Genomic DNA, 62,236 nt, shown 5'->3' on the forward strand with positions numbered 1-62,236 from the left:
AGGGAACTATTTTAAAACAGACGCCTGTCTGTAGTAACAAGTAGTAAAATTCAACTTTCTGCATTATTCAAGAGAGCTACAGTATGTGTCTGACAGTCATCATGTAATGATCGTATCAATATTTATATTAAGCTACACTTTTTGCATGTTCTTGAACTGAAGTTACAGTATGTACTGGTGAGGTAATAGTATAGAAAATAGAATCTGTCATCACGTGTTCCAGGAGTCGGTGTTAAGTTACCTTATTTAATAAAAATAGCTGTACCACTGTAAATGTTTTATTTAACTATGAAACTGATCTACCAGTGTCTCAAGACACTTATGTCTTAATTAATTGCTATATTTTCATTTTAGTGTTATATTAAAGTAAACAAACATGTAACACACAATTTCACAAAAATGACCAAATGACTTTTAACATAACAAACATTTACCTTAACCTACAAGTATGAAGTATTATTCTGGTGATTTTTCATTGACACTATGGAGGGTTAACCGGTAATGAAAATTCAACTAGTTTACAGATAACAAAGAGGCAATATTTGCCAAAGGTTTAACTCTTGTGGATGTCTGGTATATGCACAAAAAGCACAGAATCAAGGACAAAAAGTAAAAAAACACAAAGGAAAAGCACAAATCAAAACACTAAAAACCAAGACAAATACAGAACTCAAGACTTGGCTTCTCTGTTCATGGGTGCATAGAGCAGCATTTAACAGCAAACCAAATCAGTACAGCAAACACAAGACAAGAGGAACTTAGAAGGGTTAACACAGGGAAACAGATGAGCCCGTGGATGAATCATTGAGTGATTAATGAAGAAACAAGAGGGTGGGGTCGAGACTCACAAAGGGATAGCACATGGCTCATAGAAAACAAACAATGGCCATGTGCATCCATACACAGAATGGAGGACAGAAGGGAACGTGGCAGATGAAAATGTTTCTGAACTAACCTCAATGAACATCCGCTTTTTTGTCAGTGTGTATCAGATCCTACGCAGACATACGAAGACCATATTTAGACAGAGAAATCTCACAGGCCAAAGCAAGAAACTAAATGCTTGTAAAATCAATGACATTAAGGGGTTTGATGATCAAATATGGGCCTGTAAAAATATCTGTGACAACTAGGGATATACGTCACCTCAAACACAAATCTATGTAAGGTATTTATATTTAAATAAACACAGCTTATGACCTAATTTATAGGCTATAGTTATTGCTAAAATAAGGCTTATGTTCACCTCTTTTATTTTCCTTAACAGGAAAATCACTTCATCAACTTCATCAACTTCCAGGTCCTTTTTATATATGATAATTATCACATATTTACAAAATGATCTCTTACATTTCTGGAAAAAAAAAACACATACAGTATATTTCAGTATTAATAAAGGTGTATGTTCATAAAAATATTCATAATTTATGTTTCTTTGACTCCCATAGTAGGAAATTGCTTTATATTTTTTTTGTTCTGTTGAACACAAAAGAAGACATTTTGAAGAATGCAGAACAGCAAACAGTTCTGGGGCACTTTTGACTACCATTGTTTTTTTCCTACTATGGTAGTCAATGAGTGTTGAGGTCTGTTTCGTTATAAGCATTATTGCAAATATCTTTCATCAGAACAAAGAAATGTATACAGATTTGGAACAACTCAAAGGTGAGTAAATGATGACAGAATTTTCATTTTTGGGTGAAGTAATGCACATTTCTATTATACTTTATTAATTTTATATGGAGACATATCGCCTTTTATAACACTAACTTTTCTCTGAACTTATTTTTAAAAGTCAATCTATAAACCCATTTGTATGGCTCTTACAGTAGGATATAGTTTATGCTTATAATGTGTTTGATGTTTTTGACCCGCAGGACCACACATTTTTGGATGAGAACTACGATGCATATTTATAATCAGCCACAAGATGGCAGAATAGAACAATAAATATATTTGTAACTGCAATGTATACGTAAACAATGAAATTGAAACTTGAGACTTAATTTCACAAATAAAAGGGCAGTTACAACACAAAATATTAGTTTAAAGGTTTATATAATATTGCTGAGCATTGTGAGAATGTTCCCATTTTCTGTCAAGTTTTTGACCACACATTTTTGGATGAGAACTACGATGCATTTACAATCATCCACAAGAATGCAGAATAATATGCCTAGAACGATCAATATATTTGTAAATGCAATAATGTTTGTATACGTAAAAACAGTGAAACAGAAAATTATCGAGACCTAATTTTACAAATAAAGGGGAAATTACGATAAGATATTAATTTACAGGTTCATATGATATTGTTGAGCATTGTAAGAATTTACCCATTTTCTGTCAAGGACCAATTTAAAAACTCCCTCATTTAAAGATCGTGCATATATATTTTACATTAAATCCAAACAAAACAAACCAGCGAGTTAAACAAACACACGTTTGTAATCCTGTGATTCATTTTAGATTGGATTGTCTCTTTACAACAGACTATTTGGTTATGGTGCCCAGTGAGCGCGCTTGCACGTGTAGTTGCGGAGAGTGCGCGTGGAAAGGGCGGGACCGGACGTGAAAACGTCACTCACAAGGGCGGGGCCACACGCTGCAGCAGCGCAGAGAAGCGCAGGAGGCAGAGCTGTGGAATTTGGCAATAGAGATTCGAAAGCATCACCAACTCTCCCAATGGCGATATGGATTGACATAGTACCCCACTGACGTGTGAGTATACTTTATTCGTGAAAGATCCAGAAGAGTTTTGAGGCTCTTTGATGATTACACAACCAGAAAAACGGCAGTAAGCACTGTTTCTGTGCTCTGTGGTGCGCAAGACGGCCGAACTAGAAATAAGTTGCGTTTGTTTTGATCCACTCCGTCATGACATGAACGTGTTGTAATTGTGGGTTACCCGATTTGCCAGCCGAAACGAAAGCTACTAACGATTCTTTGTGGCGAAAAGCCTAGAAATGTATTTTGTCGGCGACGAACTGCGGAAGGAAGGTTAAAGTATGAATGCAGTATGACTTGAAGGGCCAGTGTTTTCTTAGCTATTTCTTAGTTCTTCTTAGCTTAGATATTTTATTGTGAAGTGAAATCCAGTTCCCAGAACTGTCAAAATCCACGTTATTATCTTAAACTTGTAAACATTGTATGCCTTATAACTTGGACGTTGTCTTAATAATCAAGTGTGCTATTGTTTAAGGGGTTGGGTTGTACAATATTGGTGAGGATTATTTTGTATGCACGAGGAGATAGAAATAGCTGGTCTGTTTATTCAAACGTTAAATGTATATGCCAGAGTAAAAAAGTCTCCTACAGACCATGTGCAAAAGCTGGTCAGACATTCTGTAATGTGGTGTCTGGTTTACCATGTTTGATTTTGATTTATTATAGGTCAGACGTTGTTGCATAAATGCTGTCTGCTTGAACAGGCTTGGTTTGGTGATTTGTGGAGGTTACTCAGCTGAGAGGAAAACATGGGCACATGGCAGCCTACCTTAAATAAAGTTTGACATAAGGCACAATGCAGTTAGAAAATAACATTTCTACTCACTTTAAACTCCTTGAGTCTTCTACGCCTATATGCGTTTATCTCTCTTATGCAAAACACAAGGAATATATTTTGGAAGTGGCCTTTCTTTTGTGTTTGGTTCATACAATGGAAGTTAATGAAGGACCTCTTTGACTGTTGAAATGAAAAAACTCAAATATATTTTTCATGATTTAAATTTAAAAGTCATACAGTTTTGAATGACATACACTAATGGATGTGTAAATGATGACAGAATGTTCAGTTTTGGCTGAACTATCCCATTTCAACTTAAAGTGGAAGTTCACCCAAAAATCAACTTTTGTGTGATTTTTACTCACCCACATGACGTTAAACATGTTTAGAGAACTTCCAGCATCTTCGGAGCACAAATAGAGATATTTAGGTGACATCCGAGAGATTTCCAGGCCTCCTCATAGACATCATGGTGTCAGTTTTTGCCAAGGTCCAGACTAAGTACTAAAGACATCGTTAAATTGGTCCATCCGCGCATAGTGGCTCAGTTACGTCATGTGGGTGAGTAAAAAATCACACAAAGTTGATTTTTGGGTGAAATTCCCCTTTAATAATGTGATATACCAGGGTCTACCCAACTGTATGCAAGATGGATGTCTTTGCATGTTATATAATTGTAGTTTATCCTATAAAAGGTGTCTTGTTTTGACTCGTACATTAGCATTAAATTCATCTGAAAGTCAGACAAAGACAGGTTACTGTAGCGCTGTTCTGTTGTGTTTTTGAAACTAGCCAGTCAATAAAAAGAACTATTTTTCACCCTCACAATCCTCAGCCCGAGTCACATTTAGCTTTGCTGAGATCAGTGTTTCAGTCTCATGTCACAGTCATTTAAAGGGATAGTTCACTGTCAAAAATTGTAATAATCTTTCATTTATTGACCCTCATGTCATTCAAAACCTACATGAGTGTCTTTTTATTTTGTGGAACACAAATGAAGATATTTCGAGAAATGTCTCCGTGGTTTTGTGTCCGTCAGTGGGGGTCAATGTTGTTGCAACATTCTTCAGAATGCCGTCTTTGGTATTCTGCTGAAGAAAGAAGGTCCAAGTTTGGAATGACATGGGGAAGACTCAATGAGGGAAGAATTTTCATTTTTGTGTGAACTTTCCCTTTAAAGTCAGGCATGTCTGTGAGATGTTCCTACCAGATCAGGCCTTTGGTTTAACACATTTCTCAGACTGAGTATACTGATTATTTTTTACTGTTCTACCTGAAGACACCTTCAGAAGATTTACTTCTTGAGAATTACCATCACTAAGACATGTTTTTCTCATGAGGAAAAAGCCAGTAGGCCTGTGTCAGGTTTGCAAAGTGTCTAATTTCTTCCCAAGACTCCTAAACATCATTTGGACAAGGGCATGTTACTTCACATACAGTGATGTCTTCAAAATGACTGATGGTTATGCAACAGTTCTGTGTTATTGATATATCCTGGGGGATATAAGGTACTACAAGTCCACATGGAGCTGAAATGAGAGTATATCTGTTTATGTTTCTGCCCCAGAAAGCACTTTAGTGATGGTTGTAAACGTTGCACGTGGTCCTCATCCATATGCTGTGCTAAGGGAAGGGTGTTATGTAATTCTGGTCCTGATGCAGACCATTCCATGAACTGTTCCTTCAACAGTCATGTAGATGATAGAGTCCTGGAAGCAATGGTGGATGAAATATGTTATAAAAACAGTTACTGTTTTAAAGTGACTAACATACTATTCTAGGATACCAGCAGAAATGCTGTTGTATTTATTTTAAATGTAAGCCATACTTCTGTATGTCATATGTAACATTGTGCTGTTGTTAACTGTTGACTTTGTGTAGCTTTGTAAAATATACAGTTTTAAATGCTAAAAAGCCCAACTTCTATGAACACCTAAACACCAAATGACTAATGTGTTATTTAGTAAAGACAGAATTGCTTAGATTGGTGCACAAGTATTTTTACTGTACTCAAGTACATTTTCCAAGTATTGGTACTTTATCAGAGTGATTTTACTTTGGAAAAAATTTACAACATACATTATAAAGCATATACCTTACCTTTAACCCCACTACACTTTCAGTGTGTTATTTTACCTTTGAAACTAAAGTGCATAAAAAATCTATTACTCTCTTACTTCAGTTTTGTACCTTTTACTACATTTTTGAGTAAAAAATAATTGAGTAAAGATAAGAATGTACTAGATTTTTAAAGTAATTTTAAAAAACATCAACGTGTGTTTATGAAATTTAATGGAGTTAAAAGGCAAGGCAAGGCAATTTAGCGGCATCTAGCCGTGAGGTTGCAAATTGTATCAATTGTAGCAATTACTCACTCCACCGCTCACCACTCCCTTTCTAAGTACTCCGTTGGCTAACTAGGGACTAAGATGTTGTCACATTTTAGAAGATAACGTAATTACAAAACACGCTCTGTAGAGCAGTTTGTCTGGCTACTGTAGAAAAGCAAGTTTGTTCTTGCAGGGCTACTGTAGAAACAACATGGCGAATTCCAAGCAAGGGGCCCCTCAGTGTATGTAGATAGAAATAGCTCATTTTAAGGTAATAAAGACATAACGCTTTATTATGTAAGGTTTTTAAACACCTCTGAAGACTAGTTATAGTTATGTATATTATAATGCATTTCTGTCAATAGATTCTCCAAAATTTACACATTGGACCTTTAAAATAATAATATATGCTTTATAATGTAGATAAACACATTGGACCTTTAAAATAATTATATATGCTTTATAATGTAGATAAACACATTGGACCTTTAAAATAATTATATATGCTTTATAATGTAGTGATTTAAAAGTAAAAACACTGATAAAGTACAGGTTCTTGAAAATGTACTTGAGAGTTAAAATGTCCAACTCTGACTATGACGCGCTGTTTGAATCTTTGAGAATTGGCAAAACAACAAATAGTTCCTGATTACATCTTAGTCTTTAAAAAAAATTGAGGAAGGAAAGTAAATGAAATGAGGTGTTTTAAAACTTTTCTCTTAAGAGGTTTTCTTCTCTAAATCTATATTTGGTTACATTAATTGCACAGCTTCTGTCACCAGAAGTAACCAGAGGAACCCCAAGACAGTATATAAATGTACAACATAATGTTTGTCTGCAGTGATCTATTTAATGCCAAAATGGCACACATCCATTTCTTTCATCCCTTTTAGATTCACCTCTCTGAAATAAGAGTTCAGTACCTGCCAAGCTTGTGTGTGTTAGTGGAGAGCTATATCTTTTCCTCCTAACCTCTAAACTTATCCTTCTTGGGCATATAGGCTTACTAAGGCCTAGGGCTGGGCGATAAATCGATTTTATCGATTTACTCGAATGTGTAGTTTACATCGATTTGTTTGAATGAAAATCGAGTTTCTCTTTAACATCAGCCGACGCTCCCCTCTGGGCTCCCGTACGTTAGTTCCGCCCCCGCGCGTTTACCAGTAGAGATACGTTACACAAACAACATGGCAGCGAGCAGGAAAGAACATTTCAATCAGGGCTTGAATTATGATTGCGCATATAATCATTCCCGCAAGTCTAGCTTTAATAATGCAAGACATTCCCGCACAACATATATTTGCTTCATTTCAAATCTAATCTTGAAAAAATACTCAAACACGAACAAATGACACGTGAAACAGGCTGTCTTTATTCGCACAATCAGCACCGGTCTCCATCTCTCGCATCGGCGTGGGATGCGTCACACTGATCTTATTTACAGTTGCTCGAGTGAATGCAATGCGCACAGATTCAAACCTTTTGAACATTGATAATAAGCCGTTTGTGAATATTTTCGGCTTTCAAATGTAATTTAAATTAAGTTCCATAGAACCATATTGTTAACTGTTTGAACGTATGACTGCGCATTTCTTCATTTTATGCGCGCGAAAATAATGTTATGCGCAGTGTATTTCCCCCGCAACTGTACGCACAATAAAGTGGTGAGCGCAGGGATGCGCCGAAGTTTCTTCTGTCGAAAATGGCATCATCTGTATTAAAGGCCAAAAATGTCTGGCGCCCTCTCCCGCCAGTTCTCGCACTCACTCCACCATCAAGGCGATAATGTCAACCTGTCATAACGACATGTGAACACAACAGACTCTCATATAGATCAGCGGAATGATCTGATGATGTAGTTTTCTCTAGCCCATTTCCTGAAACGCATTTCAAGCCCGTTTACATGTACAGAACCACTGCCACAAAGCCTGTTGTTTTCATTTAAATGATTGTGTACCATATATGATTTTTTAATGCACTGCTTAGTTTGTAACTTGACTACTGTTATGCATATAATTATTGTAGAGTAATTGTAGAACTTCACATTATATAGGTAATTGGTAAAAAGTTAGATTTGATTCTGTTGCAAAAAAAACTAAAGGAATAATTTATTGTTTTAAAATATGTCAAATTTCGTCATTTTTATTGTGTTAAAAGTTTAATATTAATACAATTATATTTAAAAAATGTGGTGTTTAAATTAAAACGGATGTGTCAAAATTTAGAATTTCCCCCAGGATAAAAACGAAATTCAGGCCCTGCCAAGAAAGGCACAGTGTCATCCGTAATTTGGAATTGGTTCGGTTTTGCGGCATCAGATGCAGAACAAACAACACCCCACTGCAAAGTGTGTTTGAAGTCTGTTGCTCGCAAAGGTAGCAGTATGACCAATTTAGTGCAGCACATCAAACAGAAAAATCAAATTAAATCGTAAATCAGATTTTTTTAGGTCATATCGCCCAGCCCAACTAAGGCCCTGTCCACACGAATACGTGTATTTTCAAAACCGCTGTTTTTTCTATGCGGTTTGGTTGTTTGTCCACACACAAACGCAGTACTCGGTCACTGAAACCAAATTTTTTGAAAACCCCTGCCAGGGTGAAGATTTTTAGAAATGGAGATTTGGTGTATGACGTTGGAATGCGTGCCGCTGTCTCCTTTGTCTGAAGTCAGATTCCAGGCTTCTGATTGGCCAACACGGCTTTATGGTTAGGGTTATATCGCTACCTGTTGGTTTGGCATGCATTTGACAGCGCTTTAAAGTGTATTTTTGCGTATCGTGTGGATGCAGGGTTTTTTTTAAATGAGGAAGGAAAATACCCGTATAAAAATACCCGTGTGCGTGTGGACTAGGCCTAAGGCAGAGCGAAACCTGCTGAATATGTGTTTTACATTTCAGACATTGGTTTCGAGATCAAAGTCATGCACTTCCTTTTATATCCTCAACGAAGTTTATTTTCACAATGTAGTTAAAGATCTGCTGTCCCATGAGTTTTTTTGGGGCTGTTAAGACAGTACTTATTGCATCATTGTCCATAGAGAATGTCATCACCCTGGTTCAGTACATTGATTCAAATTCATCTACTTCCTCAAGTTGACGCTTTGCTACAAGTGGTGATACTTGCATCAAACCACTTCCCTTAAGACCTCTTAGCCTGTGCAAAACAGCCGTCTTCTCTCCATCTGCACATATACATGCATAAGCACTCATTCTTTTGCATGTATCTTTGTAAACACTCCTACACTCTGAATTATTGTCCAACATTGATACAAAACGTTTATCTTTATCTGACATTGTTGAGCTGTTGGGTTTTTAAAGAAATCTCAAGATTAGTTTGAAGTGTCATGCAAAGAAAGATAGAGATCAGAAAGGTTAATGTTTATGGCTGTGGCTTCTTCAGCAGATGTTTCACAGGAAATAGAAGTTCACTAGTTCACACTTACATAAAGGATAAAGGGTATAAAAAGATATGCGTATTTGGCGAGCTGACCGAGGGGAGGGCTCCGAGTCTGGGATTTGGCCCGAGCCCGGGATCCGGCCCCGCTCCCGGGATCGGAAATCCCGGGATTAGGCCCGAACCCAGAGCATCCCCAAAATAACTTAATTATCGAACAGCCGCCAAGCGATTTACCTCCAAATAATATTGGAATTTGGCAGGCTGGCGTGGAAATGAGCCTGATCCTGGTCGGGAGGGTTCGTTTGACGGGAGCATCTCATGGCGGCGAATGGACGGACCCTACCGGCCAGGAAATTTAGTTCGATCAGGGGAGGCTCATGACATCTCTGGACGGGAGCAGCTCGCATCGTCGGAAGGAGGACCCCACTGACCGAAAGAAGGGATGGGGGAAAGTGCAAAGCAGGGAGTTAGTGCAAAGAGAGGAGTACTTTTGCGCATCCGACTGGAGTTCAATACTCATGGCATCGGACGGGAAAGCCTTGTTGGGTGGGAAGAGTGGTTGTGCTCGACCGGGAGAGCTTGTGATATCCGACGGGAGTTCAATACTCACGGCGTCGGAAGGTTAAGCCTCGGTTTGTGCAAGGAAAGTGAGGGTGCTTGGCCGTGTGCTCAACCGGGAAAGCTTGTGATATCCGACGGGAGTTCAATACTCACTGCGTCGGACGGTTGGGCCTCGCCAGTAGTTGGGTAGAATGAAGAGTTTTGTACTGAGAGGGCTCTTGCAGCATCCGGCGGGAGTTCAATACTCACTGCGGAGTTGTTAGACTGAGAGGGCTCATGCAGCATCTGACGGGAGTTCGATACTCACTGTGTCGGATGGTTGGGCCTCGCCAGTAGTTGGGTAGAATGAAGAGTTTTTTTACTGAGAGGGCTCTTGCAGCATTCGGCGGGAGTTCAGTACTCGCTGCAGAGTTGTTAGACTGAGAGGGCTCATGCAGCATCCGACGGGGGTTCAATACTCACTGCATCGGGCGTCTGAGCCTCATTAGGGTGGTTTAGCTGATGAGGATTTGGTGGGCTTTTTTAATATGGAGTCGACTGGTTCGGATATAGGTTTTGAAAGCATCTGAAGTCCATCGCCAAAGGGTTTGAATTTGGTTCTGGGAGAGACATTTCTGGGCTGCTGAGGTTGCTGCTCCGATGCGAAATGAATGGCTAGAGAAACTGTCTGCTGGGAAGCCTGATTGCTGGAGAACGGATTTGAGGTGTTTCTGGAACCAGAAGTGGGTGATTGGTTTGTTAGAGTCGTCTATGAATAGAGGTTCGAGTTGGGATTTAGCTTGAGTGTTTCTCTGATGGAGATAAGCAAGAATGGTTTGGTATGGTTGGATTGGTGACGGTAAATTGAATATGTGAATGAAATGGCCCATTTTTTTCTGGTCTGTCTTGCTTTGTTTGATTAGGAAGGAGATGGTTTCTCTATCGAGAATGGATAAATCTGAAATGGTGGGGTGAATTTTTGGGTCGAATTTTGATGTGATGGTGAGTTCGAAACATTTAAGAAAACCAAAGAAGGCCAAGATGAACATGGCATCGAGTGTACGGGCAGTATTGATGGGCAGATAGCTAGTGCGGAGGGTATGGATACATTTCGTGAGAATATCTAGTGTTATTGGTTGTCTGGCATCAGGGCGGGTGGGTTGGGATCGTTGAATTCCTCTGATTAGGAGGGAAGTTTGGGAATTATTTATTTCGGGGGATTGAGAGCCGAAAATTATTTTTTTGAAAAACTGGACTCCGGCTTGGAGTCGTTTGATGTTGTTGAGGTAGGTGATAAATGAGGATGTGGAGAGAAGGGAAAAATCAGGGAACGGTAGGTTGTAGGAAAGGTGAAATGCTTTAAAGCATCTCCAAGCGGTTGCATAGGTTTGAAGGGTTCTGGGAGAGACTGCTTGGAGGATGGAGTTGAGTGATGCATCGAGGAGGGGCTTTAAAGGGTGGTTTATGGGAATATTAGTTCGGAATAGTGAGGTACTGGCGTTTGGAATTGGTCCGCTTCTGGAGCCAACATCTTGAATTTCTGCTAGAATTTGAGCCCTGATGTTCTGGGCTACTGGGGGCGGCTCGAGTGCAGTGGCGTTGGCTGGGGCGGGGAGCGGGGTTGCTGTGAAATGAGAGTATGGAGATTTAGACTGCAGAAAAGATGTATTAGCGTTAGTGCCGAGGGCTGCGATTGACGGCGGAGGCAACCTCACGCTTGAATCGCCCCCCGTGGCTAGAGAGGGAAAGAAAGCAGCGGTGTGGGAAGAAAAAGGGGGAAAGGAAAATGAAGAGTGAGCCTGTGCTGTGAGCGGAGGCAGCCTCACGCTAGCGTCGGCTGTTGGAGCTGGGTTCCACAGAAAGGGGGAGGGGTTTGTGAATGGAGGAAGTGAGTGCTGGAGAGCTTGAGTAGCTTGAGTGGCTAGCGGAGGCATCCTCGCGCTAGCATCTGCTACAGGGGCTCGGGGCCATTAAAAAGGGAAAGGAGTAGATGAATCGGGTAGGCGACATTGGGAAGCTGGTGCGGGCCCGGTTGCCTGTGGCGCCTCCAAGCTCGCTGATGGTCCGTCACGGCGATAAGCTGTGTGAGAAGGCCCGGATCTTGTACGAGGCGGTGTCGAGCGAGACGAGCTGGGGGTCTTGTGGGCTTTGCTAGATTTACTGGCCGCCCTGCGAGGTGCTGTGGATTTGGTGAGTAGTAGGTTTCTTTTACCGATGTTTTAAATCCAGAAAAAACAACAGGTAATATCCACGGGTAAGTAAATCCAAAAACAACAGGTAGGGAGGCTCGTGCGGGATACAAGGGACAGGGAGCCTCCAGGACTGTGCTACCGGCACCGGGGTTCAAGGGGTCCAGGATGGTGCTGGCAGCTCAGGCGGCCGCGGAGGTGCGGGCCTGTTTGGGCGGCTGCGGTGGTGCGGGCCTGTTTGGGCGGCCGCGGAGGTGCGGGCCGTTCGGGCAGCCGCGGAGATGCGGGCCATACCGGGAGCCAGACAGTAAGCGGAGCTGGGAGGCGAGGAGCAGGGGACGGTGCTGTGGCCATGACGTCAGAATCGGGAGACGAGGAGCAGGGGCTGATGGCTGCCTTGGCGGTGCTGCCGGGAAAGCAGGGGCTGATGAATGCTGTGGCAAGGACGCAGCCTAACGTCACCACAACCACGGCAATAGGAGCAGGCTTGCGCTTCCCCGGTTTGGTGGCCTGGAGCAGAAGTACCGGGACGTCCACTGCAGACCGGTACTGCACCCAATTCTCAATTTTTTAGGTCAGGTCTCGGAGGGATGATGCCACACAGGGAACTGAAGGGGACTGGTGATAGTTTATTGCAGAGAATAGGTTAACAGAATACAGGTGAATAAATCCAGAAAAAACAACAGGTAACATCCACAGGTAAGTAAATCCAAAAACAACAGGTAACATCCACGGGTAAGTAATCCAAGAGACAACAGGTAACATCCACAGGTAAATGATCCAAGAGACAAAAGGTAACATCCACGGAATACAAAGTAGTCTGAGCTAGAACAAACATAGTACAACTAGACCTGACACTGAACAGAACAAAACACAAGGAATATAAAGAGTCCAGGGAATGAAGATCAGGTGTGGGTGCAATCATGAGTCTCAGGTGCCGGTGTAATCAAAGATGGTGACGAACTGGTGCAAAGGATTATGGGGAGTGTAGTCCGTGACTGTTAAAGGTTCAGTGAATGTGAGTCCATGGGGTGAAAACACGGGGAAAGCTGGCAGGGGAACACAATGGGGCAGACAGGACCATTACAACTTTCATGTCATTCCAAACATGTATGACTTCATTTCTTCTGCAGAGCACAAAATATATTTTGAGGAACGTTGGTAACCGACAACACTGGACCCCATTGACTTCCATTGTATGGACATTAAAGAGGACATCTCATGAAAATCAGACTTTTTCAATGTTTAAGTGCTATAATCAAATGTCTGGCGCATCTACCAACTCAGAAAACGTGAAAAATGACAATCCAGTAACTTTGTTTACGTGAGTCTATCTCTGCAAGCCTGTGAGAAAACGAGCCGTTCAGATATCGCTCGCTTTCTGATGTAGGTAGTCGTTCTTATTATAATATTACCGCCCCCTTTTATGAACGTGTCTACCCATGGCGCTGCCGCCATTTTTGTTTTCGCAAGCGACATATGTGAATTAGTTCCGACACCATGGCAAAAGTAAGCAAAGCATGTGAAGTGTTCTGTTGTTGGCTGCACAGAGCAGCACAGAACACTGTTCCCAGCCTGACAGGAGAGCAATGGATTTATTTTGTTTTCAATGGAAATCCACCAGACTGAACGAGGCAAAGCTGCAAATAAAGACATTGTAAGTACCGTTATTTTTTAAGTAAGACCTCAGGGACTTGTGGCAACTTAAAAGTAGGTAAAACGTCATTGTGAAACGTTTGTCCGTTCAAGCAAAGAAAGCAATGTGTATGGCTTGTAAACACACAACGGGATTGTCCTGTGTAACGTTACTTTCACTTAGAGAAAACGCGATGCGTTTGTCTCGAGTATCTTCACTTATAGAAAGCAATTTGTATGGTCTGTAAACATGCGATGCGTTTGTCTCGAGTATCTTCACTTATAGAAAGCAGTGTGTATGGTCTGTAAACACGTGATGGGTCTGTCATGGGTACTTTCACTTATAGAAAGCGTTGTTACGGTTTGTAAATACGCGACCGGTTTGTCATGTGTAGGGATGTAACGATTCACCGTGAGCCGGTTGAAAATCGGTTATAATGAGTGACGATTCAAATCGGTTGAGGCTTGAACTGAATCGCAATACATTTTTTGAACAGCAGGGGCCGCTATTTTCACTGCAAACCTAAACGTGGATGCTGATATTTCTTAAATGCAAAAAAAATCCAAGAAAAGCACAGACAGTATTAGTTTGTTTATATTAAAGAGACTTTTTCTATTATTAATTTGTTATAAAATTGCAGTTTAGTTTTGTTATTTGAAATAAAAACATTATTTTATCATACAAAGAAACGTGAAGCATTTAAGAAATAATGCAAGGGACGTTGTTCATTTCTAATTTGTTTCAACTCATTTTTTCAAAATAAATAGTGAGTAAATCGTGAATAAATCGCATCGTGAGATCAGAATCGTGAATCGCATCGCATCGTGAGCTGAGTGAATCGTTACATCCCTAGTCATGTGTAATTTCGCATGTAGAAAACATGACGCCTTTGTTAGGAGTCTGTTCGCTTACAGAAAACAATGTGTATGGTGTTTAAAGACGGAAACAGCGTTTCTTATTCGCTTTATGTGACACTTCTTTTGTCGAAGGAAGCACAGGCTCACAGCCTGCCCCTGGCTGCGTTATCTGTTGAAAAGGGGGTGAAGACTAGCATGTCATTTGCACTTAAAGAGCAACCAAAACAGTGCATTTCTCCTCGCATGCAAAACTGGGCAATTAGGGCATGGTATAATAAAAGATCTGCGGTGTATTTTGAGGTGAAACTTCACAGACACATTCTGTGGACCCCTAAGATTTATATTACATTTGTGTAAAAGTAGAAAAAAACCTCTCCTTTGAACCACATAGACATTTCTCAGAATATTTTCTTTTCACAAAAGATTTTTAATTTATTTTTATTATCATTTTTTTATCAATCTTAGTACTGTTTACAGTACTATAATGTATAGCTCAAAGGTTTTCCTCCACATTTCTATAAACATGTACAGTATAGAGCAGTGGTTCTCAAACTGTGGTACGCCATACTTGTACTACTAGTGGTACTTGAAGAGACCCCTGGTGGTACATGATACGACAGAAAATTAAAAACTAAATACTGAATATTTTAATTTACCTTACGTTAGGGGTGTGACGAGACACTTATCTCATGAGACGAGAAGAGACACGAGACGAGACAAGATTTTTAGACTTTTTTAAAGAAATCCGCAATGATGAAATATATAGGGAAAAATTGTCTTTTATTCACAATAACACAAAATGCTAAAAATGTAGGCATTATAAAATCAACTTGTACACTCAGCCTATGTGGAATTATAATATAGTTGTATGAATTATTGTTTATTTATCATTGGTCGGTGTAGCTTGTGAGTCTCTCACTCTCTCTTCTGATGAGCTGCTTTTAAATTAAGCTTCTCATGTATTTCTTCAATTCAACTGCTGTGTAAAACTGTTGTTATTGCTGTAAAGTGCTAATTCAACACGTGTCTGCATCTACTCGAGGTTAAATCAATGAAGCAACTGTTGCGATTTAGTTTTGACGTGTGCTTTGACAAGAGCCGCTCTTGTGAGTAAAGGGAGTAAAGAGTCTCTGCTTGTTATATACAGTACAGCTGTTGTCTTGATGTTTAAGTAAACGTATATTTATTTATCTTCTGTTAAATATTCTTTCCTCATTGCTTGACTTTAATATAGGTTTGTAGTCTTTCTGCAAGTCCCCACAAAGTTAATAAATCCCCTATAAAATTCATTTACAGAGCCCTGTTTACAGTGCACTACAGAAAAGTGATTTGTGTCCACTATTACTGCTGACTAACTTGAAAAACATGTTCTTTAGTTTGAAAACAGCTAGTAAAGTAAAGTTTGTATTATTAATAATGCATTAGAATTGGAGGACCAGGTGTAAAGATAAAGATTCACAGCTCTACTATTAATTTGAGTGTTTATTCATATGATTTTCTATGGCGGTCATTAGGTGGTACTTGGAGCAACTAGTTTTATTAAATGAGTCATCGGATGAAAATCCTAATTTTTCTGTGTTTAAGTGCTATAATCGGGTCCCCGGTGCATCTAGCAACCCAAAAAACGTGAATAACAAGATCCCAGTAAGTTTGTTTTGATGAGCCTTTCCCTCCAAGCATGTGAGAAATCGAGCCGTTCAGATTTCGCTCCTGTTGTGACGTAAAAGCAGGATCTTATTATAATATTACCGCCCCTTAATCTACACATTTCCCACCCATGGCGCTGCCATAGGTAAATAAGTAAATACCTGCTTGTTTGCGCGAATCACTTCAAGCTCCGGCTTGCTTTATCAACCTGGGACAGTACAAGCAGGATTAGCTTCAAAGTTGTTCCTCAAGAGGGATTGAGACCTACTGAACGAGACAAAGCTGCCGATGTAAGTAATATTTATCAACAGTAGTCAGAATTGATTCTGAATTCATCAACAACAGTCTGAATTGAAGTACATGTACCGTATATATAGGAGGATAACGTTAGCATATGATAGTGAAGGGAGCTAAGTCAGTCACGGGCTAAATAGAACATTCAAAGCCAGTGTTAAACTTACTCTATATTTATATGTTATTTGGCAAATGGGCCCTTGGAGTTTAGCTGTATGTATGTTGATACATTATGTGCGTTAATATGTTCAGCTGAGGCAAGCTGTTTGTTTTGCTAATGAACAGGGGCGAATACTGCGGTTAGTTTCGTTTTAAACGTCTCAAATCATTCGTCCTTAGTCTGAAAAATCTGTCACAGCATACTAGTTATGCTCTCACGTTGTGTGTGTAACGTTATAACTTGTCAACGACGAGCGCTAAAATCCACATAATTCCGCTGAGATCTGCAGGTGCGCATTCCGTGGATTTTAGGCATGCATACGCACAACCTGTTTGCTGTGACGGATTTTTTAGTCTCCGGACGAATGATTTGAGACGTTTAAAATGAAACTAACCTCAGAGGAGTTCAGGAAACTTAATTTACCTAAACCATTGCCATGGCAGTACTACACGTGTGTTGTGTTGACACGCCGGATGGAAGGGGGGTGGGGTGAACTGTAACTCGTTATCATTTAAAGAGACATGCACCAAAACGGGTTGCTCTGAGCATAGCTGTTTTTGACGAGGCAAGAAGGGTTTTGTTGACACAGCCATTGAGTGTTTTTAAGCAAAATATGTTCCAGACATTTCATGAAGACCCTAATAAATCATACCAACTTGTTGAAAGTGCTCATCCGATTAGTCCTTTAAAGGTGGTACTTGATCTGAAAAGTTTGAGAACCACTGGTATAGAGGGTATGCATTGACGTCACTTTCCCACGCTCCTCTTGGTGGCAAAGCACCCAGCAAAATGGCTGAGGAGAATAGGAGAAACATAGAAACCTGGACTAATACTGCCTTCACGTGCTCTCTGAAATTTGATAATTCTCACTTCCGATGTCATGATTCTGAGCTGATTGCGATCAGGTGCTTTGTTGTTGGAAAGAATGGAGGACGCCAGATTCATGCTTGCGTGTGTCTTGGGAAAATGTTATATGTATAGTTTTCAACCGTACATCCTACTGTGTAGTTTTACTAGTCAGCTTGCTGAATATTCTGGAATATTGGTGAAATACATGCTATTTTTGCAGTGTATAAAACATACAGTATGCTTCAAATGAAATGGTTATTCATAGGTACATATGTATTAATTTAATGACGAGATAAGGCAATGAAGCTGTTGCAGAAAAACCACAAAAAATTACAAGCAGCTGGACTCGACGGTGATCCTTCCGACTTCCCTATGACTTACAAAGGAATCAGGTGTTCCTGGACACTGAAATGTTGCGTGGAATTGCGTTTCCTAATATTGTAAGCAGTCATTTTGCTCCGGCGTGCTTGGTACATGGTAAAGTGACGACACGTCCATCATACCCTCTATAAAAGCTCTGGTTCCATAAAACCTGGTTTGCTGTTTAAAGCATGTTAAATGTGTTGCCACACAAAAATAAAACAAGAATACTGTTGTGTGTTACGTGCCCATGCTGGGTGAGAGATGGCTGATGCTCATTTTCATCTCAAAGGGGAACATCTGTGGTTGTCCTCTAAAGAAATTATGCAAACTCGGATTGGATGAACAGGCCATGTAAATGGAGGGGTAGATGGTTTTTGTTCTTGCACAAAAAAACGCATACACGCTTACACAAGGCGTCTCTCTGTCACTCCCTTACTCACAGACGTAATACACACACACAGACACACACGGTTCTTAGTGCAGTGTTTGCTGGAGCAGCTCATAGATCAGTGTCTCCCTGATGCTTAAAGGGCCATCTGGAGATAGTGGAAGCTATGTGCGCCACTTTAACAAACACTAGAGTAATGTTCCTTTTAAGCCATGGGATACAGACAACAAGAGTCCACCTACTTGTGGTAGACTAGTCAATGTATGGACATTTAAAATGGTTTGTTTGGCATTATAAACAGCACTTCGGTTAAACAACTGAGAAAGTTTTACCTGAATGTGTGTGGGAGGAAGTGATGCAGCTGTAAATGAGATGGGTGTGTGGGCCGTGGAAAAGAGAGACTTGTGTGTTAGAGATGATCAGTTCTGGATCACGTTAACTCTTTGTGTGGGATGTTCCAACCAGAGATACAGAAGAGCATTTGAGGGGGTTTCAGGCCACTCACCTTCTTAACTCTCTTCACTGTGTTGCCATGTCATTTCTGTGTGTGTGTGTGTGTGTGTGTGTGTGAGAGAGAGAGAGAGAGAGAGAGAGAGAGAGAGAGCGAGAAGAGGACGACTAGAGTTTTGAGGTCTGGCAATCATACAATGAAACATTGAAAACTGTGAAACTGGGTTTACCCTTTTACGGTCTTCAGTCTCTGCCCTCTGACCTCAAGTTGTTCCATATCTTTATTTATTTTTTGTTCTATTGAACACAAAGAAAGATATTTGGAAGAATGCTAGCAATTTTCAGTTCTGAGACATCATTCACTACCATAGTAGAAAAATATGTATATTTGTTTTTGTTCTGTTGAACACAAAATGAGATATTTTAAAGAATTTAGGAAAGCAAACGGTTCCGGGGCACCTTTAACTACCATTTTAATTTTTCTACTATGACAGTAAATAATGTCCCACACTGTAAAACTTTGCTGTAGTTTTGCAGCAGGTTTGCCAGTAACTTACTGCAGATTTAATTTACAATTTTGTTTTAAACATAAACTTACCTAGTTCTTATATTTTCTTTCATAAAACAAGACTAAATATCTTCACTCATCACTTTTCTTGTTATGTATATGTGTCGCAATTTAAGACGTTTTAAATATTTGTAAAAAATGCTTAGGAAGAATGTAATTTTTTGCAGTGTAATGCCAGTAATGAGACCAGTCTCTTATTGCTCATTTTGGATCTCAAAAGTCAAAGTGTTTTAATTTTGATTAAAGGGAAGTTTAACTCAAACTAAAACCAGAACTTATAGGAAAATATTAAGTAGTTATCAAATCTACAGTAAGTTACTGGCAAACCTGCTGCAAAATGATAGCAAAGTTTTACAGTGCAGAACTGTTTGCTAACATTCTTCCAAATATCTTCCTCTGTGTTCAGCTGGACAAAGTAATGTATACAGGTTTGGAACAACTTGAGGGTGTGTAAATGATGACAGAATTTTCATTTTTGGGTACACAGTATTTGTCATGTGGGTAGCTTCATGCCCTTTGTATGATTGGTCATGAGTTTTTATTTATTCTCATTAATAAAGAATTACAAAATTTAGACTGTTTTCATCTAGATCTGTGCGTTCAGGAAATTTTGGTTCATTTTTTAGATTTAAAGGGGTCATATGGCGCAAGTAAGGTGGGTGTACCTGTCAGTACAATTGCTTTAGAACCTGATGTTCTAAATATGGTAAGAGGCGTTACATTTCCGTCACACGCTTGCAGTATTCGACCAATCACTACGCACTGGTTAACTGGGCAATCATAGCACACCTCGCTTTTCAGAGAGGCGGGGCAAAGAGGAGATACAAACATGCACGGTATGTGAAAAATACAGCGTTTTTGAAACTTAAATCATGTATACACATTGCTTTACATCTAAAACAAACGATAATATTCATTTTAGCCGTGTCATATGACCCCTTTAAAATATGAATTACCACTACACTGCACAATATTATGATACTACAGGTAGATATGTGGTGATTGATATGTTTATATAGTATCATGACAACCCTAAAAGCAATATAATGGTTGTCTTTTACCATGAGAGCCTTGCTCTGTAGCTGGTAGCATAATGTTGCATATCTTTGGCTTGGACACTGTGATCTCACTGATGTGAAACCTCTTAGGCTTGTGGAAATTATTCATCACACAGAACATTTGATCAATTAAAGTCTGCAATCATCAGGGCTGGACTGCTGTCGCCCCAGGTGGATCGAACAAAGACAAAAATATCTCTGACCATTTAAGGTGGTTTCATGGCACATAACTGCATCTTGTATTGAGTTCCTCTTTATTGCTCTTGAGAAAAGAAGAAGCAGAAGAGAAGAAGTGAAAAATGCTTTCACTTCAGCTCTCGCTACCCTCTACGCAGAATTAAGACACACAGAGAAGACAAACCACTGCTTGTCAAAGTGTTTCTTGCTGTTTGAAAGACATTGGACTCTGGTTTTACTCTCGCTTGGAGAAGGCCATTAGAATTAGTGTGCCATTTTCAGCAGGGCGCATGAAGAAAAAGTGTGTCAGGTAGTCTGTGGGGATTATCTGAAAAAGATCTCCCTGTCTTCCTGTTCCAGTTCATCTCACTCATATAACTGGTGGGGTCTCCAGGAGCTATATATGATGCTCAATGTTGGTCTCTTTTTGACCCACTGAGATTAAAATCAAGAAGTTTCACTCCAGATATGTGATATTTGATTGAAGAGAGAACTGTCTGCAATTGTAATAAACTTCTTTCTACAAATGTTGCATAATCAGGCAGTTTTAGTAAGATTAGCTGGTTTCATCCAACCTCAAAATGAACCTTTTTCCATTCCCCTAAATTTGTAAAAAGTATCATCTTTCCAGATTGCTTTTTCTAAACTTTTTCTTTTAATAAGTTTGATTCAGTAAAGGTCATATACTGTATATTGCATCAGTGGCAAATTGCTTAGTTTAAGATCTAACCTTTACAGAGATAATATGCAATAGAACAGAGATTTCAGAACAGGCTTATTACAGCCGTGGAAGAGACGACTCCAAAATTATTTTCAGTTTTTCTGAATTTACTATTTATAGGTGCATGTTGAAACGATCATTTTTGTTTCATTCTGTGAACTAGTGACAAAGTTTCTCCCAAATCCCAAATGAAAATATTGTTTATTTGGATTGATTTGCTGAAGATTAAAACACAACAAACTGGTAAAAAAAAAACATGCCATGTTATAAAACAGGACAAGTTTTTATTCATGTTATTCAAGTTTTCATCAAAATCTGAAAATGTTCTTCCACTCTGGAGTGATGAGCCTTCTCAGTTTGACGGATTGGGCTAAACATCTGTTAACCCATCCCTTCCAACTGCCAGTCTGCTGTTAGTTTTATTTCTAAATGAAATACTTTTCTAGCTCCAACCAATTGGCATTATTGAAAAATGTGCTATACCACCACTTCTGGTTCACAGGAACCTGCAGAGATAGATCATGTAGATCAGGGGTCTTCAACTACTTTTCTTTGAGGGCCAGATTCCAAAAGTATAAATAGGATGCGGGCCAGTTTTTTACCATATCCTCATTTCTTCTATTAATTTGTATTCCTGTTATTTATTGCACTTTGTCCCTTTTATACTGTTTTTGTTGCTGTTATTTATAGGTCATATATTAAAACAGTGGTTCTCAAACTTTTTCGTTGTAAGGCCTCCCTTGTGTGGGTCGTATTGCTTTGTGGCTCCCCCAAATAAAGTCTTATGATCTTAAACTTAGAATTTAAATTAAACCAAAGACATCAATTATACAATGCTGGAACATCAATTATTTTGGTTGGTGGTATTATTGTTCTGTTTGATTGCACAAAATGTATGATAAATGTCTACATTTCATAAAATGCCACAAGAACTGTGGCCCCCCTGGACCCATCTTGGGCCCCCCAGGGGACCACGGCCCCCAGTTTGAAAACCACTGTATTAAAACATGCACAAAAATATTGCATCCGGTATTTGTGCCTTTTTATGATATTTAATTAAAAGGGAAATTGGCTTTTTAATTGTGTTTTATATTTTTTAATGTGTTAGTTCACCCAAAAATTAAATTGCTGTTAATTTACTCACCCCCAGTCCCCCAGTACATCCAAGATGTGGGTGGCATTGTTTTTTCAAGAAGATATTTATGAAGATATTTGGTTGAATTAATAAAAGTAAAAAATGCGAATACATTCAGCACAAAAGTAGGCCAATCCCTACGCTTTGACGTTAAACTGGCGTTCAGTTGGTCTGTGCAGAAACTGAACGCTATTATCGCATTTTCAGGTGAATTCCAATCGCAATCATGTGCCCCACGCACTTAAAAGAGCAGATCCTTTGTACAGCTATTTTTCATCAATTTAGCTGTTTAAATCATAAATAATGAATGCAGTAATAAGAACAACATAGTTTTTCCCTTATCTGAGACAACCGTTCACGTGGTGTACCCTTCCTGCAGTTACTTTCAAGGGCACAAGACGCGTTTTGGGGCGCGACTATTGCCTGCGCAAACCGACTGCCTGTGGCTGTGGATTGCTGATTATAACGTTGTAAATAACATTACGTTTGTTTCTTGGACAGACCGATCAAAACACTTTATAAGACGTCAGTATGTCGTTTTGAGCTGAGGCAATTACTTTTGTATTGAATGTAGCAGCCTTTTGGACTTAAAAAAAAAAGCGTCTCAGGACGTGCATTTCTTAAAGCTCACTATTCTTAAAGTCTCTCCACTTATTTGAAATGTTAAAGAGTACATTCCTCAATATTTTTAAGAGCTTATTTTGGTTTATGGAGTGTCCGACAACAAGTTTATGTACATACATGATGTAAAAATACTATTATTTCGTAATAATAAGCAGTTTTTATTACCTTACTTCTTGACTGACTCTCAAATGATTCGTTCCGCGATTCATCTGTGTAATCTCCGCCTTTCCGCCAGCGTAGTCTGATCTGATTGGTCAGATAGTGTAGTCTGCTGTGATTGGTCAGATGGTCTAGTCTGCTGTGATTGGTCAAATGGTCTAGTCTGCTGTGATTGGTCAAACGCGTTCAGCATGTGTCGCAAATGGACCGCCTATCATTACTGCTGTATTACGGTTTGCAGGTGGTTGGATATTAACAGTGTATAGAGAGAGATGGCGTCGATTTTACCTTACCAGTTCGAGCCCGAGTCTGACGAATCATTCTTTAATCCTTATACAGATGCCAGTAAGAAAAAGGACTGTTTTAGACACTTCTCTTGTAACAGTTAGTTATCACGGCATACAGTGTACGGTGTTCGTATCTTCAGATGTTATTATAACTATAATACACCACGCAGTTCTTGAAATAAAGACTTTGCGAGTTAATATGGTTGAACACTTACATTAGCGCAACGAGTTTATAGCTAACGTTAGGTAAACAAACAGTAACAACCCCAAAAATAACGGTAACGTTAGCTAAACACAGACATGAGATAACGTCACACAAATTTAATTTTAAGTAAAGACAAAAATAAAGAGTCACACTTACAGGTTGTGATTCGGTGGAGCTTACAGGTCCAAATAAAGTTGGTATTGCAACATCATTTAAGGAAAGACGTTTAATGTATCCTGCAGTAAAGGCGCCAAGATTGATGAAGCAATCTTCGGTAAAATGACGCGCGCAAAGTAAAACGTTCGGTTTATACTCCTTTGGTGTCGTTTGAAAAATAAATAGTAACCATTTTTTCCTCAGAAGTTCTTCCTTTGGTAGTGAAAATAAGACTGACTTAGTTTCACTACATAGAACACAGCTTCTCTTAGACATGATGCACACGTCATGAACGAGCTAGTACAGTGTTTGGGGAGGAGAGAGTTAAGTTTTCGCAGTCAGTAGGCGGGGATTTTTCTAGTGACGTAGGTACATTGTGGTTAAAGATTCGGACAGGTCATGGCTTGTTCGCGTGATTCAGAGTCGATTACCTTTTTTATAAGCTAATAACTTTGTTATTCGTTCACCTTCGGATTTACAACTTGGCAGATTGCTTACATTCAAACACGGCAAAATTAAACACTTCATGAAATGTATTTTTTAGGATCTCGAGGAATGTACTCTTTAAGGCAGGCCAGGTAAAGATGATTGGCGTGCCACATTTGGCCCGCAGGCCGCCAGTTGACTAGCCCTGATGTAGGTTATGCCAGTGGAAAGTAAAAGTGCGTACTGCTTAGCCCACTAGCTTCACTCGTTTCATAGCGCAAGTCTTGTTTTATTATTTCAGCAATGATGAAAGAAAAATGCCATAGAGATTGACAACAACATGGTTAAAAATCACCACGGAAATGGCCAGCTGAGCAGAACTGGGAATTTTAATTGTCATTCATTTGTATAGTGTTATCTAATTGAAATCCATGACATTTACCAAATTATATGACAATTATACCCAAGTCTAATTCTCACCTCACGTTTTTACTGATGGTTTTTAGGGATGCACAAGAAAATCATAATAAATGAAGACAGTGAGTTGAAGAGGGCAATCTCTCTCTCTGTTGCTCACTCTTTTTTTTCTCTCCCCATGTGTAAACAGCACAGACACGTGCTTGCAGCTCAACATGCAGTTAACAAGCTGCCACAACATACTGCATCCAAACTCACACTACTCACATACACATACAGGCATACACACTCACTTTATACACACGGTGTTTAGTCATCACTGTTGTTTGTTTATCAGTCTATGGCTGAGATGCAGTATTGTGTATATATATCTATGTATGCGAATGCAGATGCAAGAAAACATTAAGAACACACATAGAGACTGGGGTTCAAAGTGGGCTTATCTTGTTTATTCCTGACTCAAAGAGGATGATGTGGGCAGGCTAGGGTCTGTCATACATATCTATTAACATGTTAACTTTATTCTCAATCTCTTGATGAATATGAGGTGTCTGGTCCTGCGCCAGATGTTCCTGTGTGTGGTGGTTTTTTGTATTCTTTCTTATCTAATAGATTTAAAATTGCATATTCAGATTTGATGGGAGATGACAGGAGGGCGTTTTTTGGACAAGATTCTTCAGAGCAAAGCCATCTGGTCCCCTGATTTTATCTGTTCTAAATGTCTGTTTCTACTCTGCTATTTTCCAATTAATATGACAAAATAATAGTCTTTTGGCTTTGTTCTGTGTGTATTTTATAAACCCAGAAGGAGATACTTTAACAAACGGCTAGGATTTTTTTATTTTAAATGTCATATTTGGAAGTTGCAGTGGTGCTGTGCAATGTTTTAAAACTGTTCCTTTCTGGACAATTCACTCAGCTCACGATGCGATTCACGATATTGATCTCACGATACAATTTATTCAGAATTTATTTTTACGAAATGAGTTGAGACAAATTAGAAATGAACAACTGTCCTTTTATTATTTCTTAAATGCTGCACATTTCTTTGTAAAATAAAAATATATTTTATGTCAAATAGCAAAACTAAACTGCAATTTTAAAACAAATTTCAAATCCAATAAAAAATGAATAATACAAAAGTCTAACTATAAACTATAAAATGTCTTTGTCTGTGCTTTTCTTGGATTTTTTTTACATTTAAGAAATGTCAGCAAATCCACGTTTTCAAGTTTGCAGTAAACACAGCATCCCCTTCTGTTCAAATCATGTATTGCGATTCAAATAACATCTCAACTGACTTGAATCGTCATATATTGGGCCCCAAGTGTATTTTGCTAGTTTCAGCCCGACGCAGTTATCATTTTCACATCCTGCACCACGTTGTTTAAATTGCAAATGCACTTGCGTTCATTAGTGCGTCCATGGACGTGCTGGTCTGAAAACGAGGTGTGTTCAGGCTCATTGCTATTTAGATTGCTATTTCAATATTTTTTGTTATTTAAAGAGTACGTTAGTAATACGTGCCTACAGGTAGGTGCACAATCAGCGCACATTCTGCTTAGGCTATTACACACACAGGGACGTGCAGCAGCACAAAAACCTTAAATATGAGTAATTAAAGGATTCAAATGTAAAGGATCATTATTGTGTGCACAAATATAAATATCCAGCTTGTCCCCGTAGATGGTCTGCTTGTGCGCGAGATCCGTTTCCATCTTGAGAAGCGTTCAGTCTTAGCTCTTGCAAACTCCATGTAAATGGTGCAAGCGTATTTGGCTTTTAAAGGGAGTGGAAGATGAGACTCTTATTGGTTTATTTCACGTTACGCCCAAAACACACCCATGACTCATTACGAGAATAGGTACAGCCCTTTAAGACCATGCGCCTGGCGTGCCAACAATTTTTTACACCGTTAAACTAACAAAAGTGGATTTGGAAAAGCCCACCATGCACTTTAGACCATGCGCGTAGATCGTTAAAATAGGGCCCATTATAATCGATTTTCAACTGGCTCACGGTGAATCGTTACTGGACGATCTGGTGAACGTTACTGGTGAATCGTTGTCCCTACTGGACAAGCTTGTTCTTTCTGTGACATAGTAGGCCTGCAGATAGACGCTCGGTCAAAAAAAGCACTGTAGCGAGGAAGGCGGGACGAGAGCCGTGGGGCAGGAAGGCGGGGCCGGTGGCGTGAGTGATAATGAGTATCAGCTATACGCGCACCGGTCCCGCATGCCTCACGGGGAGCTAGGGAGCATAAGAGGACGAGCGACGGGACTGCCGACGAGAGAGGACCGGGCCCGGAAATGTTAAGTTTTATTTATGTTTGTGTGGCCGGCAGTCGACCGTGATGTGGCTGCCGGCCTTTTACTTCCGTGTTATTGTTTGTTTATTTTGATTAAAGTTTATTGTTTAAATGATGCCGGTTCCCGCCTCCTTCCTTCCCTAAATTGATTTTATTACATTGGTGCCGAAAACCGGGAGGAAGGAGGGACATGCTGCCGAGGAGCCCTAGCCGCCGAGCGGCCTCGCGGTGCTGAGGAGTTCGGGCAGCGCGGACGAGGGCTTCCGCCAGCGGCTGCCCGAGATCGTGGTGCTGGAACGAAGAGGTTTCGGTGGGGACGGAGAGCCCGCGGCCGTGCTCTTGGGACGAGGTGGGATGGCGGCCATGGAGGGAGCGCGGGAATGCCGGCTGCCCTCAGCCAGAAGCCAGGAGGCGGCCGGAGGATCGGGCCGTCCGCCGGACGTCCAGCACCACAACCTAGCGCCGCGAGGAGGAGCCTCGGCTGGGCTGAGGACCGAGCGGCAGCGTGTCAGGGAACCGGACCACTTTTTTTTTTTTCCTCTCTCCCCTCTCGTCCCTGTCGCTCGGGGTGCTCCCGGCTCCATTCTCTCGTCTCGTCGGTGCGTACCCCCAGGCGCTGGGGCTCTCAGGGGGGGGCCCCCCGGGGGGGAGTAAGCACAGGCGCGGTGGTACCCCCCGGCCTGTGAGGGGCAGTTGTGGCCTAATGGTTAGAGAGTCGGACTCATGACCAGAAGGTTGCCGGTTCGATTCCCAGGGTAACAACTGAGGTGCCCTTGAGCAAGGCACCTTACCCCTACTTGCTCCCCGGGCGCTGCAGTGACAGCTGCCCACTGCTCCGGCGGTACGTGTGTTCACCACTTGCTGTGCGTGTGTTTACTACTCTCTGGATGGGTTAAATGCAGAGGTCACATTTCGTTGCCTTGTACTTGTACATGTGCAATGACAATAAATTGAATCTAATCTAATCTAATGTAGCGAGAAAGGCGGGACGAGAGCCGTGGGGCAGGAAGGCGGGGCCGGTGGCGTGAGTGATAATGAGTATCAGCTGTACGCGCACCGGTCCCGCATGCCTCACGGGGANTACGCGCACCGGTCCCGCATGCCTCACGGGGAGCTAGGGAGCATAAGAGGACGAGCGACGGGACTGCCGACGAGAGAGGACCGGGCCCGGAAATGTTAAGTTTTATTTATGTTTGTGTGGCCGGCAGTCGACCGTGAAGTGGCTGCCGGCCTTTTACTTCCGTGTTATTGTTTGTTTATTTTGATTAAAGTTTATTGTTTAAATGATGCCGGTTCCCGCCTCCTTCCTTCCCTACATTGAACTTTGCTACAAGCACCTTTATCTTTTTGAAATAATATCAGATAATGAAAACTAGTGAATTACAGTAACCCATATTTTTATATCAGCCCAGGGATGTGGGCTAAAATTGGTTCTTGCTCTCCTGTTGTGGTGTGTGAAATGTTTAGTTTTGACCCTTTGTCCTATTCTATATACCCTATATGGAGAAAATTCTCTTCATAAATAACATTCTGTACATAAATGTTATTTTTACCCCTCTCTCTCTGTCTCTCTCTCTCTCTCTCTCTCTCAGATCAGAGAGGAGGGAATAGCCACACACAGGAGTGTATACTAGGCTGTGTGTGTGGGATTCCACCACTCCTGTTACTCTAACCACAACACACTCTCCCAACCACCCTGCCACAATGTCACGGAGGGAACGGCCATGGTCGGTGTATAGAGCAGACACACAGGAGCTTTCCTCAGAGATGCTTGGCCTAGCATTAGCAGGTATACAATGGTACCTATTAGGGGTGTCCTCGACTAAGGATTTACATAGTCGAATCTGAATTGTCACGTCTTGCCTATAGTCGACTGATAGTCGAATTGCGCGCGATGTGTGTGTGTGCGCGCATGTGGGGAAGACACCAGGTGGATAACAAGGGTACAGTGCAACATCGATGCACCAAAAACAATCAAACATTAATTTACAGAATTTGTTTAAAACAGAATATACCTTTATAATAAACAAAAATAAAAACGTAATGAGCTAGATTCAAGTCACAATATGCCAAATAATTGTGTTTATGTAAAATGTCTGAAATGCAGGGGATTTAAAAACACAAGCCACAAATAGTTAAATTATTGGACATTTTCCTTAAACATCACGTAACAATGCTGTGCCATACAATACTAGACCAGATCTCGCCTCAAAACTATTTTTAAAACTATATAATAATGAATTATTTTTTACAAACGGGAATACAGCACGTTCATTACCAATGATCTACCAATAAAGTTACTTCATTTACCGCATGTAAAGGAGGAATGCAATAAAGCATCTTAACATTTAAACAGTCAAAAACTCCCTTTCACCCTTATTTCCGTCGCATGCTTGCTTTCAGTGCAGAGAATGACAAGTTCCAAAAGTCTGCGTGCTTGCTATATGCGGTGCGATTTTGGTTATATTACTTCATTATGTTTTTGTATCATGTAGCGCAAAGTTCAGTCTTAGTAGGGTGTCACCGTTAGTACATATGTAGTACAGTGAGATTGAGATTGCTTTAATGTTGAATATTTTGTGATTTGCATATGATCGAAATCAAGTTTAAATATCTTTCTTCTCTGTGTAGGAAACAGACAAGACCCGGATGAGCCAGTATTGGAGTTCAGTCTTGGTCAGTTTAGTTTTTTTCTATGTTTCCACCAATTTCAAAGTCACACACACAGAAATTTGTTAAATAAACAATCTACCCAAAGAAAAACTGTTATTTTTATTCAAATGTTTCTGGGTACATAGGAGTTGAGCTTGCAATCAGGTCAGATCTTAAGACTGTAAATGACATTAAACAGGCATGTAAATATTTCTACGAGACCTCTGTGTCCTACTGTACTGCTTATGTGAAGATAACTGCTGAAGCATTCGCGTTTGGATTTCGTGACTGCCTCAATCTCTCATCATTTGTAAATAAAGTGGTTTAACTGCAGCGGTCTGATTATATCTCTGAGAAACAGGGGTCTTTAGCACATAACACTTGAGGCACACTGTATCTCCCTCATATAAACACAGCTTCTTGTGGAAAATCCTCACACCATCATGACCTTCCGTGTATATGTGGCTGTGTAGTCTGCAGCGAGCTGACCACGCCGTCCCTGGACCGAAAACCCAACAGTTTTGTCGCTGTGAGCTGTACCACACCTCCTCAGGCTTTTTGGACCAAACATGCACAGACGGAGATCATTGAGGTAAGACGGAAACAAGCATTCCTGTCAATACCATACTGTAGTATGTTCTTATTGTTCAAAGGCCTTATTGTTTGTTACACTGTTTAAAAGTCTCGGTCCCACTTTATATTAAGTGGCCCTAATACCTCTGAACTTACATGGTAACTAGATGTGTACTTAGTACGTAATTACAGTGTAAGTACACATTGGTACATAGTTTCTACAGCTGTACTATTTGTGTAACTACACACATGTAACAACCCACTGAAAAGCTGGTCTAAGTACAAATGTGTAACAGGACATTGGTAACAACACTTCAGTAAGTGCACATGTGTAACAAGAATTGTGTAACTACATTTTGTAACGACAATATATTCACAGAATTTAGTCCACTTCCTTAGTCTTCAATGTTGCAGTTAACAGTTTCGAATTCAATGGCACTTTATGGAGTGCATGCCATGTATTTAACACATGACTAATGTTGAATCAATACTAAGGTTTCACATTGTTATACCAGTGTACTTACATGGTAACTCCTCAGGAACTGTCCATTAATATAAAGTGTAAAACAGTCCCAACTTACTGTGTAATATACAAAACATTAACCTCTGTTTAACACTGTAACACCAGTATACTTACATGGTAACTCCTCAGGAACTGATCGCTTAAAATAAAGTGTAATTGTTAGGGCTATAGTTGTATACAGTCTGTGTTAGTACATGATCATTTCATAGGAACTTTTCACTCAAGAGTAATTTAACAATTGAATGAAATGCTCAAGTATTCCGAGTAAGTTAAGTGTAGAGGACTACAAAAAAGATTTTAAAAAATGCAGTAATAAACAATGTTTACTAACACATATGACACTCAACAATGTAACAGATTCTAAAGTAAAATGTCCGCACAAGGTCCTTTGGACATCCTTAAATAAAAAATAGAAAAAAAACTTTTGTTTTGAAATCAAACAAGAATTGACATGAATTACAAAATGTGCCTTAACAATAAAATTTAAACATAATGAAATGGGCAACTTAGAGTATCTGTGTATCTTTCTATCTTAACTTATACTGTATGTTATTGGCAGCAGTTTACGCTTTTTTTGGCATTTTCAATGGTCGACTTGAGGTCTGCTGTCAGAGACTGCAGGCACCGTTTTGCAAAGTCAAGGAGTTTCTCCTCCTTGGCTCTGAACTTTGGGATGGTTCGGTAAAACTCTGGATCAACAAGCTGTATTTCAGCCACAACAGCTGTTATTGCGAGTGTATTTCGGTCAACCCCAACTTTGGTGCATGCCTTACTGATGCTTCCTTCTTTTTTGAAGGCACGAAAAACTTTAATGTACCGTTTCAGTACATCATCTGGGGTTGTTGCTGTAGAAAGAAAAAAGCTTTCTTTAATAAGACAAACCAAAGAAAATCGAATTGATACATTTTCAGTTAAATACACAGACTTTTAAAAAGGGAAATAAACATGCCTTATGGATGTGACAAAAATGGTAGGATTTCTCTGAATTATAATGCACAAACCTCAAGCAATTATACCCAACAAATGCAGAAGGGATGCCTCTTCACAGAACATGAAATAGTTTGTCTATTTTAATTTTCATGTGCCCATTTATGAGGAATATGTACCGTAATGGATGTGACCATCCTGAAAATGGCACTGACCTGACTATGGAAAATCATGCACTAAAAATAAAACAAATGCTTTAAATACTTGAAGAGAGACCTCACATGGCTATTTGAACCACCAAATGTTGATATCTGTGCTGTTTGTATAGTAAAAACCTTTGGTAAAAACTTGACATTTTCACAGAATTGGTCAAATGGTTTTTATGGGATTCTACCAGTACTCATTTTAGTCAAGGAGACTGATATCCGATATTTGGTATGTGTTATATGGAGGCAGATGAACAGAAAGATAAGTTCAAAAACAGCGTGTGTGCCTACCACGTGAGCTGTGCTTGGTAGATTTTGAAATTCTAGTCTTCTCTGTCTTCTTTTCATGACCTCTTCTCCTCTTCTGAGGAACGTCGCTATCAGATGAATTCGAAACTGTTAACTGCAACACTGAAGACTAATGAAGTGGACAAAATGTGAAGATATTGTCGTAACAAAATGTAGTTACACAATTCTTGTTACACATGTGCACTTACTGAAGTGTTGTTACCAATGTCCTGTTACACATTTGTACTTCAGCTTTTCAGTGGGTTGTTACATGTGAGTAGTTACACAAAAAGTACAGCTGTACATACACTGTAGTTACATACTAAGTACACATCTAGTTACCATGTAAGTTCAGAGGTATTAGGGCCACTTAATATAAAGTGGGACCAAAGTCTCTTTACATCCTCTTAGCAACCACTAAGTAAATTGGTCTAAATATATTTGTAGATCTTTATATATTGTATGGAAGGCGCATGGCCATAAAATATTCGTGCTGTGCATCTACTGAAAAGCAATTCTAAATTCTTTGGAACGATATGGAGCGATATTGATTCTAAACATGTTCGCTCCGTTTTGCAGGGTACAAATAACCCCATGTTCCTCAGCAGCGTGGCTTTCTTCCAAGACTCCAACATTAACCAGCGTACACAGGTCAAACTTTCTGTGTATGACGTAAAGGATCGCTCACAAGGAACGGTGAGACACGCACTCAACAAATAAGTAGTGTTCTGGTTTAAAAATAAAAACGTTATGACTGGGATTTCTTTTAACCGTCTTAGATGTACCTTCTTGGCTCAGCGATGTTCCCGGTGAAGGAACTTCTGCTGGAAAAGAACCACAGACTTAACTTACCTCTCAGGTGATCCAACTCACTTGTTTAAAGCTAAAGGGGTGTTCCTTTGTCGGAGAGGAGCACAGGTATATTAGCCATAAGTTTTGGGATTTGTTGTCCTTTTCTCACAGGTCAGCAGAAAACGAGCACGTAGGAAGTATTTTAGTTATCGCCTGGCAGCTCGAAGAGAAGAGAGATCAGCAGACACCTATCAAACAACTGCAAGAAACCCTTAATGGCAGGGTGAGCCCGAATACACCCATATGCTTCCAACCAACAGCTTTTTCAGGGATGACGTGAGTGTTTTTGATTGTTTCCGCAGACCGTCCTTCCTGTAGACGAGAGTCTGACGGAGTCAGTGGGAGTTCGAACAAAATACGCTTCACTGTGGAAAGATAACTTTCTACGATGTGGTACATTTACATTTATGTATTGGAATAAATGCAATTGACTACAGTGTTTGGGATGAATACATTTTAACAGTTCTTGCATTCCCTGGGATTCAAACCCATAACCTTGACATGACTAGCGCCAAACTTTACAACTTAAGCTACAGGAAAGTCTAGATATGTCAACCAGTAGGAGAATGACTCCTTCACAGTTTTTGTGTTATTTGAGGTGAAGGAAATATGAACTCGGAAATGTGTTTGTGATCAGAAGTATAAAACACAGAGAACACTTCCAACCTTACAGTAGAGCTGCCTGCTGCTGGTTATTATATTTGCCAGACATGGCAGTACCGCATTACGCAGTGGACAGATTTATTATCGCAATAAACATGAATAATGTTACGGTGGGCTGTTGCTGGATTGTAGTATTAGATTATGATGCTAATAACGATCGGACTGTCTAGAAGCAGTGTTATAAACTTAAAACATGGTCGAAACTTAACTACACGTGTCATTGTTTAATACGATGTTTGATGCATGCCCTTTTAATGGTTTGAGCATGTAGTGACAGATGTTATATATGTCCCTTTCAAGCTGAATTTCTGGTACAAAGAAAAAATAATTATGTTTTATAGTGGCTTACTCAAGCTCAAGGGCACTTAGCTCTATTTTTATTGACAGAGTGAAATCGAGGGCCTGGCCTTGGTACCATAAATATTCACAAATTAAATTTCAGAGCAACAGGTTCTTCGACGCCGGATGGAAAAGAACAGCAAGGCACAATTGATTTCTCTTTACAGTTATATTTTGTCTATCTGTGTCTCAGTGTTTGGGGGCACCATGTCTCGCATGTACCGTTTTCCAACGACCGACGGGAATCATTTACGCATCCTGGAACAGATGGCCGAAAGCGTCTTATCGCTCAACATCCCACGTCAGTTCGTCAAACTCTTACTGGAAGAGGATTCTGCCAGGTGTCCATTATCTCACGCATACATAACATGACGTTTTGATAATATCTTAATGTGCTTTTAACATGCTGGTGTTTTGCTTTGCCTTTAGAGTATCTGAGCTGGAGGAGTTGGGAGAGTTGTCTCCGTGTTGGGAGAATCTTCGGCGACAGATCGTGACGCAGTACCAGAGCATTCTTCTGACTTATCAGGATACGCTCACAGACCTGCAGGACTATAAAGGTCAGCCTGATCCTTGATGTTTCAGGTCATGGTCATTTTATTGTGTTTGACACGAAGAATTCCATTATTTACTTAACTTGGTCTTTCCAAACATTTTACCATCTTTTTTTGCCAAACACTATGAAGAAAGCATGCAAACGCACCTTTAAAGTTAAGTGCTATATTTCAAGTCTTCCGCAGTCAATCCAATAGCTTTGCTCAGAGGAATAGTTCACCCAAAAAAGAAGATTCTCTTATCAGTGTTGACACAACTTAAACTGATTAAAACCATATCCAGATGACGCTTTCTGAAATGTTTCAAAGATTAAATGTTTTCTCTCTCTGTCACAGGTCCATCATTCAAAGCCAGTAATCTAAAAGCTGAGAGGAAGTTGGAATTTATGGCCACCAACCTCCACGTGCAGAGAATGAGAGTTCAGGATGAGTCGGTCTTTGGTTAGAACTTGATTTCTTTCCTTCATTCTGTCTGTCTAGAATGAGTTAATAACCCTGAAAAGATGTTAGTGTCAGAGTAGGTGGAGCCCCAAGTCACACCCGCCAATTACACCCACCTGTCATTATCCTAAACCAGTTTAAAGATGTTTAAAGCAACATTAGAGAACTTTTGCTTATGGTTCCCCCATGTGGTTGATAAGCGCAACTGTCTGTTATCAGTGTCGTGAATACTGTCGCTGTGTAAGCTTCCAAGTGGGCAGCGCAATACACGTGAATTTGTTGACTAAGCAGAAACCGCTGTTACATCATCTCACGTCATAAACTGTGCATGTACTTAAGCACTCTTTTGGCTCCTGGTATACTACTGGGCTATACTGATAGCTCAAACTAGGTTCTGAGGTAGCAGCTGGTTGTTAGCCGTTAGCGTGTTAGCTACATAGCAGATTTGCAGTCACCCAAAACACGAGTAGTATCTGACTGCAATATCGGAGGCTGCACTCTCAGGGACGCATTTCTGGGGACGCATTTCTAGGACCCTGCGACAACGGAAGTGACGAGTAGAGTGAATCGAGTGCATTTCCGGAATGGACGACAATCAGAGTGTGAGTGTCAAATTTGAATTAATGTTGAACAATAAAAACTAAAAACATTTTATTGGAAAGTTAATGTAGCCGAAGTGAGTTGCTAAATAGTCTTGAATGCAATATATAGCCACAATATAAGCTTCTAATGCTGTAAAACGAGTTGTAAGTATATTCATTTAACGAAACTGTAGAACGACTGGCAATCTTATGTTGATTTTGTGACTATGGGATGATTATTAATTTTAGACCTAGCCAGCACAATAAACTGTAGAACTCTTCGTTGTGAAACCTTGTTAACCTCATTGTTTTTCCATTTTAAGTCATTTAAATTAATAATAATGTTTTAATTGTCTCGTGCTCAGTCAATTTGTTAATCCCACTATGCATGTTTCTATAATGTTGATTGTTACATTTGACATCGTAATAATTGACTGTTAAAATACCATGTGGTAGATTTAGTAATGTACTGTGTAGTCTATTCAAGAACACAGCTCAGTGCAGGCAGTAGTATGACAAAAGATTAATAAATTAATTGGTCAAGTACTAGGCTTCGGGCTAATTTAAGTCTATTTAGTTATATTAAATGAACTTAAAGTTTTTTATTTGACCTATTGGACTCTCTCTTTTTCAAGAAACACATAACAATCCAAGAAGGGAGATCCTTTCCTCAACTAAAGAGTCATCATTGTGTCTTCAACTCTGTACTTGAAATGTGGTTGATCTAGTGACTGAAAAGGCTATACCATGATTTCTTGTTTATTTTAATTTTTTTACTTATTATATTATGCTAGTTAGTCACAATAATAATAACATTCAGCTGTTAGTAATAAGGTTTAATTGCATGAAATATAGTATTTGGGTGTAATAAACCTTTTAAAAACTAAGTAATTAGAATTGGGTGGATATACTGTCTTAGTTGCACTTTTTCGGTCCTCAAAAACTAGGGTCCTTGGTATTACGGTTCTCTCCTAACTCCGATTCAATAGGTGGCGCTGTAAAAAACAATTGGGGTCCTAGAAGTGCGTCCCCAGAAGTGCGTCCCTGAGAGTGCAGCCTCCGATATTGCAGTCAGATAATATTGAAAACACAACGCACAGACGTGAATGTGTTTAGGAACCAATGAAAATAATTTTCTGTAGTTATATTTTCGGAAACACACTCGCGACCAGGCGTTGTGCTTTGTGTAGTAGGTGCAATCAATAACTTACACTCAACTCACTATGGGAAAAGTGCCTAGCATAGTAACTATAGATACCGATAACATTAGTCTATGTGCATGAACTAAGGAATCAGCAACTTTTGACCATAAAACATTTATTGTGGTTTGGTAGTCATCGTTTACAAGCATAAAACTAAATTCGTGACGAGGCATGATCATGCTACGTAAGCTATTGAGACCCGGCAACATTACATTATCACTAGTCTGCCTTACGGTTATAAATTGTGAACCAGTAACGTTAGTGCGCCAATAAACATCCTGAGCACAGCCTAATAACTAATAAGCTCAAAAGTACAGGACCGTAAGAAAAAATGTACGTATAAGACTTTCAAATCCAGTAGCAGGAAGGCTAGGTCTCCATCCGTTTTGCAACCCGTTGCCTCTTGCAGCTCGCGGCACTGAGTGTAAGTCAGATATTGATTCGTGTTCGGGCTCGTGTCTGATCACTCTCTCTTTTCCTCTTAGTTTTTTTTTGCTGGCTCTGCCATGGTGATGGTTTGGAGACTTGTGTCGAACTAGATCGTTTCGTGTAAAGCAGGTGATGGGCGGGGCTTGTGAACCTACCACGCACACCAAAGTTACAAGTGCGATTTCAGCCAATAGAGGGCTGCTTAGGTAGCAGCGGCAGTAAAATCCGTCCAGTTAAGAGTTGTCCTACCACTAAAATAATTTTAGAGAGATTATTTTAAGGTCGAAAAACTCTCTAGTGTTGCTTTAACAACCAGTATAATTTTGTAAATTCATGCTGGCAAGCTGTTTTGAATCACCAAAACAAATATTTTGTTCATAATGAGAACTGTGATCCTCAAATCTTAAATTCACACTATTATTTCATTTTAATAAAAAGAGAAAAAAAAAGTATGGGTTGTAGCATTTCATATGTCCAAATCACTGAATATAGGCTGTGAAATAGTATGTAGTATTAGTCATTAATGGAACTAAGTGAAGGCAGGTGGTGAGTCATAATGATAAATTCATCACTGCAATGAAAAGTATGTTTGAGGTATGTGATCTTTGAAAAGTATGTTTGAAACACTTCCTGTCTCTACATCCACACGAAGCCAGAGCTTTCCCAATCCGATCTTTCTTTCCTTTTCACGCATCGTCTCAAGAAATATCTGCGTACACATGAAACCGCTAAACAGACTCAAATCGATGTAGTATACAAGTGGTGCTGTAATTCTGCCACAGAGATACACTAAAAACGGAGAAGATTTGGAGCATGCGCATAAACTTTACACGCAGAGGTGATGATATCATCGTTTCAAAATATATACCGATAGGCTGTACACACCCAAGGGTGGTATTTTCAGATTTATCCACTCCGGGACCCTGTTTCATAAAATAGCTGTTTCAGGCTCCCAAAACAGCAGATCCGTGCGGAGGAGATGGCGATACGACACAAAATATTTACATATACAGCTAAACGCGTCTCCGTGTGGATGGCCTCTAGATCTGTGTGTGTGGGATTGCTGTGGAAGGAATTTTGCAAAGTTGTTGTTACATTACAGCACCTGAATAAGTTATAACTTTGACATGTTACCGCAGCAGCAATAATTACAACTGACGCACTTGTTTTACTTGGTACTTATTTAAATTACAGAGCGAAACAATCATGTTTATGGAAATTGTGATGGGTGTGTCTGTGTTTCTAGATCACACTTATGATGTGGTGACGATCGGCGCTCCTGCAGCTCACTGCCAAGGCTTCAAAAGTGGCGGTCTGCGGAAACTCCTGCAAAAATTTGAGGAGGCCAAAAAACTGTAAGTTTAGGTCAAGTTTTAAAGATGCAGGCTAAACTGCTAGTGCATTGGTTTGCATGTAAATGAGAAGCTAACGTCTGACTGTGGCTAAGACCTCAGGCACAGGTGGCTGTTAGATTTACATCCTTCTAGTATTTGTATCAGCCATCTGGTGTTTTAGATTTTAGTTGATCTGTTTCCTTTGTATGTTTTAATGTGTGTTTTTGAAAGTATCTCCATGAGAGAGCATTTGAATAAACACACACCCAATGCTTTGCCAAAGCTTCAGTTATAATAGCAATTTTTTGTATGTTGATCATTTCGAACGTATATCTGTTTTCAAAACCATTTGCTCTTATTGCTCATATGCTCTTTTCATTCTTGGCTGCTTTTGTGTGCTGCTTTGCTTCTGTTATCAATTGAAATTCTCATAGGATAAGTTAAGTTTGAGCTTGGTTCCTTTTTCTTACGTTTTAATTGCGTGTTTTGCTTTTATTGCGTGTTCAGCATTTATGAGGAGGAATGGTGAGTTTGTTTGGACTTATTTTTGTTTGTTTGTTTGTTTTGGTGGTTTGTTTACATTTTCTGCACGAAATGGTCATACCATGTGATGTTCATTGATCCATGATTCCATCATCCCTTGACTGTTCTTTCTACAAGAGTGATAAAAGTGTATGATTATGTATGTCTATCTTAAGCACCCACACATTTATATCTGTAGTTCCTGTTTGATGTTTCTGTGTCGTATGAAATCTCTGCCCAGTTGTTATTGTAATAGATTAAACTAGTACAACAACTCATACATGCACTAGTGACCAAAAGTGATGTCCAGATATTCAAAATACAGTAGGAGGTATGTTGTATATATGGAGAAAGCTAGAGTTGATTAAGGTATTTATTTGACAAATTATATGGTTATTAATATTTTGTTGATCATGTCTTATATAGACGGTTTCTCCATCAACAAACATAAACAAACAAAAGTTATGTGGCCCAAACTTAACTGCCGGTAGACCGGAGTAATTTTAATTTAATTTAATACATGTAATATACAATAAAGTAATCATATAAATTAAACATAAAATAAATTGTTATATAACCAAACACAGCCCCAGTTAACTTAGGGCCAGGTGTGTGTGTCTGATGAAACCATAGTAAAAAATGATCTAAATTCTTAATTTTTTCTCAAAGCTGAGCTCAAGCACAACTACACACACAGCATTCGTATATTTACATTTACTACACAAAAAGTCATTTCTAATAGTAAGGATGAAGACTTCAGATTTCAAAGACATCACTATTGGGCACCAGCCGCATCACTGCACTGTATACACCAGGGGTGTCAAACTCGATTTCATCCCGGGCCACATCAGTATTATGGTTGCTCTCAAAGGGCCGGTTGTAACTGTAAGACTATATAAATGTATCCACTCTTTTATCACACTGCATAATTACATCTGCATTTAATTACTCCTTTTGGTAATAACTCAATTAATACCTAGTTTTGACAGTAAAAGACCAGTAAAATAAAGTGTATTCAAGTGTACAACTATTGTACAGTTTATTAAAAAAAAAAAAGATATGTTTCTGTATGAACACATAGTCGGTCTGCATAGTGTTTCTTGACAAGCTAACATTTTTAAAGGCCTTTGTGGTCAGGGCACACTTGCTCACATATCTTCAGCATACACTGCTTTAAAAATGTACCTTCTGAAAAACACTTGGTAACTCGGGCGATTTCTTCAGCCACAATAAATCTGGCTTTCACGGCTGCATCACTTTTTGCAGAAACATTTGCAAACAAATTCTGCCAAAAATGTAAGTTTTTTTCAAGTCTTGTACCTTTTGTTGCTTTTCTAGGTGGCTAAGGTTAGCATACTTTGCTCCGTGTTTGGTTTCGAAGTGCCGATGTAAATTGTACTGTATTCTTTGAGCACAGCCACCCCTGTTGAAAAAAACAGTATATGCTGGGTTAGGTATGTTTTGATGCTGGTTGGACCATCTTAAACCAGCTATGGACCAGAACATGACCAGCTAAAGACCAACTAAACCAGCACAAACCAGCATCAAAACATACCAAACCAGCATATGCTGGTTTTTTTAACAGGGATGGCCTCCTGGCAAAGACGACACACCGGCTTGTTTCCATTAAGCACAAACATGTATTTGCTTTCCCATCCCTCTTGAAATAGCCTCCCCTCTGCATCAATTTTTCTTTGTTTGACACAATGTGTCTAATTAATATTTATATCATATCACTCACTTATTACACCGCTCGTTGGAATGCTTGATTCTGATTGGCCAGTCGCGACATTTGCATGTTCGTTATTCCCAGATAACCTCTCAAAACTAATAACACAGGGTAACCCGGACGCAACAAATCATTTTGACAGGTTTTTTTGACAAATTAAATATAAATATGTCTTTTAATAACATATATGACATTATATTTACAAATTATTAAACCAAATTGAATGTTCGTGACATTTGAACGTTGTTTCTTACCTTAAAACCGAAAGTAAACAGCTTTTCCTGTTAGGTCTGCATTCAGTAAAAATGAGCTAATAAAATATTTCAAATTCACATTTCATGTCAAGTTTTTTTCTCATGTGGCAAGTATCCCGCGTAATAAGCGGGATAATGTACAAGCAGCCGGCTGTTACCGCGAAATAAGCCCCCTCCAGTGTGAAACAAGAAACAACCTGATCGCACTGGAGGGGCTTATTTCTGCGATATATACGGACACTGCCACCTACTGGCTAGATGTCGTCATCGCGCAGGTAATAAAGTTGAGTTGCATTTTCAGGTCGTGGACATAAAATGTATAATAACACTACAATAATTTGTAAGCTCTCGCGGGCCACATAAAATGAGGGGGCGGGCCGGATTTGGCCCGCGGGCCTTGTATTTGACACATGTGGACATACACTGCGTTCCAAATTATTATGCAAATGATATCTTTCTCTGGTTTTCCTAATTTGTCGATGCAAATGACAGTCAGTATAATTTTCAAGTAATCAACAGTTAGGGTACATTTGGAATTTTATTGAACAAACCTCCCACTGACAACAGTATTTATTTAAAAAATGAAAAACTCAAAATGCACTGTTCCAAATTATTATGCACAACAGAGTTTGAAAACATTTCATAGGTTGTAAAAAACTGAAAATGGTCATTTGTTGAATTTGCAGCATTAGGAGGTCATATTTACTGAAATCAAAAGCTATTTCAATCAAAAACATCCTAACAGGGCAAGTTACATGTTAACATAGGACCCCTTCTTTGATATCACCTTCACAATTCTTGCATCCATTGAACTTGTGAGTTTTTGGATAGTTTCTGATTGAATTTCTTTGCAGGATGTCAGAATAGCCTCCCAGAGCTGCTGTTTTGATGCTAACTGCCTCCCACCATCATAGATCTTTCGCTTGAGGATGCTCCAAAGGTTCTCAATAGGGTTGAGGTCAGGGGAGGATGGTGGCCACACCATGAGTTTCTCTCCTTTTATGCCCATAGCAGCCAATGACACAGAGGTATTCTTTGCAGCATGAGATGGTGCATTGTCATGCATGAAGATGATTTTGCTACGGAAGGCATGGTTCTTCTTTTTGTACCATGGAAGAAAGTGCTCAGTCAGAAACTCTACATACCTTGCAGAGTTCATTTTCACACCTTCAGGGACCCTAAAGGGGCCCACCAGCTGTCTCCCCATGATTCCAGCCCAAAACATGACTCCGCCACCTCCTTGCTGACGTCGCAGCCTTGTTGGGACATGGTGGCCATCCACCAACCATCCACTACTCCATCCATCTGGACCATCCAGGGTTGCACGGCACTCATCAGTAAACAAGACTGTTTGAAAATTAGTCTTCATGTATGTGTGGGCCCACTGCAACCGTTTCTGCTTGTGAGCATTGGTTAGGGGTGGCCGAATAGTAGGTTTATGCACAACTGCAAGCATCTGGAGGATCCTACACCTTGAGGTTTTCGGGACTCCCGAGGCACCAGCAGCTTCAAATACCTGTTTGCTGCTTTGCAATGGCATTTTTGCAGCTGCTCTCTTAATCCGATGAATTTGTCTGGAAGAAACCTTCCTCATTCTGCCTTTATCTACACGAACCCTTCTGTGCTCTGAATCAGCCACAAATCTCTTCACAGTACGATGATCTCGCTTAAGTTTTCGTGAAATATCTAATGTTTTCATACCTTGTCCAAGACATTGCACTATTTGACGCTTTTCGGCAGCAGACAGATCCTTTTTCTTTCCCATATTGCTTGAAACCTGTGGCCTGCTTAATAATGTGGAACATCCTTCTTAAGTAGTTTTCCTTTAATTGGGCTCACCTGGCAAACTACTTATCACAGGTGTCTGAGATTGATTTCAGTGATCCAAAGAGCACTGAGACACAATACCATCCATAAGTTTAATTGAACAATATAAAATTAAATGTTTACGACACTTAAATCCAATTTGCATAATAATTTGGAACGCAGTGTACACTCTAAAAACAGATGTGTTAAAAATAACACATTTTGTGTTCAGTTAAGGACAACACATTAATGTTTGTCCTTAACTGAACACATTTCTTGGGACAACACAATTTGTGTTAAAAATCAACATGATGCGTGTTGAAAGTAACACATAATGTGTTAAATAAATAACAAAAAACAATGTGTTAAAATTAACGCATCCAAACATGAGCATTAGCTGGGCAAGTCTTTGTCTTCCTTTTGTGTGATTTCTGCTAAAGAATCCGCGGTGAAATGAAGCGAACAAACGCTCAATGTTTTACCCACGTGAGCTGGAACATCTTTAAAAATAAACTTCAACCACGCATTACTAATATCGGAATCCGAAGGAAGGTTATGCAGCGACTGTGTTCTTCCACAACCAGGCACTGACTGCACAGTATTTTGCGATCTTTAACGGCATATTTATTGCTTGCTCACTGTGGGCGGGGCTAGAGAAGTAGTCGTTGATATTCTTCTGTGGAGGCGGCGTTCATAGATAGATAGGTATGTCATAGATAGGTGCATTCCAGGACCTGGCGTTCGCTGGGCCTGGTGTCAATAAAAGTTGTAATTTCATTAACAAGGGCGTTTTCAGTTCTGACATTTACAGGATGTTCGCTTGAATACGATTACCTCTTATATAACAAAAGCTCGGGTTAAAATTGATGTCTTAATTCATGACACCTTTAAAAGGACGTTCACAAAGAAATTTCCGGGTGACATTTCCCCAAAGACATAAAAAATACAAATTGAGAAATTATATTTTGCATGAAGTAAATTTATTCCGTTTTAAGACCATCTACACTTTCGCATTTTGACGCATTCATCGACAAAGATCTTATTACTGGAATGTACGAAGTCTGATGCTAAATTTCACAAAAATCATGGCAAATTTTTAGCCTTCAGTTTTTCCTAACTGAAACGATTCCAATTGTGTATCAATATGTACAATTAAATTGTATTTGTTTTGCATTTCAGTACTTATAATTGCCTTAATGGAAAATATGGACCATAATGAATGGTACTAAATAGGCTTTATTTTCTCAAATATTTTGTTTAATTAACACTACTAATGTTAACAAATACAATCTTATTGTTAATGCGTTAGCCACGAACTAACAATGAACAATGAGCATTTATTATTCTTTGTTAATGTTAATGTCAACACAGCTGTTCATGTTAGGTCATTTTGCATTAACTAATGTTAGCAGTTAAAATGATTGATTTTAAACATGTATTAGTAAATGCTAAAATTAACATGAACTAAGATTAGTAAATGCTGTAGAAGTATTAGTCATTGTTAATTCATGTTAGCTAATGCATTAACGTTAACAAATACAACCTTATTGTAAAGTGTTTTTTATCTTATACTTTTGATTATTAGCTAATATCTGAACTGGATGTATACACTACAAGTTTTGTGGGATTCATTCAACCCCACATGGTTTGAGAAATGGTGTTGTCTGTTCAGCCCATAGACTGTATAAAACATGAAGGTAGTGTCCGTGACATCACCCGTAGGTTTGTGAAGAGCAATTTTGAAGCATAAAGTAGGCGTCACTCCTGGATAAACAAAAATGGGCAAAAAGGCCGGACGTGGGTGGTGCTGAGCTGCCTGGTTGGTGAAACCACCTGTCACTCAATACCGGGTTTCGGTACCCATCCCCAGCCATGATAGACAAACTCTTTAGTGTTGATCCGCTGTCTATCATTCAGAGAGCTGATGGGACCATTCTCCAGGAGCACCTCTTTTCCTCTGTACCTTAGAAATGGGAACATTGAGGACCCAAAGTGTTTGGTGCATCTCAAAACTGTGGCATATCAATGTCTAAATGAATTATACGATCATTATATGTCCGCTGCTGCCTGTGTGCGTGTGTATTCTTCTATTATGATGTGTTTAAGTAATCAAGTTCTCTCTGGCTCTGCAGCAGTGCTCTGTCCAGCTCCCAATCCATCGTCTACATCCCTCAAGATATTATCAGTGCCAAAGAGATCATCTCCCACATCAACACGCTCAAGACTCAGGTCAGCTACTATGCGGAACGGCTGTCGCGTGCCGCTAAGGACCGTTCCGCTAATGGCATGGAGAGAACTCTCGCCATCCTGGCAGATAAGGTGGGTGCCAGAGTAAATATAACTTAACGCCCCTTTAGATTGAAATCAATGGCGCATTTTGTAATGTGTGTGTTTCCCACAAATGAATGTACTGTACAGACAAGACTACCTTTTATAGTTTATAGTTATTGAATGAAATGTTTCTCTTGACCTTACAGACCTTTTGGTTTAAATCTGTATGCTTAAGTGGTCCACTATGAATTGCCTGAGGTTGTGGTTATACTTTTTTCTCACTCTCAGACACGGCAGTTGGTGACGGTGTGTGACTGTAAGCTCCTGGCGTCTGCAGTGCAGGCCCTGAACGCAGCCAGACCGGAGTACATCGCCTCAAAAAACTCCCCCTCGGCTGACTTGGAGCAGGTGGTGCTGAGGAACGATCAGGACACACTGTTGGCCAAGTGGAGCGGCAGGAACAGTCGCTCGTCCCTCCACGTCGATTGGCATGAGGAAGAATGGGTGAGCTGCCTTTAAAGACCAATAATCTCCAATGGCATATAACTATAATTTATTATACTCAAAGACATTTTTTCTAATGTCTTCATTTGTTTTCCACAGAGGAACAAAAGTTAGACAGATTGGAATGGGTCAACTTAACCCAGAAGAAATTCAGCATGCCTTGCATTTTTAGTCTCCAACTAATTTGTTTTTGCTTGTTTGTTACAGGAAAAAGTGTGGGTGAACGTTGACAAAAGTCTGGAGTGTATAATCCAGCGAGTGGACAAACTGCTGCAGAGGGACCGACTGCACAGCAGCAGCAGCGAGGACATGTTCCAGGCTGACCAGCAGGGCGGCGCCACAAAGAAAGGTAACAGGCGAAAAAAAGCCTTCTGGATCAATCCTGTCTGCATGGAGGAGTCTTCCTCAGCCCCTGAACCAGAGCGGCAGTCACCCTCACCACCACCATCATCACCACCACGCTCATCCTCACCACCTGATCTGAACCCTGCATGTCCTGCTAATGCAGAAACATGTTCCTGTAGGTGCCTCTCTCTCTCTCTCTCTCTCTCTCTCTCTAGGTCTCTAGTCTAGTTTTTCACTTTCTACTTTCTTTTTTATTTATTTTTTAAGAACAGCATGAAGTCACTTAAGTGAGCACAGTCTTGTCAGATATGGATGTTATGTGTTTCTGCCTTTGGCATCAATTTATGTCCATTTTGTCTGTATGTCTATAACAGTTCACACACAGGCTTGTACTAACCTGTTCTTTTTTCGTTGTGTCTTTACCGTGTCTTTACCCTCTCTTTCACACATGCACATACACACACACCATCACCTGTTTGTCTCCAAGCAGATTGCATGTGGCTATAGCAACCAGACTTTTTTGGCTTGAAATTCTCCGGCCACTTCTCATCACATCTATTCATTTGTTCAACCTAGGCATCTATTGTATGTCATATTCTGTGTGTCTCTTATTAGAGTCTAATATGTTTGTGTTTGTTTATCTGCCTATTGTATATGTCATATTGTGTGTCTCTTATTAGTCTAATATGTTTGTGTTTGTTTATCTGCTTATATTTGGCTGTGCCAGAGCAGCAGAACAATATTAATCTATAAAAGATCTAAGTGATTTTAATGTCATACTTTATGATAATGAGTGTATGTTGACTCAATGTGGGTCTCTTGTTGGCTCTGTGTTTCTGGAACATTCTGTTGTTTGACCCAGCATATTTGCCTACTGTGAGCATGTGACAGGGTGCTCTCATTTGATTGGCTAGCTGGTTAGCATGCTCACAGGCTGTCTGGTGCTGACTGTCTGTGCCAGTTCCTCTCTTGGCAATACCAGCCAGAGCCATTGAGAGAGAGTCGCGTCAACGGATGTTCACAATTTTTCGCGTGTCACGTGATTCATGGAGCCTTCAGATAGTTCCATGAAGTAATGTTTTCTCTTTAAATGTTTTATTTCTTTCATTTTTTATTCATTAAATGACTTGCGTCTTTAAATGGGTTAAAAGTTCGCCACAATCGGTCTGTTTAGCCGCAGCTCCATGCGTTACTAGTAACGTCCGGGAACTATTGAGAGCCTCCATGAACCGCCATTGCTGTGAAAAAAGTGTTCCATTGGTTCCAACTCTCTCTCTCAATGGCTCTGATGCCAACATGCTTCAATGTACAGTGGTCTATAGCATTTTTAAAATGTCCTATTTTGACATTATACACTATTTATTACTAGGAAAACATTCCACTTTGCACTTTAGTAGAAAAATCTTTTAAATCTGCTTGTCTTTATAAGTGTGTTTCATTGAATTAAATCAAGATGGCCTAATGTCCACGTGAGCTCTGTCTGCTATGCTTTACGCACTTTAACTGTTGCATGTCGCACCTCCGTCCCTCTAGATGGCAGCAGCAGTAGTGGAGAGGAGAGTTACCCAGGTAAGAGCTCCTCCCCCTCCCATAAGCTTATGCGCGGATGCTAAATAAGTGTTTATTTTTATGTTATCTGTTGTCTTTCGTCTTGTTATTAGTGTTACTTTATGTAAATCTTTTATCATTAATAATGTGTACTAATTTTTGTGTTTCTCCCATATCTGTGAAACGGCGTATTTTACTGAACAGCAATGTTTTTATTGCAAGACATGTTTATCTAAGAATGTATATCCTGAATGTATTAAAACTTAAAGCTAGGCTAGGGTATGAGGCAGTGTTGCAGCAGCTAGCAATAAAAAGCTATCTTTGACAGCATAAAAGGGAAAATATCCCGCCCTCTCTTCTGAGCTTTCTCCATAGCCACGCCTCCTCGTGTAAATTACCTCATCTCTCATTCACCCGTGAGATAACATTTCAGTGCGAAACACGTAAACATGTAACGATAATTATGAACGGAAACAACTTATTACTTATTTTGAATTTGTTAGAACTTTCACATCCTATCATTGCATTTATACATGGTTACATGTATAAATATGTGTTTGATGGATGTACATGGCAGATTGTGTGTGTGTGTGTCACAGGTGAGTGGAGTGAGGCTCTGTATCCCCTGTTGACTACGTTAACGGAGTGTGTGGCCATGATGAGTGACAAGGCCAAGAGGTCCATGGTTTTCCTGCTTATGCAAGACAGCGCCCCCACCATCGCAATGGACCTCAGTCTGCAGTATCGGCGAGACGTGGTCTTCTGCCAGACAGTAAGTTTTTTACACACATGGCAAAAAACTAGAAAGTAGGTTTTTAAAGCTGCAGTCTGTACACTTTTAGGTTGAAAATAAATGAAAATACACCTTTCAAGTTTCAATTTAGCTAAATGACCTTGATATAAATAATTTAAAAGCCAATTATTTTACTTTAGGCATTTATTCCAGAGGCATTTAATCCACAGGAGTCATTTTTATTTTTTATTTTGGATACATTTACATACATTTTAGGAGCTATAAATGTATATGAAATAACGGATATAAAAAGCAAACAAACAAAATTCGATCAGTTCAGTTAAAGAAAGGTGGTCATATACACTGACAGTTAAAAGTTTGGAAACACTTAGTGTTCATTTATGTTTTTTCACATTTTGTAATAGTAGTTAACTCATCAAAACCATGGAATAACACAATTGTAACACTAGGCGATATAGGTTGGGACCTGTGTTGGGTGTAACTAGTTACTAAGTCATTCGTTACTGTAATTTAATTACTTTTCCCTTGAAAAAGTAAAGTAAGGGATTACTCTTATATTTCCTGTAATTTAATTACAGTTATTTCTGATGTAATTAAACTAAATACTGTGTGTAATATACTGTATGTGTGTGCAATAGTGGAATTGACATCAAAATTAAAAGTCTAACTTTAAAATGTATGCTTTAATGTATAATTCTCACATTTGTATACTTTGGTCAGTTAATAAAACTACTTTATGTAGTTATATATTATTTATTTGAATGAATTAAAAGAGCCGTTTCATGTCTATCCTTGAATCACTAAACTAATCAAGGTTGATGTAGGATATAGAAGGTAATGAGTAATAAGTAATTAATTACTTTTTCAGAGTAAATTGCCCAACACTGGTTGGGACTAAAAGCCTCCAAAATAAATTAACTTATTATTTTTAAGTAAGTAAATTATGAAGGAATTTTCATTTTTGGGTGACTCGTTTTACTGCAAAATTACAATTTTGTCATATTTTCTTCCCGCCATGTTCTGTAATCTTTGTTTCCATGGAACACAAAAGTAGATCATTCTAGTTTTAATAATATAGTTTTAATAATTTTATTATAAAATTGAAATTGAAATTGAATTTGATTCAGCATGAACAAAAAATGCTATGTAAGCCTTTGACTTGTAAGTGATCTTATAGTCACACAATAGAACAAAATGTAACTATTCAAAATGTTTCATAAAAGCAAATGATTGCATAACGTCATTGTTTTTTGCACAGATGTGGGCTAGACAGATGATTTGGAAAGAGCCACACAATCAGTAAAAATGATTAGTATAAATAATAAATTGATAGCAAAAGTTCTGTTCAGGATTTAAGAAAATATTTTGGTTTGTGTTCCATGAAAATATAGGTTTTAAACAACATTAAGTTAACTATAATATTTGCTATGCACCACTCCTTTAAACCCTTTTTCACAGTCTAGCTCACATGTCTTTCTGTTCTGTTTTTCTCTCTTAAGCTCACAGCACTAATTTGTGGCTTTATCATCAAGCTGAGAAACTGTCTCCGTGACGACGGCTACCTGAGACAACTGTACACCATTGGTCTGCTCGCTCAGTTTGAATGTCTATTAAGTACTTACGGTAAACACACACTTGCTCAACTGAGTTCAAATCCCAGAAAACACATTAAACATAAAAGTGTGTTGCATTATATTCTGTTTTAAATCACGTTGCATATGTTTACCCTCTCTGTTGTGTGTCACAGGAGAGGAGTTGGCTATGTTAGAGGACATGAGTGTGGGAATAATGGACCTTCGGAACGTAACGTTCAAGGTGACGCAGGCCGTCTCTACCTCTTCTCCCGACATGCTTCCGGTAATCACCGGAAATCGAGATGGGTTCAACGTTAGGATCCCTCTCCCAGGGTGCATGTTTGATGCATTGCCGAGAGAGATTCAGAATGGCATGCTGCTGCGGGTACAGCCGGTGCTGTTCAACGTGGGCATCAACGAGCAGCAAACACTTGCAGAGAAGTGAGTCCTGATTATATAAAACAGTCCTGAGAGTGGTTAAGTCACATAGCCAATAGTGTTAAATTGTAATTATTGTTTCTGATATAATATTGTTTGGCATACTTTCGCATATTTTGCATGCTCTGTGTTTCCTTAAATCGTCTTTGGATTGTTGATTTAAATTGTTGGCCCATAATCCAGAACACCCCCCATGTTGTGCACATATCTATTGTGAGTTTTTCTGTGTTGAAGGTTTGGAGACACGTCACTTCAGGAGGTTATCAATCTGGAGAGTCTGGCACGACTGAATTCCTACTACCAGCAGTTCAAGGAGGTTTTACCTGATGACTGTAAATCAAAAATCTGTCTTTCTCCTCTCTGAAAACTGAGATTGTTGCTTGGGACTCACTGTTCACTTTCATTTGTCTTTCCCCCTCAGGTCTTCCTCACTCTCGTAGTCAAACGTGTCTCCCAGAACTACTGCGGTTCCTCGGCCAGAATGTTCATGCTAGGAAAAATAAAAATGTAGATATCTTGTGGCAGGCTGCTGAGGTAACTTATCAATTCATTTAAAAATGTACAGTAAATTTAAAACCTTAAAATGTATGATTTTCATGACAATAGATACAGAATATCGATCCAAAGGCCATGTGCAGACTAGTTATGGTAGACCTTGAAATAAGTTATACCCTGTTGGTCTCAGGTCTTTTTTTTATTTCCACCTTATTTATTTAGTATGGCCTGTGCATTTAAATATGCTGTAAGTCCATTATGTAAATGCATAATGTAACAGCTACTGTAAATAATATTTTATTAGTGCTTTTACAGTAGTGCCATTTTTGTTGCACTTAACTGTAGGGTTGCCAGGTCTGCGGTTTCCTGCAGAGGTGGGCTATTTGGGTTTCAGGCTGTTGCCAAGTGTTGTTTTCTTATTTCGCTGGTTTAAGATGCGGAGGTTTAGTTCAGTCATTCATTGTGGATAGATTTTGAAATAACATTCTTAAAGTTATTTATGAAAACAGTGTGTTAATGATTACTACTGTAGAGGGATTTCCAAGAAAACATAATTGTGTATAATGCATAACAGTGACTATAAATTGACATTTTATGTATGAGGGTGACATTTGTTTTGAGTCCTGGTATTTGTTCTGGGTTAATTGTGTAAGATCTGGCAACCCATTGATCACATGATTAAGAGCAGAATGTGACTGATTGTAGCAACTTGCAGTATGCACAGACTGTATCAGTACGTTGTTCGCTCTCAGATTTGCCGGCGACTGAACGGAGTTCGCTTCACCAGCTGTAAAAGTGCGAAGGACCGCACTGCAATGTCGGTGACACTGGAGCAGTGCCTCATCCTGCAGCACGAGCACGGCATGGCCCCGCAGGTCTTCACACAGGCCCTGGACTGCATGCGCAGGTAAGACACATGAGCGGCTGCTTAGACTGCAATTCATAAGCACTGCATGCTTTGGGTGTGTCCAGAGCCATTGAGAGAGAGTCGCGTCAACTCCGTAGACTCCAATGGAACGTTTATTTCACAGCAATGGCGGTTCATGGAGCCTCTCAATAGTTCCCGGAAGTTACTAGCAACGCATCGAGCTGCGGCTAAACAGACCGATTGAGGTGACCTTTTAACCCAGTCGTTTAATGAATAAAAAAATGAAAGAAATAAAGAATGAAAAGTAAAACGCAACTTTCTGGAACTACACGTGAAGATTTTGAACTTCTGTTGTCAGGACTCTCTCTCTCGATGGCTCTGGATGTGTCTTTCTCTTTTTCTCTCGAGTTAGCATGGCTTCCCCTTCATTCTCCTTCACTCTCCTATCATTGCTTTTTGGTGTTTTGAATGATACATTTTGTAACAAATGCGTGGTTATTTTATAGCCTGCATTGGATCGAATTGTTGTTTTGAATTTTTGTTTAGCAAAATACAGACAAAAGTATTTGTTGCTTTTCACCTTCGCCATCTCATTCTTCCATCTTGCATCCTCCCTCAAACTCTATGAGAGAACCAGATAATAAAATGACTCCTGTAGAGTGTGATGGGACTTTACATCACACCTGAATCTGCTAGTTTGTTCAGCTTTTGTGCTTTTATAATAAAGCTATGTTTGAATAAATTTAGTAATTACAGATGGAGGCAAGATAAGCACAGGACTTTGGTTTTGTTGCTGTTATATATCAAAATACGCTTGTTGCACGTGCATGATTTGCTGCTGTGCTGCTGTACCAATATGTTCGATATTCTAAACTTGTATTACAGTATCTCACAGAAGTAAGTACACCCCTCACATTTTTGTAAGTATTTTATATATTTTCATCTGACAACACTGAAGAAATGAAACTTTGCTACAATGTAAAGTAGTTAGTGTACAGCTTGTATAACCGTGTAAATTTGCTGTCCCCTCAAAATAACTCGACACACAGCCATTAATGTCTAAACCGCTGGCAACAAAAGTGAGTACATCCCTAAGTGAAAATGTCCAAATTGCCAAGACCCTGAAACTGAGCTGCAGCACGGTGGCCAAGACCATACAGCGGTTTAGCAGGACAGGTTCCACTCAGAACAGTTAAGGCAGTGCTGGAAAATAATGGTGGCCACACAAAATATTGACACTTTGTACCCACTTTGGACATTTTCAGTTGAGTTATTTTGAAGGGACAGCAAATTTACACTGTTATACAAGCTGTACACTCACTACTTTACATTGTAGCAAAGTGTCATTTCTTCAGTGTTGTCACATGAAAAGATATAATAAAATATTTACAAAAATGTGAGGGGTGTACTTACTTCTGTGAGATACTGTATGTCACATTGGCCAATAATGAGTAAAATGAGAATATTTACCCACCATAAATATTATTTAGCACCTGTACGAACTATGTTTAGAATTAGGTACTGTATTTCACGTAATGAGAGATCACTGTGTTGTGTTGTTTCTTTAAGCATATGACATAATGACAGTATAAAAATACGCTTATACAGCTTATGTAGCAGAAGTCAGTGCAAAGTCAAACATGTTTGGGTGATCCAAAAGAAAGCCAGCTGTCTATTTGTATGTTACAAGGTTTCTTTTATAAACTTTGCAGCATAAAACACTTCACAAGCTGGATGCACTCGCGGCTGTCTGTCTCACTCTTTCCAACTCTGAAACAGAGACACTGTTTATTTTGCAGTCGATTTGTTAGATGTGGCTCTTTTGGCCTGTTGCATGCTGGGAAAACAGCTTGTATTGCATGGCCCAGTGATGGCGGCAGCAACAAACTACGCCCCCTTCTGTCCAACATGGAAAACGCATCTCTCTTGCTTTTCTTTAGACGCCTAAGATGCAGAACACTGCTTTTAATTTTCTTTCTTTATTCTCTCTTTCTCTTCTCTGTTGTTTTATTTTTTTGTTGTTCATACTTTCCTGTTTATCTATTTTGCTTTAATGTCTTTGTTCTTTTTGAACTTTTTTTATCTTAACCTATTTCCTTTTGTCAATTTTTATCTTCTTATTTTGTCATTTTATTAACCTCATTAATGTTGGAACCACCTCACTGGTCACGTTACCCTACATCCTGTGCATGTTGCCACACATAACCCATGTTATGTCTGTCCCCATTGGACCCTGCTCTGTCCCCGTCCCTCCGTCCCTGACCCTCTCTGCAGCATTGGGACCAGGGAGGGGGTAACTCAGAAGAACTTGAGCGGCTTATTGCCCGTACGTGACTTCAGGCTGGACCCCAGTCTGCTGTACTCTCTGCCCCTTCTGGCCCTGAGCCCAAACCTGCTCATCGTCTGGGTGTTCCTCAGCATAGCCTACCTGCTGGCCAAACTCCGCTGCAGCTGAACCAGATTTCCTTATTTCCCACTCTCTCTCCCTCGCTCGAGCTCTCTCAGCACTTTTTCTCTGTTCCTCCACTCAGTCACTTCTCTGTGTTGAGGAGACTATGCTGATTTCTCTTTGGCTGATAGCAGCTCTTCCCGCTAACAGCCAGCCTAAAGGTCTTGGTCTTTCCTCCTGCCTTACCTATATATCTTTCTCTATCCCTCTCTCCTTTGGTAAAGTAATTTTGGGTGATATTAATAGAAACCTGATGGATTTGTACATTTAATTGTGACATTACAAGTAATATGAATTATTTAAGGGGATGCGTTGAAAATAGATATTCATATATATATATATATATATATTTAAGACATTAATTTATTGATTCAATATTCTTATAATATCAAATGGATTTGTGTTAAATACCTAATTTCTCATAAATGCAGTATATGAGATTGTTTCTGTAAAAATATCCTAAAATCCCTGTGATTTTATTTATTTTTACGTCTTCCATGTGTTTCTATTTAAATGCAACGCTAAGGCCCGGCCAAAACTAATCTAAAGCATCATCTCGCTTTAAAAACGTACCGCACTTTAGGGTGTTATGTGTGCCCATGTCTTCCCACGTTTAGCACGAGATTTGCTCTATTATTGCACACCAAATGAGACAATTAAATCTGGCCATACAAGATTGTATATTATATCAGGGAAATCTAAATATGCAGTTAGGCTAAAACAATTGCTTTTTTTACATTTATGTTTACTTGAAAGATGTTTTCAATGCCGGCTGACATGGTTGGCAGTAAATTTATTTGATATATTTGTCAGATTTTTGTGTGTTTTGGTTTAAAGCAATGTTGAAAATACGTTTTAGAGGGTATGTGAGGCAAGCTGTGGATTACTACAGACTAGGGATGTAACAATTCACTTAGCCCACGATGCAATTCACGATACTGATCTCATCTCACAATATGATTTTTTCACGTTTTCTTTTTTTTACAAAAACATGAGTTCAGACAACTTAGAAATTACAACTGCTCTTTTATTATTTCTCAAATGCTGCACATTTGTAAAATAAAAATATATTTTATGTCAAATAACAAAACTAAACTGCAATTTTAAAACAAATTCCGAATCAAATAAAAACTGAATTATACAAAAGTCTCTTTAATATAAACAAACTAAGACTTCTGTGCTTTTCTTGGATTTTAAGAAATATCAGCATATCCACTTTTACCAAGTTTGCAATAAACACAGCGGCCCCTGCTGTTCAAATCATGTATTGCGATTCAATTAATATCAACAATTTTCAACCGGCTCACGGTGAATCGTTACATCCCTACCGCAGACAATTTTGACTAAAACCATTTCCACACTAACACGTTGGTTGTAGAACTTTGTGGGTCAATGCATTGCATAGAATCTTGTTAAACGTGTTAACATAGAACAAGTGAGCATATGAAGTCCGTAAACCTGTTTATTTTCTCATTTGTGCAAAGAGAAAGGAATGTGATGTAAGAAAGGATGCAAACTGCACCTGTTACTTTGCATAACCATGAGTTCATCTGTCCATAACTATATCGTAGATACATAGATAAGATCTCTGTAATACAACATTTCATCGACATCAATGAGATAATTAAATGGAGAACAAATGGGAACTTTTGCTTCTGAAGGCACTTGCATCTCAGATGTATCTCCTGGGAGTAAAACAGACTTTTATTGTTAGTGCCAGGATTATTGTCATTTTGAAAGTGTTGCCGTTTATTTTGTTGTTTGGTTGTTTTACATCTACACGTAAGATGCATTCTAACTAAAGTTCACAGTCTGCATAATTTAATTTTTACAAACCCCATTTTTTATTTATTCACTTATTTTTAACACACATATTTTTTACTTCTTCAGACCTTCATAATGCTTGTAGCTCATATTAACTTTAATAAGAACATTCCTGAAAAATATGTTTTATTTGTTTCCAGATTATTGCCTGTGGTAATTGACAGCATGCATCAAATTCTGTGTTTGATCCTTAAATAAGATTTGATCTGTTTAGATGTGTTGTTCAAGAATGATGAATAGAATGTATCTGCTTTTGCCAAAAATACAGTAATCGCTATTCATGATGTGTAGGCTATAAGGCTTCAACTTTCTTCACTTTTTTTATATGTAAATATTTACAGATATAATTGGACGTTACAGCATTTTTGCAGGACTGTTTTTTCCTGTTTCCTCTGTGCCAACATGAAAATGGCCTCTTTGTGCTTTGTAAAGTTGTCTGGCCACATGTCCCAGCTGATACTATAGCCGTTTACATGCTATCTTTGGCAGGCTGCAAACATGTTTAAACAAACAACTTAATGACCCACTTAAGAAATTGACCATCTCATTCTCCATTTGAGTCATATTTGGGGATGAAGGGGTTAATTTATAGTACTTTGTCAGGGTGACTCTGTGAGTCTGTTTTTGTGATCAAATGAGGGTCAGGAAACTGCTTAATTTTGTTTTCAAAATTATGTTTTCTAGATGTTTGGTGAGTAGGAAATGGAGGTTTTAATGACTATGTTGAGTTAGTAGCATCATATGTTGGTTAATAACAGTCTAAGATACGGCCTCTGAATTTGACTGAATGTCCCTGGTAGATTGAAGATTAGAAAGAATGGAATGTACAGCTGTTAATTTAGGTTTTAAAGCATTGATAAATGGTTTTGCATGATAGGTTTGAATCATGAATATGTTTTAAAAACGTTGTGTTTAAAGAAGGATATTAAATGTTTCTGTGGACTGGTTAGATTTGATGGATAGGCAGATAGCTCAATTTATTTTGGTCAATCATATTTTAGAATGATAATATTTAATATGCAGCGTTGTTTGTGTGCTTCCTCTTACAGCATTTCTGATTTTTCATACAGTACATAGTTTTGATATAGTAATTAGAATTATATTTAAATATAACCTCGTATCATAGCGTCGATCGCTATAGATTTATTTGCTCTATGTAATTTTTCACCTGAACACATAAAAGGGTCATTAAATATCAAATATTTAAAGGTTTGTATTACAAGCAGCTTTGATGTGGATTATGTTATATGGAAATTGATACTTTACCATCAACTAAAAATGTCATCATACGCTCAAACCATCAAGACTTTCTTCTGTAAAACACAAAAGGAATTAATCAATTTTCTTTTCTATATAATATAAGGCCAATTGTGACCAAGGCAAAGCTGTAATATGGCTTCAGACTAATGTGTGAGCACATTTTACCAACCATTAATATGTAAACAAAATCAGTGCATAATGAAAGTACATCATGAAATCTCAATAAGACAGGGACATGTGCAATAGCTGGCATTTATCAATCTATTTGTTTACCGTGGATACGCATTCATACACAGTCAATGCAGCCTGCACAGATCTTCAAGATTTAACTTGTACCCATTTTTTTCTTCAGTACAGAGCATTGACTGCCTGGGTTAAGTCTTAAAAGTTGAGGGCTCATTGGCATGTTTGGTTATTTGCGATGTGTTTGTGTACTTATTATCGCATACCCATAATGCACCTGCTTTACACTGCTTACAGTTACACTGCTGTCTTTTGTGGCTGTGATCATTTTTGCTTGTCATTTTAAACACGACTTTACGTTTTATTTTGTTTGTTTTTTGTACTTTACACACCTTAACCCCGCCCCTTTTCCCCGCCAGTGAGGGCTGCCGCCGTGAGAATACTGTGAAGAACATTGGATGTCGCAAGTATGCCTTTAACTGCCTGCAGCTCAAGGCCTTTCCTAAGTATTACAGACCTCCTGATGGCACTTTTGGAAAAGTGGAGACCTGATGTCCTAAATGCCGGAAGAACATCATTCATGGTGTAGCTAAGAAGTCACAGTAGAAATTCAGGACCTCTAATTGAAAAACAAAGCGAGTATCACTTTCTGTCGCCATGTCAAATCGTTTTTAAGATAAGCTACAGTACAAGAGCAAAATCTGCTTTATGCTCTTACCACGTATTTACATTTCAGAGATGTGCTAGAAGGAAACCGTTGACTGATTTACTGGTAGATACAGACCAAATCAAACAGGAAATATTTATTGGTATAAAACGAAGACAAATCACTAAACGCCACATATGTACTATTATACCTGGTAATAGTGTATTTTATTGAGGCCTTCTGTAGTGGGTTTGCTCATTGATGCTGTATTTCATAATCTTGGCCATCTTTAGCACACCGTATGTAGCGCTTTGCCCTTCTGCAGCATTACAGTACACTTTTCCTCATGGCTTAACGTTCTCACATGTCCTGCCTGTGTTATCCCTCCTGTGTTATGTTCATATTTTGGTCAACAGTAAAGAATTTAGCAGTGTTTCTTAACATGGCATGACTGGTGGGACATTTCTTATCATTTTTAAACCTCATACATCTAGAATTGACCGTGCATAGTGCATCCTCATAGTAGCTTCAATTTCAGCTTGTCCTAAATAAACAAAAAGGTCATGTCTATCAAGACCGTCCTCAAGACAAGTATCTGCCAATATAGAACCAACAGAGATGATGTAAGGTGTACTAAGGTCAGTACATCACTGTGTTTTGCTGGCAGTAAAGATTCTGAGAATGTTATAGCATCACAGAGTTTCCAGCCACAGTTGTCCTGAATGTAAACTGATTGCATCTAATGGACAACATTGTTGTTTTGTGCTCATTTTAGATATGTTTTTTTCTCATTAAAAGTGTATTGCTTGTGTATATCGACTTAAGCGGGCACTCCCCAGGTCAACTGTGTGGAATATGAATCTGTTACCAATTGTGCGCTCTTCATTTTTTTGTTTGTTTATTTTTTAATTGTCGTGTGCATATCGCTGTTGTAATTTTTCCTTTTTGGCATTACCATTGTTTTAATTATTGGATGTTTATATAACTTATTTAAGAGAAATATGCTCACAGATATTTAGATGGATTTTGTATTTATTTGTTTTTATGGTTCTGACCTTGTATCTTTTATGATGCCCTTAGATTATTATTATTGTGTCTAGAACAGAGTTCTGCTGTATTAAAATACTGTCATCAATATCTGTTGTGATGCGTTTATGATCTTGAAGAAAATGTGTTTTCTGTTTTTTAGGCACACAAAAGCAAATAATGAAAAACTAGTGTTGCATTCATAGTGCATTGATTTTGGATAAATATTTATTTAAGAAAGCTTGACATTTATGAAAATCTCTTGTTGCAAGAAATACATTTAAAAAATGTGTAACCTGTGGAAGTCGTGCTAAGGTTATGCCATACATTTCTCAAACAAGTAAAACCCATGGATTGCTGTTAATGTAAAATGAGCATATACAACTATGAAGTCATTAACATGAATAATGCTCGTGTAAGGTTAAAGCAAAGACAAAAGATTATACTGTTATGTTCTGTACAATCAGTTGTAAATGCAGCCAGCAGAAAAATCACTGGAAAAAAAACAGCATGTGTTTGGCAGACAAAAGTAACTTCAGGACAGGCCCGGCTCCACGGGGGTGCCACCCTATCAGAAGCTTTGCCCACCCTGCCTCCACCCAGAGCCGTTGAGAGAGGATCCGTGAACCGCCGTTGCTGTGGAAAAACTGTTCCGTTGCAGTGAACGGAGTTGGCGAGACTCTGCGTCCACCCTGCCCACACACCACATAACAGCCAATCAGAAAATGAATGTGATATTCAAGTCAGCACCAGATTTTTCAATGTTCAACATTTTTCTTTTCTGTTTTCCCTTTTTTGGTGAGACAGTCTTATCTTATTCACTGGAAAATCACTTGGCCCACCTTTCATTTCATATCTGGCAGAGATGGAAACTCGAGTCCGCGACTTGAACTCGAGTCGCACTTAAGTCGCAAAAACAGAAGGCTTGTTCGACTTGATGCGGCGCCGCAAGTTCCGACAGGCGGATGACATCAAAGTACCGCGAGAGCGATTCGACAGCAAACTTTTAATGGTTTTTCGAATCGTTCTGGCGGTACTTTGATGTCATCCGCCTGTCGGAACTTGCGGAGCCGCATCAAGTCGAACAAGCCTAGAGACTTGCGACTTGACTTGGACTCGTGACTCATGAGACTCGTAAAAAACGTCATTTTGGTAGAACATTTCATTCACATTCTTCCTTTACTTCCCCACACGACAGCGTCATATAACACATTTGTCTATTAATTACCAATCCATTATGTTCTGTAGCAAATGTCACAACGATTCATCTCACACAAAGTCAGCATTATTATGTACACGCACGACGCATCTGGAGGACGCGTGTTCATCGTATAGTTATATAAACGACTAAATGTAGCCAAGTCTTACTTTAGTAGCTTCTGTCCAGACCATTTAAGTGCAGCAGATATTATAATAAATGATTAACTTTAAATAGTTTACATCAGTATTAATTTCGTTGACGAAAACTATAACGAAAATATTCGTTAACGACATGTTTTCACTAACGAAAACGAGACGATAACAAAATAATAATGAATGAGTGATACCGAAAACTGTAATAAAAATTACTGACATTTTCGTTAACATAAAAACGAGACGAAAATATTCTTGTCCGACCTGTCGGACATCGGCTTGCGCGCATGTGCTGTTTATCTCATATACTGAAAGCGGTAGAGAGCAATCTCTGGGTAAAGAGGAAGCACTGTCTCCACGCGGTTAACAGTGTGTCTTATTTTCCTTCACAATCGCCGGTAAAGCACCACAAACTTGAAGCGCGACTGTAGGTGAGTCACCCTGAAACTCGTTACAAAGCAAGCACGAATATTTTATATGCCAATGTTAACTTATCTGCTAATGCCAGCTGCTGCATAACGTGAAATGCAACATAAAGTAACAGTTAAGCCAAAAGAAGTAAGTCGTATATTAAAAGATTGAATGACATGCTAAAGATCAAAGCAAGTATGAAACATGTTTGCATGATTGAAGAAAGGTAATACAGTTTCTATAATATGCCTTTTTGAAAGCTATTTCTCATTCAGTCTCAAGCAAGGAGTGCAGCTGTTCTTCAAAGAGGCATGCCATAAGCCAATAGCGCTTCAGTGTGAGCCCTGTCAGAGTGTTTCATTGGTTGAATGTACTTAATGAATACACTCTACTGAACGAGTCATTTAAATCAAATGAGATTGAATGAACTAGTACATGTGTTCATGGTCTAATATTCTCTGTGTTGCAACAATGCATATAGTAGTTACTGAACTTTTCTGAAAAATAAAGGTAATGGCCTGGTTTAATTTCATTCTAAGGTCAAGTAAATTATGTAAAAACAACTGTTAAATCTTTGTTTGGAACATTTAATTACACATCATGCAATTCATTACATTACTTAATTTGGCCTAGATTACAGCAAAATGGTTCATATAAGTACATCATTATTGCACATAAAATGTATTTTGATTTTGCACCGGTAAATGTGGCGCAAAGACCCAGTAAATAGAAAAAAATACAGGCTATCACACCAGCATCAACACTGGTTCGAAGCACTGGTTTGAATACCCAAGACATGCTGTAGAGAAAATTAGTTGTAATATTTCAAAACTGATTTAGCTTCATACGCTGTGAATTACAATAACTGAGAGAACTATTGCTAAAAATAGAACAGAGACTTGAGATGTGACTTGGACTCCACCTAAGAGACTTGAGACTTGACTTAGACTCGACCTCAATGACTTGAGACTTGACTTGGACCTCCGAGACTTGTGAACATGTCTGATATCTGGAGCCATGCATGCTTCAGGATTCAAACCAGTGACCTTGGATAGCACAACACATTCCTGACCTTACTGATGCCCTTGTGTCTGGTAGAAAAATCCCAACATCCATTAACAACTATGGAGTTCATTTTTCATCGGTTATTTATGTGTACATTATGTATTTTGGAACAAGGAATTACTGTCTCACACTATACCAAGGTTATTTTAGTTAATGAATAAAAACGTTTCTGTTTATTAAAATCAAACGAAATATTGACCTACAAATTATTGGAAAAACTTATCTAAAGAAAAAACTGTTAAAATAAACTGAAATAAGTTTAAAGCACTAAAAGTCTAATAATAAACTAAACACATCTAAATAAAATTTACAAACCTGAACAACTTGTGTGAAAACCATGACTAAATGGGAAACAAGGATGCAAATTTAGCTTAATTTTAGGTGTGGTTTGTTAGTGATTGACTATTCCTTATTGAAAAACGTAATGTTTGGATACACCTATATTTTGGTTTAGGGAAAATATTTTGGATAATTGTTCTTATAACTTGAGTTAACCCCTT

At 39.0% G+C, this 62,236-nt stretch overlaps 2 protein-coding genes across 11 annotated transcripts in view; one reads left to right on the plus strand and one right to left on the minus strand.

Moving 5' to 3' along the window:
• tmem182b (transmembrane protein 182b) overlaps nucleotides 1–55 on the minus strand; it is a 3,237-nt gene extending 3,182 nt beyond the window's left edge. The window contains exon 1 of the mRNA XM_057338493.1: nucleotides 1–55. This exon is cut by the window's left edge and continues 349 nt beyond it. The gene's annotated coding sequence lies outside the window, so the exon portion shown is untranslated.
• Nucleotides 56–2,598: 2,543 nt separating this feature from the next.
• On the plus strand, nucleotides 2,599–59,035 carry inpp4ab (inositol polyphosphate-4-phosphatase type I Ab). 10 transcript variants are annotated; one of them, XM_057338670.1, is made up of 24 exons: nucleotides 2,599–2,721; nucleotides 28,440–28,636; nucleotides 29,479–29,523; nucleotides 29,973–30,091; nucleotides 32,596–32,712; nucleotides 32,796–32,875; nucleotides 32,980–33,091; nucleotides 33,171–33,261; nucleotides 34,064–34,211; nucleotides 34,300–34,430; nucleotides 34,761–34,865; nucleotides 38,324–38,432; nucleotides 38,919–38,936; nucleotides 44,858–45,041; nucleotides 45,282–45,497; nucleotides 45,705–46,017; nucleotides 47,376–47,411; nucleotides 47,990–48,162; nucleotides 49,644–49,767; nucleotides 49,892–50,159; nucleotides 50,391–50,488; nucleotides 50,578–50,690; nucleotides 51,404–51,558; nucleotides 57,655–59,035. In XM_057338670.1, exons 2-24 carry the CDS (start codon nucleotides 28,552–28,554, stop codon nucleotides 57,785–57,787), a joined length of 2,973 nt encoding a protein of 990 aa, XP_057194653.1. In that variant the 5' UTR covers nucleotides 2,599–2,721; nucleotides 28,440–28,551; the 3' UTR covers nucleotides 57,788–59,035. The 10 variants fall into 10 exon arrangements, with proteins under 10 accessions (XP_057194653.1, XP_057194648.1, XP_057194643.1 ...); XM_057338665.1 differs by having other exon boundaries at nucleotides 44,855–45,041; nucleotides 57,655–59,034; XM_057338660.1 differs by lacking the exon at nucleotides 57,655–59,035 and adding an exon at nucleotides 53,794–54,950 and having other exon boundaries at nucleotides 44,855–45,041.
• Nucleotides 59,036–62,236: the final 3,201 nt, after the last annotated feature.

The sequence above is a fragment of the Triplophysa rosa genome, linkage group LG7 (assembly GCF_024868665.1).
Source record: "Triplophysa rosa linkage group LG7, Trosa_1v2, whole genome shotgun sequence".
Classification (NCBI taxonomy): Eukaryota; Metazoa; Chordata; class Actinopteri; order Cypriniformes; family Nemacheilidae; genus Triplophysa; species Triplophysa rosa.

What these genes read in the sequence shown, in the direction of transcription:
- inpp4ab (XM_057338660.1), top strand. Translation starts at nt 28,552, where the DNA reads ATGTCACGGAGGGAACGGCCATGGTCGGTGTATAGAGCAGACACACAG. An exon ending in GCTTGGCCTAGCATTAGCAG is followed by an intron (nt 28,637 to 29,478) that starts GTATACAATGGT and finishes TTCTCTGTGTAG; the next exon opens with GAAACAGACAAGACCCGGAT. An exon ending in AGTATTGGAGTTCAGTCTTG is followed by an intron (nt 29,524 to 29,972) that starts GTCAGTTTAGTT and finishes GTGGCTGTGTAG; the next exon opens with TCTGCAGCGAGCTGACCACG.